Source organism: Pinus tabuliformis, chromosome 9, assembly GCF_031772625.1.
Source record: "Pinus tabuliformis cultivar Carrire ecotype Pingquan chromosome 9, CPIR1, whole genome shotgun sequence".
NCBI classification, from domain to species: Eukaryota; Viridiplantae; Streptophyta; class Pinopsida; order Pinales; family Pinaceae; genus Pinus; species Pinus tabuliformis.
Genome location: NC_142307.1, coordinates 1,178,502,376 through 1,178,574,464, shown reverse-complemented (window position 1 = coordinate 1,178,574,464; position 72,089 = coordinate 1,178,502,376). Strand labels below are relative to the sequence as shown.

The following is a 72,089-nucleotide window of genomic DNA, read 5'->3' as shown; positions in this document are numbered from 1 at the left end:
TCAAACCAGTCTACCTGAATTGGATGAAGAAGGGTCAATTTGGCTCCAACCTGAACAGGTCCTAGACACACGAGAATGGCACCTGCGTGGTCGCATGATCAGGGAAGTCCTCGTCAAGTGGAAAGACACCTCTCCGGAAGATGCAACCTAGGAACCAGCTACTATTCTTCAGCAGTTTCCGCAGCTTCAGCCTTGAAGACAAGGCTATTCTTATGGAGTAGAGCATGTTAGGGTCCGACCCTAACCCCCTTATTTATGTAGTAGGATTGAGTCATAGTAAAAAGTCAATAAATCCCATATTAATAATTGTAAGTGGTTAACCCACATTTAATGACAGGACCACAGTTAGTTGCAAATGGGCCATGGTATTAGATAGATGGCATTAATAAAAACCATGCTATTGATCCATGGTATTGCATGTATGAGTCATATATCAAGGATAGAGACTCCCTACGAGGAGCATCATGTCTTATTTTGTCATCGAGCTCTGCTCTATTGGAGGTTGCCCCCTCAAAGAGACAAGTGAACATTGCTTTCTGAATAATAAAATACTTGCTGTTGTTACTCACTATTCTATGTTCTGGGTATATTTCTTTGCATGTTCAGTATTCTGGTCTTGTCTTGCAAGTTAAGAGCATAACACTGATCCACCCTCCCATTGATTTTCACCACATCCCTTTGGCAAACAAAGATTATAAGATCCATGAAACTCTGCGAATTTGACCTCTTTGAGATGTATTTCTGGCTCGAGGACAAATATATAGATAAATATGATGAAATTCAACTATGGGAATCTAATTTTCCCCACTATATTTTTCCTCGTACCACAACACCCTAGAATTTGTTAGGAAGTGTCATGCATGTTATTTGTCGAGCCAAAGAGTCATCATTGCCCCCACTGGAGAAATTTTGTTCACTATCACTCCTCAAGCTATAGACCAGATGATGCAAGCCCCTACAGTAGAGAATGCCACCCCCTTTTCCTATGAAGCACTTGTTGAATTGTACCAGAAATTGGATTTTTCTGAGAGGGCCAAAACCCTTGAGCTTTTATTGACAAAAGATACCCCATTTCCAAAGAAAAATCCTCCCTATCTCTCCTCTATTTTACTTGAGTGAGCCAATCAAATTATCACAGTCATCTCTTACCTCCTTGGCTATTACTTAGATCAGTGGGTAGATGAGGCCGTCATAGGATTTCCTTCCATTTTCTCTGTTGATTCCAAGCCCAATATCATGTTTAACTTTATCCAATTTCTTGCAAATTATATTCATGAGCAGTTTATCAAATTCCAGACTGAGGAGGTATTCAAGTATGCTTCCGTGTTAGTTTATATGTTCTTATATTTTCAAGGAGACAAAATCAAGCTTTCTTTACAAAAGTTGGACGAATAAGGAAATCATCAGTCAATCATCTTCTGGACTCCTCTGGTGATGAAGGAACAAAAGGAATACACACACAAACAGTTCATAGAGATGTTTGTGCATCTAGCAATCAGTCTCTTAGGCAGCAGGACAGAGCCAAGGATCAGTGAGGAAATTAGAAAGGTTTTGCAGCTATCAGACCAAGTCTAGATAGGGGATTGGTACCTCTATCAGAATTATACATAATTGATAATATTTGGGTGTGAGTTTGCACCTTACAAGCTGCCTAAATTCCTCCCAATGAGGATTTTTTCTCTAGAGTACATAAGGAAAATGTTCAATATGGATGAGATCCACTTCATAACTACCAAGAATAAGTCCCTTTTCAAAATTAAAACACTGATAGGGCCTTTCATTTGCAATAGCAGGGCAATAGGGGAAGAAGCAGACAAGCTACTAAAATAAAATCAGTTTAGCCTTAGTTTCAGTTGGTCATATGATCCATTAGGGGCCATTTCTAAGTTAAGAATGGAAAACAAATCCATTGCTTATTTTCACATAGCCAGACCAGAGATAGAAAAGTATAAAAACCAGCTAGAATGGACTGTGAACACCGTTCAAGAGGTAGAGGAGCAGCTAGTATTATCCTCCATAGTACAAGCTCCTACCATGCAGGAGAAAACAACAAAGATAAGCATAGAAGAAGAGTCCCCTTTAGGGACTAAAATTTTTAGTGAAGGTTTCAAAATCATGTATAGGAAGAATGCCAAGCTCAGTTCAAAACTAAGCCTCAACAAGGATTCAAAGCAGGAGAACATTATCATCACTAATGAGCCACTTGTTTCCTCATTAGTGGGTGATCACACCACACTATCTCCCACTATCTCCATGGCTTCAAAATATTAGTAACAGGTTATGCAAACCAGCACATCTACCACAAGGGAGATAGAAAAAAGTATATTTGATATTTTTAAAGAAATTAAAGTGAGGAATGAGGCCTTGAAGATCAACACCTACAATCAATTCTGGAATCAGACTTCCAGTTCTCAAAGCAGGCTGCTGCCAGCCTTTTATTCATTGAAGGGAAAAATGTAGATGGCATTTCTCCAAGCACAGGTTCCCCAGCCCATGGCAACATCAGACTATAAGAAGACAACATTTGAATTTGATGTGAAAGACATACATCCCATTGACCAAATGAAGATACACAAGTAGATTGGGGAAATGATTTTCTCCATTGTCACTAACACTATTATGAGTTTATCTAAATTACAGGTTACATTATCCAATGTTCAATCGCAATTGAAGATGGAAAAGGTCTCTGCACTTGCCAAAGAAACTAGGATCAAAACTTTGGAGGAATTGGTGATCAAAGTGGGTTATGACCCTGCAAACATCAATGTTGTAGAAGAGCTCGTAAGGAAAAATAATTTAGACATAGAAGCATTAAGGAAGCAGTTGAAATTACCAACTACAAAAGATCCTTTGGCCAAGGATATTGAAGAAATAGAGACACAAAAGGCAGACATGATGAAGCTCATCATGGAGTAGAGTGCACAGTTGAAGAAAATGGAGACAAAGATGGAAAGGATGATTAAAGAAAATGAGAAAGGTGCCAAAGTGGTTGTTGTCCCTTTGGAAGCACTTCCTATCACAGCCATTCCTATAGCCACCTCTTCTACAACAAGCACGGGAGCTTTTGTAGATCAATTGAAAAATGTCGTGCAGAACATGTCTCTCTAGACAGAAGAGATCAAAATATTGCAGGCTTAAGTAAATCTTCTATAAGGTCATCAGACAAAGACTAAGACTCTTCATGCAGCAGAGCTATAGATAGCTCAAGATCAGATAGAGGTATGGAGGAAATCATCAATTGATTCTTCTATTGGTTATACATTGGCCCAGGTTAAAGAAATTATATGGAATAATATCATTGAAGAAATAGATGAAATATGGCCATGTATCCAGATTATATTCGAGCAGAATGAATTGATGGAGGAATCCAAGCAAACCATTTCCACTATCAATGCTAAATTGAGAGAAATACCTGACACAACCAACCACATCATAAATTTCCTCGGTTCCCAAAACATATATGAGCTGGATGATCTAGGAGTAGATGACAGAACAGAAACAATCCTGGAAGTAAAGAAAGTACTAACAAAGAAGAACTTGGTTGTATAGCTAACAGAGAAAAGTCACACTCTAGAGGTAGCAGTTAAAAAGTTTTTCACTAGAATAGATGCATTGAACAAGAAAGGTCCGCCTTCTTTGTTTGTGATCAATGACAAATTAATGACCAAAGAAGACTACAAGAAGAAGCTTCAAGGAAATGTAAAGGACACAACCAAGTCTTCCCACATCAAAGGTACTATGATAGGGAGAGATTTTTATGAAGCTATCAGCAACATGAGTTTTATCCAACATGAGATAAAACACATTTTTACAGTAAACCCCACTTTTGCTCGATACACTGAGGTAGATGAGATCTACTGCAAGGTAACAAAAATTTCCATTCCAGATGAGGAGAAGTGGGATAAGTTGTGTGAACTCCAGGATTAAAAAGACAGGTCAACTTCACTAGTGCAACACCCGAATAGTGGCCACTCAGGGATTGTTCTCCTCCAAAGCAATGCCAAATGTCCAGATCACTTCACCATATTCATTCCTTTTGATCACATTATTTCATTTCTATTAGTTCAAAGTCAATAATAGAATGCCATGTCACTGAGGCATTAATTGTAATCTTTTTGTAAATTTTGTTTAAATAATTTATTTTGTCGAAGTATTGAGGGTTGGTCCCTAAACATTGTAACTCTTTATATCAAGCAATGTACCTTTTTCATGTTGTTGGAGCACCATTAATGAAAATACTTTTCACAGGATACTTGTGTTACGAAATACTGGTGATGTTTTTCCTATTGTAATTGTGTTTTCATTGTTATTCTTCTTATGTTATTCATCTGAAATCTAATTGTAAAACAGGAGATGTGAAAAATAGGATATGTTTTTGAACACCTTATTTGGACTGTGTTTACAATCTGTATGTTTTCTTCTGAAAGTCTGATTGAGAAATTCTTAAATGCTTCTCAATCCCTGCTGAATCACACCTTTTCTCCATTCCATAATTTAATTTAAAAGATCCAGTAAATCTAGCTAGCTTGCCCTGTGATTACTCCTTTGAACTTTTGGTGTAGCATTCCAGTTTTATTTGACTCCATAGCCCAATGGAAACAAAGTGATTTGATCAAATCAACCAAAGTTAAACAAACAACCAAGCATAATCATAACTATCCTAAAATCAACCTAAAAGCCAAGTTAGATTATAAAGAGAGAGCCCTCTTTGAAGATGGCAGGGCTAGATCCCAGAATTCAAAAGTGGTTTGATGTTGTCCAATGTATTTACTCCCACAACCTCAAAAATACAGAATGATAACATAGTGGAAACCATACTAGGGAAGAATACATTTTACTCCAAAACATTATTACTCCCTGGTTTAAAAATCAGTGTTTCAGTAAGAAATTTATATATCAATATGAAATACATGAACTGAGATTGCTTTTGTAGATATCTGTTAGATTATTGATCCTGATTTTGATTTTTGTGTGATGATTTTTCATAACCTTGGCTCCCAGAAGAATTTATACTAGATCTCATCTTGATCCCAACCCTACTAAAATTGTAGATGACCCTGAGAAACTAGTTAGAAAAAGAAGCTTTATCGAGAGTCAAGGTACTAATAGTCCGCTGTCTAGATTCAATTCTCCTCTGGAATGTACTCCTTTGTCAAGATCAAATTCTCTTCCAGAGAGGTTTGAAACTTTACAAGACTTAGAATTTGATTTTCCTTTTTAGTAAAGTTTGTTTAGATCCAAGTCTGAGGCTTTCATAGATCAAATTGTCATAGATAAAGCCATATTGCAACCATATATCTCCCAAGCCCAAGACCTTGAATCAGATCCTAATCTTGAACCTTTACAACAATTTTCCAAATTACAAGGTCTGGTTTCATTATTGGACCAAGCTGTAGAAGAAGCTTTCATTCAGCAGTCTATTGAATTCTCTGCTTTATCTGTTACAACAACCTCCTTGTCTAGTCAGTCATCTCATTCTGTACATTTACAGCCTCCCAGTCCTACTCATTTTGTAGTTTCAACTTCCCTACCTCTGGTTTCTCAAACTACTATACCTACTATCCCTGTAGTTATCCAAACTACACCTCCACTAGGTCCATCCTCAACTTAATCTACTAGGACAATCATGGTAGGAAGGTATGCACCCTTGGTGTTACCAGGCCAACTGAATGCTATGCCTACAGATTATCCATCCAAAATCGTGACCTTTGATAATACTGGTGCTTACACTGCCCAACAACACGTAGATAGGATGAATGATGTGTTTGATCTCCAAGAAGTGGATGAGGCAGATGTTAAAATGAGATTGTTTGCCCAAAGCTTAGGAGGTGATGTGAAGAAGTGGTTTAGGGGTTTACCTGCAGGAAGTATAGCCAATATTGTTGTTTTCCATCAAGTTTTTTTAGCTAGATGGGAGATCAAGAAGAACCCACTTCAACTCCTAAATGAATACAAAAGGTTAAAAAGAAAACCCAATGAAATTGTGGAAGAGTATTGTGAAAGATTCAATACTGTTTACAATGCCATCCCACAAGACATCAAGCCCTCCCCTGGTCTAGCCCTAATTTATTTTCCAGATGGTTTTGATGTAGATATGGAGTATCAACTTAAGGAAAGAGACCCAAAAACTTTGGAAGAAATGAAAGCAAATGTAATTAAACTTGAAGCCAACATCCTGGTGCCAAAAGCCAAATTGAAGTCTGAACAGAGAGTAACCATAAAAGAAGAACCTTCTACTTCTGTTGTTGACCATAAGATTGATAACCTAGTTAGATTAGTGAATCAACTGATGCAAAGAATGAACCTTAATGAACAAAATCAAACAAGTCAAAACCAAAATGTTCAACAAAACAGAAACCAAAATTTTAGAAGAAATACTCCACAAATTAAACAAAGAGAGAAAAAGGGACTAGATCAACAGATTTGGCCTCCTTTTCAGGAAAATTCCAAAGATGATGAGGGGAATATTGTGGAAGATTTGGATGATAACCAAATTAATTTGTTAGGGATAAGTGATGATGAAGAAGTTTTCCTCACTCAGGAGGAACAAGAGCTTTTTCTTATAGCCCAGACTGAAATGGATTCTAAAGAGTCAGAGTAATACAAAAAAGGATTTGAAACTACAATAATGGAGGTACATAGGCAGTAAAATCTTAGAAGTAAGAAAAATCAAAATACCGCAACTAAAAATAATGTTGAAAATCCTGTCAAAAAGGTCTTTGATTCTAATCCAAAGAAAACAATATAAAATCCCCCTAAGAAAACCACAAAAACTCTTAGAAAGAAGCCTCCAGAACCTGTTACAAAAAGGACCATTGATACCACTTCTAAAAATACTCAAACTGATCTACCTTCCACTAGCCAACAAACTGAACTTTCAACAAAACTGATTGTTGATAAGTCTGATTTCTCAAATCTAGTTAAAAATCAAACACTGTTCAGTATAGAAAATGAACTTGCAAAGTTTAAGATTTCTATCCCCTTAACTGAATTAGTCAAGAAGAATGTATACAAGAGTCAGGTCCTAAAGGCATTAAACATAGGCGAGAAAACTAATGATGTAAATTTGAGTGATGATCAACCTGAGCTCCTATTTGGGCCCAAGGTAGAAGGCAAACCACAAGAAGGAGGAGTCCCTCCATTTTATGTCAGTTTGAATATTCATGATAAAATACTTCATAATGCTATGCTAGATTCAAGTGCATCTCATAATTTAATGCCCAAAGCAGTCATGGAGAAACTAGGACTAGACATCACTAGGCAATACAAAGATTTGTATTCCTTTGACTCTAGCAAATTCAGGTGCCTAGGTCTTATCAAAGACCTGTGTGTCACTTTAACCCAAATCCCTGCTAAAAGTCTAGTGATGGATATAATGGTTTCCGACATTCCCCCAAAGTATGGCATGTTGTTATCATGCTTATGGGGAGAAAAATTATAAGGAACCCTGCAAATGGACATGACTTATGCCACTATACCAATGTTTGGTCAACAAAGAAGACTGTATAGGGAAACCTTAATGAAATACATGGTCAACAGTCAAGATAAACCACATAACTACCCTCTTTACTCTGTTCATTCTGACCTGGACTCCTTCATTCTTTACAATGATGAGGGAATTGATGCACATGTCACCTAGGAAGAAAATGATATTGAAGAAAAACAAGAAAATCAGACTCTAACTCTGCAGCAAATCACTGAAACTGAACCTTTTTGGAACATGAGCTTTGATGGCTCTTGTAGCAAAGTAGGTTTAGGGGCAGGTGTTTGGGTGTCCAATCCAGGAGACAATCATGTAGAAGGTCATTCCTATAAACTCAATTTTCATTGCACCAATAATATAGCAGAATATGAGACACTTGTCTTAGGATTGCAACTATTGAAGAAGTTAGGTGCTAAAATAATTATTGTTCAGGGAGATTTTGAATTAATTATTAAATAGATCAAGGGAGAATATGATGAAAAAAATCCTAGGTTGAGAAACTATAGGAATGTTGTCCTTGACTTTTTAAGAACTTTTAAATAATATGACCTTTCTATCACTCCAAGGAATCAAAATGTATTGGCTAATGGTTTAGCTTTTTTAGCTAGCACATGCCAAATGCCTCATCCAAACAAACAATATACAGTGGAGGTTAAACACCGTCCTATTGTACCTGATAATATGAGACATTGGCAGGTATTTGGAAGTGATAAGCAGATTGAATTTTTTTTGCAATCCAAGGAGGAGTATGAAGAAAATAGCATAGATTCACACTGTGAAGAGGAAGATCAGATTATTGAATTTCCAGATTCTGAAGTAGAAAATTAGATTGTTGAATATGTTAGTGTAGATAAATAGATTGATGATTCAAATGTAAATATTTCACTCGGTAAAGATGTGCATAAATTAGAATTACATGAAATTGATCTAGAAAAAGAAGAATTTGAAGTACTTCAGCTTAAAGATAATGTTATGCCAAGGGGTCTAGCTCCTTTAGAAGAACTTTTTGATTTTAATGATGTAGCAAAAAATCCAAAAATGGAACCCATAGGGGTAGACATAGAAGAATGCAATATAGGTAGTGAACAGAATCCCAAAATGATAAAACTCTCAAAATCACTGCCTATTATCACAAAACAACAATATATAGCTCTTTTCAAAGAATTCATAGATGTCTTTTCCTGGAGCTATGAGGATTTGAAAGCATATGACACTAGTATCATACAACACAAAATCCCAATCAAAGAAGATCAAAAACCATTCAAGCAAAAACTTCGTAGGATCAATCCTGTCTTAATACCTTTAGTTGATAAAGAAGTAAAAAGGATCTATGATGCCAAAATTATACTTCCTATTAGATGCTATAAATGTGTGTCTAACATTATGCCTTCTAGAAAGAAAACTGGAGAAATCAGATTGTGTATTGATTTCAGAAATCTAAATAAGGTATCTCTTAAAGACAACTACCCGTTACCTAAATGGATCATGTATTGCAAAAGGTAGTAGGGTCTAGTAGGATTTCCTTATTAGATGGTTTCTCAGGTTATAACCAAGTCTTAATGCACCCTGATGATCAGGATAAAACTGCCTTCACTACACCATGGGGCACTTTCATGTATGTGAAAATTCCCTTTGGGTTAATGAACGATGGAGCCACTTTCCAAAAATCAATGGATATTGCCTTTACTGATGAAATTGGCCATTTTATTATGATTTATCTAGATGAAATTACAGTCTATTAAAAAATTGATGAGTAACATTTAGCACATCTGAGAAGAGTGTTTGAAAAATGTAGAAGGTTTGGCATCTCACTCAATCCTAAAAAGACATTGTTTGGCCTTGAGGAAGGAAAACTTCTTGGTCACATTATTTCCAAGGATGGAATTAGGATTGATCCCAGTAGAATTGAAGCAATTATGAAAATCAGTCATCCAAGAAACATCAGAGAGCTTCAGTCTTTTATTGGTAAAATAAATTTCCTAAGGAGATTCATTCCTAACCTGGAAGAACTTCTTAGAAACATAACAAACATGCTTAAAAAGGACTCTGAAATCAAATGGAGTATTGAGGCTAAATAATCATTTGACTTAGTTATATAGGCATTGACCAAAGCGCTAGTATTAATCAACCCAGATTTTACCAAAGATTTCATAATATTCTCTTTTGCTTCCGAACACACCATTGCAGTAGTTTTACTGCAGAAAAACAGTGAAGGCTTTGAATAGCCTATTGCATTCTTTAGTAAAGCTTTAATAGATGCATCTTTGAAATAAAATATTATGGAAAAATAGGCCTTTGCATTAGTTAAAGCATTAAAATATTTTATAGTATATATTTTGCATTCCCATATTATTTCTTATGTACCTAATGCAATGGTTAAGGACATTTTGACACAGAATGGACCTGATGGGAAGTGAGGGAAATGGAGTGTTGTCATTCTGGAATATGAATTAGAAATCAAGCCCACAAAGTTAATCAAAGGGAAGGGACTGGCCAAATTGATGGTTGAGTCAAATTTCCATGCATTAAACATTAACTTGATTGATTAATTAGATAATCAAGAGGAACGAGCGACTCCACAAATCGATGAGGCATTTCTAAACTCACCCTCGTATGTAGGCTTTCTTTATGTTTTATTTAATTTAAATTCTCCTCCTGGTTTGACAAAAACAAAGGCAAGATTTCTTAAATTAAAAGTATTCAAATTTTGCATGATAGGCAATGTCTTGTATTGGGAAGATGTCGGGGGTATTTTACTTAAATGCTTGTTGAAGGATGATGCAGATAAAGTTATGCAGGAATTCCATGAAGGTGACTGTGGTGGACATCTTTATTGGAAAACCACTGCCAATAAAATCCTTAGAGTTGGTTTCTAGTGGCCTACCCTATTCCCTGACATTGACAAACAAGTCACTTCATGTCATAAATGTGATTTTTGAGGGAAAGAGAAAACTGTTGCCCCTTCCCTTAAAGTCCATCTCTGTTGAAAACCCTTTCCAGTAATGGGGATTGGATTTCATTAGTGAAATTCATCCCTCTTCCTTTGCCCAACATAAGTGGATTATTACAACCACTGACTACTTTACCAAGTGGATAGAGGCCACCCCCTCCAGAAATGCCATTGATGTTATCATTATAAAATTCCTTGAGACTAATATCCTCTCCAGATATGGTTGTCCTAGAAAACTCATCACTGATAATTCAGAAGCCTTCAAATCTAAAAAGATGGTTGAATTCTACCATAAGTACCACATCACTTTGGGACATTCAACAACTTATTACCCTCAGGGTAATGGGTTAGCTGAATCCTCAAACAAAATTTTGGTAAAAATCATCAAAAAGTTGTTAGAGGACAACAAAAAGTATTGGCACAACAAGTTTGTCAATGCACTGTGGGTTGACAGACTTACTACTAAAAATCCCATTGGCATGTCACCATACCAATTGGTCTATGGGATGGATGTTTTTTTTCCATCCTCCTTAGGGGTCCTAGTGATGAAGATCATACAAGAAGTGTTGAAAATAGCAACAAGAAATGCTAAAAATAGAAGTGCTAAAAATAGCACTGCTATAAATAGCATTTCAAGATACATTCCAATTTTAGTTAGTCCCTAAACTAAAATTGAGAATTAAAATTTGAATTTGATCTTAGCAGTTGTTTGTAAAATAATTAATTAATTCATCTTGAGTTAATTAGTTGTAGAAAATCAAACATGAAGTCTATGTGAAGACATGCAACAGTTTCCCCTTTGAATGAGGAAGTTATCCCTTGATTAAGGAGATCAGGATGAGTTGTACTTTGAGTTGTAATTAGTTAGCCCAGTTAATTGATTTAAGTCCAGTTAGATTAGTTCCAACAGTTTGTTGAACTGATTGTGAGTTCAGTTAGTTAATGCATGCATGCATGTAAATACTGCACTCCAGATAACTGAATATTCTCTCATAAATAACTCATGCATGTTAGTCAGAGACCCAGTTGAGATCAGATGATGGGACAGTGTACTATCAGTTGTAGTAATATTCCACTGAGGATATCCATTGCATGCAGAAGGAATTCTTTCATTGAGGATTGCGCAGTTACTTCTATTTTTTGCTGAGTTGTGTGAGAGGCCAATTCACACAGGGGGCAGCATTGGACCCCAAGAAAAACTGCACAAGGAAATAGGAGGCTTTGAGGATTGGAGGAAGACATATTTTGTGTCTATTTAGTCTATGAGCTGTATTGAGGGATTGTACTGAGAGCTGGATAGCTTATGAGCCAAAGCTTTGTGTAATCCAGACATATTTCCACTTGAATGATAATACAGAGATTGGGGTTTTTAGCTAAGGCTTTCCCCAAAGTATTCTTATGTGTTCATGTGTGATTGTTTCTTCTTCATATGATATATGTGTTCTATTTGAATTTGCTCAAAATCAATTAAGCTTCCACAAGTTTGTTTGTAGAAGTAGATCAACTAATTTTCTTTAGTATATTTCATTATCAGGTGATCTACAGTGGGAAACTCTACAAGAAGTGAAAGCTGAACCTAATGATGTGCATATAAGGATTAATCAAACTATCCAATTGCAACAGTCCAGGGAGGAAGTACAACATAACCCAAGTTATCCAAGAAAATGTTAAAAAGTTTTTTGACAGAAGAACAAAACCTGATGATTTTAACATTGGGGACCAAGTTTTGAGATGGAATTCAAGGAGAGAAGACAAGGGCAAACATGGCAAGTTTGATAAACTTTGGAATGGGCCATATGTTGTTCATTTTTTTAGGGGAAATAATGCATTCTACCTTAAAGACCTTGATGGAGCAGAGATACCTTGAGGTCCTGTCAATGGCAGGATGATGAAGCACTACATTTCTTAGCTTATAGATTTTCCTTTCATCATTTTAAATATCATAGTATTTATGGTTTTGATTGGGTAAATTATTAACAAAGGTTAAATCCCGCAGTGAAGGCCCTAAGCCTGGATTGATGAGCTACCAATAGTATCCTAAACAACAAAGAAATCAGATGAAGACATTACAGAAATGGAGTACTCAAGGCTACTGATCTTATGTTCTTGACACTTCACTTGGAGAAGTGCCATCCCCAACTGGAGCCACTATTAGGGTCCTATAAATTATAGGATCTCAAGGTGATTAAGTATTCTATATTTGTGATTTCATATTGTACATAAATTTCAATATTCAAATGATTTCCAAAAAAATAAAAAAATAAAAAATGAAAAGAGGGTATGTTAGAAAAAAAAATAATAAATAAATAAAATATGAACCCCACAAAAGAAAAATAGAAAATAAGACTGAAAGTGCTGCAAGTCCAAGTGCCACTACTGATAAGTTAGATCTTTTATTCCATTTTCAAATAAGGATTGTGTGCAAATTGTTCTTGAATTCCACAATGATTAAAATTATGTTCAGGTCATACAGTTTAATCATGACTGAACACATTTAAATTTATGTTAAATAGATTAGTGAATGAAGGTTTACCAAATAGTTTAAACTTGGTAAATTAGTAGCTAGGTAGAGATAAAATTGACTCAACAGTTTAATCTGAGTCAATGGCGAAATAAGTGATAGGATAAGGTAGATGTACATAAAAGAAAAATGATTTGGGTCTGCTAGCTTAAGTGCACCCTACAAAGCAATAAGAGAAAATGTTAGCTTAGAAAAAGAATGGAATGCAAAAGGGTAGGTAGAAGCACTGTGGTGGTTAGAGGAAAAATACGAAGATTTATCGTAAAGTCAAATGTCAAGTATTATTTTCATGTGTGGAAGAAAAAGAAAAAGGATTAAAGTTTTATTCTAAAGTTTAATATATCAAAAAAAAATTGGTGTATTAATCCCCCTATTCCTAAGCTTTATTACCCCACCATACACTATAACTATTCCCCACTATGCATTGGATTCATTCCCACCAACCCCACCAAAAGCCCCGTCACGTCACATTAACACTCTTCCACCTCTCCCTTCATCCGCGCCCACCTTCCAAGATCCCACAGCCCACGGTTTATTTCAACCCCCCTCAACATCCGAGCTTTACCGTTTTGGGGGGGGGGGGGGGGGGGGGGGGGTTCTGAAATGGGCAGTATTCGAAACCACACCCACCGCAACGTTTCAACACTACATTATTTCACACCCCCCTCAGACAAAACTATTAACCGCCTCCCCCCTCCTCCGAAAAGTAATTTCTTCACCTCCCGAAACCACTCCTCTATCTGTTGCGCTCCCACCAATCACCTTCTGCCACGTCATTTGCCCGTTGACTCTGCCAATCACATCTGCTCCCTCTAAAATTAAGTCATTAAGCAATCAATTAGCTTAACCGTTAATTCAAGGGACTCATGCCACCGTCAACAGGAAAACCAGAGTGTTATATAATCCCTCCTCTTGATCATTAACCAATTACTGAGTTTTTACATTGCCACTACTATCGCTGTGTTATAGGTATACCATTCCGAATTACAAACACTTCACCAAGCTGGGAACATTGCCTACTCACTTAGTTCCAGGCTATTACCTCTATTTTTATCCACCAATCCTAAGTCCTCTCTATGTACTATAAGCTTGTTATCCAGTTTTTCACCACTATCCTTAGCTTATACAATCATGCCTCCAAAAGATAAGGGACTAGAAGAACCTATCAGTCCTTTGATCCACCCTCCCATTGATTTTCACCACATCCCTTTGGTAGACAGAGACTATAAGATCCATGAAACTCTCTACGAATTTGACCACTTTGAGATGTATTTCTGGCTCGAGGATAAATATATAGATAAATCTGATGACATTCAGCTATGGGAATCCAATTTGCCCCACTATATTTTTCCCCCTACCCATAACACCCCAGAATTTGTTAGGTAGTGTCATGCATGAAATAATCCAAGCCAAAGGGCCATCATTGCCCCCACTTCAGAAATTATGTTCACTATCACTCCTCAAGCTATCAACCAGATGATGCAAGTCCATACAGTAGAGAATGCCACCCCCTTTTCCTTTGAAGCACTTGTTGAATTGTACTCAAGTCCTTTTGCTTACCCTTCATTCGCGTTGCAAGTGCCATGTCATCATCTGAAGCCTTCTTCTTCATATGAAGATCCTTGTCTCGCAACTCTTCCTAAATGAAGTCATCCCACAGCCTATCCGATTCTGGCAGCTTCTCCCTAGCAACGATCCCTTTGATCAAGGGCTTCCAATCCTCATTGAACCCTTTCAAGGAAATCCTTAGCATATCTCCATCTGAGGTAGATACATCGATGGCAACAAGCTCATCTTTGACCAGAGAAAATATCATCAGATACAAGGTCATGCTTTCACCCTTTATCATCTTGGTGGACTTCAAATTATCCTCCAATACCAGTCCCTTTCTCATTCATATTCTGGAACAAATTCTAAAGAGCCATCCACATGTCATGTGAATTGTTCTTCCTAGACAAATGAGGTACTAGGACATCCTTCACACCATCTAGGATGATCAATCTCGCCCTCACATCCAAATCTTCCCATATTTCCAGCTCCTTATGGTCGGTTGGCTTCTTGATCTCTTTCTCGACAAAATCCTAGATCTTGTTGACCTGCAAGACCAACTTGATCCTTTCCTTACAAGGAGTATAGTTGGACAACCCTTCTAACCTGTCCTCATACCAGATACCTGCCTGCAACTTTGACATTTTGGTGAACCCTTCACTCACAATGTGACCAACTCCCTCTCACGTTGCCTTTTGTTGTGCACAACTTTGATTTACTTACTTCCAAAGTAGCTCAAACACGCTTTGATGCCATGTTGAATTTCCACAACCTTGGGTCTAGGTTAGAGTCTTAAAATCAATGGTGCTACCAAACCAAGAATCTCAACCATAAAATACTTTGCATAGCGGAAATATAAAGTAGTAAATCACATATGCACAAATATACATGGTTTTTTAAAAAATTGTACAATATGTACAATCCCAATATTCGTTATATTAAACAAACTGAGTAATACAACAGTCTATGGTTTACAAGATACAATGACAAACTTCAATGTCATATCTTGTCTTGCCAGTCCTTTTCTCCCGTACTACTCACTAGTAGTGCCTTAGTCCATCAAGGCCACTACACATCGAGACTCCAAGAGGGTTGCCTCCTAACAATGCTGCAAGTAAATTCTACTACATGTACATGGGCTCATCAAACTGCTCTCTAGGCCGGCCAATTCCCGAGCTTTAATCTTCCAATATAGCAATCACTTTCATCCATTAAAGTCCTTCTCTTTAGGCTGCAAACTTCACCCAATCATGCACCAACAACATCCTTCTTGTCTACTGCTCTAGGGCTACTTTGGGTAGCCAACACACTACCCTCCAATCAGGTCTATGGCACCCAATCACGTCACTGCAATATCTACTCCGACGAAGACACACGATCACCCAATCTCGTCTTCAAATTGGCTCCCATAGGTTGCATAAACTTCTATCCACACATGGACAACCTTCCACCTAGCACAAACTCAACATAGATACAACATGCATCTTCCTCTTGACTGATATATCTCTACTACAATTTAAGCACTAGTTAGGGCAAGATGACAGTCATCTTCATCCCACTCAAACATGCCCAAACTTCCTTGAAATTGTTGCGGCCTTACCTTTTCTTCTTGTTGAGCTGAACTGCTCCCTAAAATAGACTTTCGACCTCTTCTTATAGTTGCCCAAACTGACCTGCAGTTTCCTAAAGACTTTAGTACCCTACGGATCCTTAAAGAAGAGGTAAATCAACCCTTAAGTGACCCTAAAACAACCCAGAATTCTTATATGAGTTGCGGCTTCCTCTCTCCTCAACTCAGACCTGTGTAGAGGATGAAACTAACCCAAAACAATCCTATCATTCCTCACGTCTTGTCCTCAATTAAATGTGGATGCTTCAGAAGTGTATCTTAATGAGTTTTGTGCACTTGTAGATGCCTAAATGACTCCAATACACCTCATATTTATACACAAAATCAGGGCTCCATGAATTCATGAAGAGACCCATATATTGGACGAATTTTACATCAAGCCTACATGACTTGAAAACTAAAAATTACTAGTCAACTTCAAAAAATTCATAACTTCGTTTCTAGAGCTCTGATTTGGGTGATCTTTGGAGCATTGTAATCTTCTCGTCAAGCTCTATCACCTCAAATTTTTCCAAGCTCAAATTCATCATAGTTTTGACCCAAACATGGGTGCAAAACCCCATACTTGGGTTCCAAGCCCACAAGCTGCCCTTGTGGTGCTTTTCCCTCCAAACCTTGACCCTAGGGCTTGGAGTACCTCCCAAGCTACACAAATCAACATTCATGGCCTTAGGAGAGACGAACCCAGAAATGTTAACAAGCTTCTCAATCTTCTAAACAAACACCTACTCCTTTAGAAATTCCAGACTTGCAACCCCTAGTGGCCAATCAGACAACCCAAGAAGGCCTTCTTCACATGCACAAGTATCTTGCTACCTCTCCGACTCCTCCAGATCTCCTCGAGACTTGCTCCCTTATGCAGGAAGTTAAGCATTTTCAGGCTCCGAGTCAAGCCACAACCAGGATCCTCTGAACATCTGAAGCTCAGTCAAACACAATTCCCTCTCCAGAGGCATAGTTATAGAACATGGAATTATCCTTAGATCATCTCCAAGGAGAACAAAAGCATCCTAATAAGTTTGACAATATAGATAGTGACAAAGAAGCATGTTTCGTCTCAACCAAGGCTCTAGAACTCAACCTTTTAGAGAGTCTAGCCATAGTGGTTAACGCAACAACCTCTTCCAACACCTCAATTTGAATAGACGTTCGAAAGAAAAAAGGAAAGAATGAATGTATTAGATCTACTCAATCATCTCATTATCCTCTTGTTTTCTCAGTATGCTGGTATCGATTCTAGGATGCTCCCGCAAGAGCTTTGCCTTGTATTTTAGCAAATGATTGAAATAATTTTACTTCGAAAAAATATGTTTTACAATTTAATTCAAAATTATTAAAATGGTAAATTTAAATTATTAAATTTATATAAATTGAAAGAGATTTTAATATGTTTATAAGTTCAAAAACATATTTCAATCAATTAAAATGAGTCTTAAGGATTAGCTCAATTGGTCGTAGTTAAAAGCACATTGCTAATGGGAGGTCACGAGGTCCATTCTTCTCGACGCTCTTGGGGTTAGGCTCTGCTAATGAGCCAATCTCCGATGTCCGTTAACCCGACACACACACACTCTCTCTATATATATAAATTAAAAATAATTTCACCAAATATTATATCACAAAATTAATTAAAAAACGAAAGTATAAAATAGTTATATTGGCTTCTTTTCAAATATATTTTCTCGTTAAATTTATCTTAAATGTAGTAGAGATGTGTGAGAATCACAAATTTAAACTGTGTAATCTACACAATCAAAACACCCCGTATACTTTTTAAAGTGCTAAATCCATTTACATATTCAAAAATATATTTTAAACAATAAAAAATTCAAAATATATTAAATAAATAAATAAATAAAATGAATAAAATATTACTAAATTCACCAAAAATTATTTCCTCAAATTACTAAGAAAAATCAAAACAAAAACAATTAAATTATGCCTTAAATAAATATATTCATTTATCTTCTTACTTTTATTCAACTATTTCTCATTTAAAAAAAAGGTTAAACTTCTTAACACATTATCATCCATTCATTTAAAATTATGATACGCGATTTATGATGTAATCTTTTTCTAGAGATCTAAGAATACACTTTCTTTTCGTATTAATATAAATCTTTCTAGCTTACAAAAAGCAAATTATGATATGGGCACGTCACCTACGAGGTACTTTATAAGTGTCACTAAAATTCCATTATTCAACTAATTTTTACATTAAAATATATATATATAATACATTATCATCCTCTCGTTTAAAATTATGATTCACACGTCACTTACCGTACACTTTATAAGTGTCACTAAAATTCCATTTTTTTCCCATTAAATATCTTAATATATTATTATCTATTTATTTTTATATTTTTTGAAAGTGTTTTTATATAATTTAACAAATCTAATATGTAACATTGTTACTTAATACATGTTTTTAAGGTTAATAAAAAGTATTGCTTATGGAAGTATGATAGTGTAAGTTATTTATATTAATTGTTCTATTGTTCAGATATAAAGTACAATGATTTGTTTATACATATATATAAATATTTTCTAAAATTTTATTAACTCTAAATCAATAAAATAATAAATGAATTTCATTAAAATTCCTTAGCTATAATATATTTTGAATTTCCTTTGTAACTAATAAACATATGTGAAAATAAATGTGATTAGAATTCTTTTAAAATTAGAAAATTTAAAATGGAAAAGCAATAAATTGAAATAGCAAAAACAAACAAGAAGATTTATGACTAATGTAAATGCCTAAAAAAAATTCAATTGTTTTATCGTTAAAAATAAGCATGATAATGAATAGAAAGAAAATATTAATTATGGAAAAATCCATTTACATAATTAATTGTATTTCATGGTCCTTGATGTTTTATTGAGAAAACAAAGGGAAAGTCTCAAATATTTCCAATTTATGAGGACATTTTAATTTTTAATTTTGACAAATTGATTTTAAACCACATAAAATTAGACATCCACCAATCAAAAAATAGAAATTCTAATGGCAAAAGTGTCCTCAAACACGTAATTTTATTAATCAGAAAAAAACAATTACATAATTGATTTGCAAGAGTTTACACCCGAACAACCAAACACTCTTGCAATGAGCTATTTATAAGCTCCATGTCCTAACTACCTCTAATTATGGATCACTTATTAAATAACAAGTGTCCATTTACATTAAATGCTATTCAAACCAACTAGCTAACTAATCTCCTAAAATAGAGCCTAAGATACGACACGTTTGGAGAGTCATATCTTGTTACAACAATATACTAATTTCTAATTGTCTCCATTAAATAATTAATCATTCTAGAATAATAATTATTAATTTAATTTCTTGAATTAATAATTATTTTATTTCAATTTTATAACCTATGATATTAAATTATTTTTGGATCATCTAACATTCCCCCCTATGATCCAAAGATACATTACAACAGATACCAAGTTCATCCCTGAACTTAGTAAATTTTATTCTGCCAAGCGGTTTCGTGAAAATGTCGGAGATCTGATCTTCGGAAGGACAATAAACTGGCTTGAGGACATCTTTGGCAATGAGAGATCTGATATGATGATACTTGGTGTCCACATGCTTTGTCTTTGAATGAAAACTGGGTTCTTGGCAAGTTTGATGGCTGACTGGCTGTCAATGAATAATGATGTAGCTTCTGCCTGAGAAATGCCCAAGTCCTGCAAAATTCGGCGCAACCAAACAATTTCACATGCTGCTTCCCATGCTGAAATGTACTCTGCTTCTGCTGAAGAAGTGGCCACTGTAGCTTGTTTCTTACAACTCCAAGATACTGCTGCTGACCCCATATTCATTAAATAACCTGATGTTGATGCTCGATCATCAATACTCCCAGCAAAGTCGGCATCGGAATATCCACCAAGTACAAAATTTTTAGTCTTTGTGTAAAGAAGACCAAAATCTTTTGTTCCTTGGATATATCGAAGAACTCTTTTGGCTACATTCCAGTGGCTGTCTCGTGGTTCCTGCATAAAACGTGAAAGAATAATGACTGCATAAGATAGATCAGGACGAGTATTTGTCAAATAAATCAAGCTGCCAATCAACTGTCTGTAAGTTGTACTGTCCACCTTTCCCCCCCTTCAAATTTTGAAAGTTTCAAGTTTTGCTCCATGGGGGTAAGAACGGGCTTGCAATCCTGCATGCCAAATCGCTGAAGAACCTTTGCTGCATACTTACTCTGAGAAATGAAAATATGATGTGGACGTTGGAAGACTTCAACTCCAAGATAGTAGTGAAGTAATCCCAAATCTGTCATCTTAAAACCTGCATGTAACTCCTTTTCACCTGTGTAATATGATCAACATGGTTGCCAGTAATGATCAGATCATCTACATACATAACAAGAATTACCAGATATTTTCCCTGTTGTCACACATACAAAGTATCATTAGATTCACTTCGTTGAAAACCAACTTTCTTAAGGTAGTCATCCATCTTTGCATACCAAGCTCGGGGAGCTTGTTTTAATCCATATAAAGCCTTAATCAATTTGCAGACTTTATGTTCTTGTCCTTCAATTTCAAAACCTGGCGGTTGGGTCATATACACTTCCTCCTGTAAATCTCCGTTGAGAAAAGCACTTTTCACATCCATTTGATGAACTTTCCATCCTTTCTGAGCGGCCAATGCAAGTGTTAATCGGATGGTGTTCCATTTAGTTGTAGGAGCAAAAGTTTCCTCATAATCAATGCCTTCCTGCTGCGCAAAACCTTTTGCGACAAGTCGAGGTTTATACTTTTCAAGTTCTCCCTTTTGATTATACTTAATTCTATAAACCCATTTGCATCCTATGGGTTTAACATTTGCTGGACAATCAACAAGTTTCCAAGTGTTGTTATCAATTACTGCTTGATATTCTTCAACCATAGCCTGTTGCCATTGTTTATGTTTTACTGCTTCTTTGTATGTGGAAGGTTGCTATCAAGGCAAAATTGCCTTCACTTCTATGTGCCCTTCTGGTGTCTGTTTTATTCTGCTCATCAGGCTTTACATCTTTCAAAAGTTGAACTGCCCATTTTGGTAGTTGGTGCTCACTTGTTTGTGCTTTTGTAAAGTCTCCATCATTGTAAAGAGGATTAATATAAACTGATGTTCGTCGTTCAGGTGAAGAATGTGGAGAATCACTATCAGAAGAACTGCTGCTGCTTAGAGATGCAGATGAACTGCTAGAAGACCCAGATGATGTTGTTGATGTAGATGGACTGGATGACTCATCTTCAGAGGAAGGAAAATCAAGTTCATACCAATTTGGTGAAATTGGTTGACTTTTCATTTTTCCATTTCTTTTACTTCCCTTAGTTTCTAACTTGTGAAGAAGATTTTCAATTTCTTCAGCACTCTTACTTTCAGTTTCATCAAAAATGACATCCCTACTCACAATGAATTTTCCATTGGTCAAAAGACGATACCCTTTCTTCTCATCAAAATAGCCAATCATTATGCATTTTAAACTTCTTGAGTCAAGCTTAGTTCGTTTTTCTTTCGAAACTAAGGCATAACACACTGACCCAAAAACTCTAAGATGTTTAACTCGAGGTTTGAAACCAAACCAAGCTTCATAAGGTGTAATTTCGTCTAAAGAAGTAGTTGGAGATCTGTTTCTTAAGTAGACAGCTGTATGTATTGCTTCTGCCCAATATGTTGGACTTAACCTCTTGAAAGTTAACATGGATCTCGCCATCCCTAACAAGGTGCGATTCATTCTTTCGAATACTCCATTTTGTTGTGGAGTGTAAACATTAGTAAGATGTCGTCTTATGCCATTTTCACTGCAATAAGTTTTGAATTCATTTGAAGTGAATTCTCCCCCATTATCCGTCTTGAGAGTACCTATCTTTTCTTTGACTTCTTTTTCAACAAGTTGGCGAAAAATTTTAAACTTATCAAATGCTTCTGACTTGTTCTTCAGGAAGTAAACCCAAGTCATTCTACTGAAATCATCAATGAATATTAAGAAATATTTTCAACCACCAAATGAAGTTTGTAGTGGACCACAAACATCACTGTGAACTAGTTGTAGCCGCCTGTTTGCACGCCATGAACTTGTTGGAAAACTTTCTCGATTTTGTTTGCCATAAATGCAAGCTTCACATTTTGCATTTTCCCTTTTGAATGTGGGAAGTCCTTTAACCATTCCTTGTTTCTGCAATTGAGAAAGACTCTCAAAATTCAGATGTCCATATCTTACATGCCATAGTCTTATAGGTGAAATACCTGTAGTCACTGCCCCTGCAAAATCAAAATGCCTTGGAATAACTGTCCCTTTCATCCGTAACAGTTTTCCATCTTCATAACCTGTCATGACTGTTTTCAAGTTTTGTTTGATTGAATTAATCTTGACTAAACCATCTTCCATAATCACCTGATGTCCTGCTTGTCGAATCGTGACTAAAGAGAGCAAATTTTTCTTAAAACTTGGTACATACCATACATTGGAAATCATTTTTTCTCCAATTCCAGGGAGAAAAACTTTAACTTCTCCTTTTCCATAAGGAGTATGTTTTGTATCATCAGCAAGAAAAATGGAATTAAGTTAGCAATCTTGAAAATTCCAGAAAAAATCACGTCGACAAGTCATGTGCTGAGTTGCCCCAGAATCCAAGATCCAAGCATCTTCATAGTCACTTCTAAGATGGGATGAAAGTTGTGATGCTGGTGAGGAAGTAAAAACATATTCTGAGTTATCTTCATCTTGATCATTGGCAAATTGCACTGAATGCTGCTGAAACTTGGGAATTTTATTAAGTGAAGTTCGACAATCTTCAGCATAATGGCCAACTTTGTTACATCTTCGACACACAATTTGACTTAAGTCTCTTCCTCTTCCTGAAGATTGTCCTCTGCCTCTGCTTTGACTTCTATTTTGAGATTGTCCTCTACCTTGATTATTATATCCTTGTCCTTGAAAATTGTTTCTTCCTTGGTTGTTTCCTCTACCTTGAAAATTATTTCTTCCTCCTCTGTTAAAATTGTTTCCTCTGCTTTGGCTTCGACCTCGATTATGTGCTACTTGATTCTGATTCCATCTGCCTCTGCCTCGAGAACTGTCTGCTGATGACTTACTAGTGCTGGCCTCTGTGAGAAAAACATCTTCACCAACTTTCTTCTTCTTCCCAAAAGTTTTGTCATGTTGAGTTAACATTTCACAGAGTTCATCAAACTTTAGTTTCTCTAATTTCCTAGTTACTTGTAGAGTCTCCAAAAAATGCGTGTAGGAAGAAGGAAGTCCAGCAATTACAATTGTGACCATAAAGCTATCATCAATTGCGGGAAAACCAGCATTAATAATTTCTTGCCTGATATTCTTAAGTCTTGAGAGATATTCAAGAACATCACCGCCTTCAGTTAATTTTTGTTGCAACAATTTTAATTGTAGATCGACTTTCTTTGATTCAGGCTGAGTATCAAAGAGGTCTTTAAAAGTTTTCAAAGTAGTCCATGCATCTATAGCATCTTCTATATGGACATACATTTCATCATTCACAAAGGATTTAATAAGAGCTAAGCCTTTAGCATTCTTGATTTCCCATTTTGCTAGTGCAGCTGCATCTGTGGGTTTATTTGGCTTAACATCTCCATCACATATTCCCTGCCATAATTCATTGTAAATGAGTGTGCTTTCGATGAGACGATGCCATGTTTTATAAGATTTGGTGCCTTCTAGTTTGTCGGAATCAGAAAACAAATTAATCAACTTAGACATTTTAGCGTTGAAGCGTCGCACCAAGAATCAGACAAGATAGTCAACACAACACACCATGCAAAAAACACGATCTATCGGGGCTTGGCCTTGACCCTCGAATAGTCGTCAAAACAGGAGACAATTGACTGAGCTTTGCACTTGGCTCTAGTCAATTTCTCAAATTTTTACAAGGCAACTTTCAAAATTTGACTTTTTACAATGGTGCTTTTGCACAATATGGTAAAAAAGAAATTACCCCCCCTCAAAGTAAAATTACTTTGAGTTACAATGTGATGATCCCAATTAAAAAAATAGCTTCTTGAAAACAAATTACCAAACACACCTTATCTCTCCAAGTTACAAATAAAATTTCAAAACATCACCCTTATTACTCCAGAAAAACATCATCTCTCCTTTACAAAAGTGACTCGATAACAAAAGTGCCTTGAGCTGACACAAACTTGGTTTCCTAGCACAAAAAATTGAGAGGAACAATTCCTGGAGTTTGATACAAAAGCAAAGTCTTCATTCATACCCGAAATGAACTCTCCGCTAATCAATGCTCCTGAAACCACCATAAAAGCAATGGAAGGGATTTTAAACTGAGAAAAAACTTTCAAATTATCCAACACTTGCAGCCATCGAACTCTACTGGTCCTTCAAACCATCTATCCTAGGCTGGGTTCTCTGGTCCTTTTGTGACAGAGAGAAGAGGATCTGGTGTATTCTCGATTATCAATAAAATTTCCTTGCAAGCAGATGTGGCTTTGTCTATTTTGTCCAAATCTTCTAATTCTTCCTCCAAATACCGAATTTCCTGATGCAGTCTATTCAGTTCCGCATTCTTGCGATGTTTTCCACCCACATCCATCTCTGTAGGTGGCTGCTTCGAATCCTGTGGTCGACCATTTGTTCTTGCTGCAGTATGGCAGCAGCAAAATGTTTTGCTCTACTTCTTCTGGCAATGGCGGTGGGGGGAACCCATGCCCAGTACACGAGCTCCTCGGTCGTAGTTGGAGATAATACTGGCAACAGCGGCGAGAGATTCAAGGAGGAGGGGCCTGAATCGCCTGATCATCTTATGGAAGCATTCAAAGTGTTTGATATCAACAGATATGGGTACATCTCTTCTGAGGAACTGCAACAGATTCTTCACAATCTCGGATTGGGTGCGGGCAGAGATTTGGGTAACTACGAAAAAATGATTTCTAAATTTGATTTGGATTCCACTGGGAACCCGCGTCGACAGAGTAATGCCGCTGGAAATTCCATTACTTGTTTCATCTACCACAGATTCATTTAATGCAGAAACATGGGGCGTGTCAATGTGCTTGTAAAGAGACCATTCGTAGTTGCAGTCATGGTTAGTGAAGCGGTTATTTGAAATTGTGATCTGTGTAGATCCTCTCACAGTATCAATGCAATTTAACTTCGGAGAGAAGTGGCTACGTGTGATGAATAATGGAGAGAATCGATTTACATAGTTTGAAACAGAAAGCTCATCATCAAAACCAAAGATGATGATAAATACTGTATATATAAGAAACAACGAGCGATATGATATGTAAGATTCGAAATCGATCAACAATATAGATTGGTAAAAAGAATGGCAGTTATCAATAATGGCAGAACCGACGACACCGCCATTGTGGACAACAATACAAGCAGAAACAACAATATCATGGCCGCTTCTGTATCCAGTCGTGAGTTTCAGGCCAAACAGTGTTGAAGCGGAGCAGTAACAAAAATTCCAAAAAAAAAACAGGGGCAATTTTGATAATACTAAAAAATGATTTTTAGATTTTAAAAATCTAAAATCAATGATAAAATTTATTTTCTTTTTTAAACAAAAACTAGACAATTTCCATACCAATCATTTGTCGGTCAATTGAATGGAGTTTTCCAGGACTTTGTTGAGCTGGAATATCCTCCTCACATCTACTGCATCATTACTGGAGCTCTGATACCACAATAATGGCATAAGTGTCCTCAGACACATAATTTTATTAATCAGAAAAAAAAACAATTACATAATTGATTTGCAAGAGTTTACACCCGAACAACCAAACACTCTTGCAATGAGCTATTTATAAGCTCCATGTCCTAACTACCTCTAATTATGGATCACTTGTTAAATAACAAGTGTCCATTTACATTAAATGCTATTCAAACCAACTAGCTAACTAATCTCCTAAAATAGAGCCTAAGATACGACACATTTGGAGAGTCATATCTTGTTACAACAATATACTAATTTCTAATTGTCTCCATTAAATAATTAATCATTCTAGAATAATAATTATTAATTTAATTTCTTAAATTAATAATTATTTTATTTCAATTTTATAACCTATGATATTAAATTATTTTTGGATCATCTAACAAATTCAAAATTTAAAAATTCAATTTAAAAATAAATAAATTTAATATTTAATTTTACAAAAACTTTAATAAAATTTGGAAATAGTTTTTAAAAAATTGCAAATTAATTAAGAGTCAAAGCATTTTTTACCCAAACTATTACAATATACTTCTTTGGGTATAATAACATGTTGATGTAGTTTTTTATCTAATTTAATAATTTAAGCATGAATATTTTATCCAAATTAAATATAAAAATGGTCTTAATAAAATAAAGATATTTAAATATCTCTTTTTCCATTTTTGTTTGTTTGTTTTTTAAATATCTTTTTTCTTTTTTCTTTTTTCTCTTTCTTTTCTTTCTTCAAGGCATTTTTTACCCAAACTATTACAATATACTTCTTTCGGTATAATAACATGTTGATGTAGTTTTTCATCTAATTTAATAATTTAAGCATGAATATTTTATCCAAATTAAATATAAAAATGGTCTTAATAAAATAAAGATATTTAAATATCTCTTTTTCCATTTTTGTTTGTTTGTTTTTTAAATATCTTTTTTCTTTTTCTTTTTTCTCTTTCTTTTCTTTCTTCAAAGCATTTTTTACCCAAACTATTACAATATACTTCTTTGGGTATAATAACATGTTGATGTAGTTTTTTATCTAATTTAATCATTTAAGCATGAATATTTTATCCAAATTAAATATAAAAATGGTCTTAATAAAATAAAGATATTTAAATATCTCTTCTTCCATTTTTGTTTGTTTGTTTTTTAAATATCTTCTTCTTTTTCTTTTTCTTTTTCTTTTTTTCTTTCATTTTTTTTTCTTTTTTTTTTTTTTTTGCAGTTTTTCTAGTTAATTTTAACCAAAATCTAGCAAAGATTTTTAAAAACTTGAGTTTAAGTTTTTTAATCTATAGAATTATAGTGCGCCATAGGTTTTTTAGGGAACTGAAACCATTTATACATTCAAAAATATATTTTGAACAACAAAAAATCACAATCTTACTTGAAATTGTATTGATAGTTTATGGTGAAAAAGGTCATTTTTCTATAAGCTAAATTATGTCCATTTAAAATGCACACTTCCTCGATCCTACCTTCATCACCACTCCCACACGAAGGTGGAAGTGAACATTAGAGTGTGTGCATTTATGATGCTCTCTCTTAAATGTACATTTTACCACTTCCCGCTTATGTCATGAAATGCTTATTTTAAATGCACACTCCCCCATCATTCAAGCAATATGCACCCTGCACCAATTTAATTAAGATTCGAAGGACAAGGCTCCCTAAGCTCCTCCAGCCCCTAAGGCCCCAAAGCCAACACCCCCATGCGCTTTGTGTCAAGTTTTTGGGCACGCCACCAACAATTGTCCTGAACTTCCTCAACTTAAACCTTTGGTTCATGAAGCATTCCCTGAGTCGAATATTTCGAAAGTCCATGTTAACTTACCGGTCCCACCTAAGAAACTCAAAACGCTTCACACAAACCACCCTTATACCATGTGTGATCTTCATGGTCACTATTCCCATTGTTTCCCTTGTCTTGATGAATTTCGTGATTTCCTTGGGGTGATTCATGAATACGAGGCCACTCGTAGTGGAGCCTCTACTCCTCTACCTGTGGATTCTGGTACCACCAGTCAACCAGAATAGGGAGACTCTGGCCCTACTATTGTGATCCCTCCCTCAGATGTCCATATGATGGACACCACAGGTCCCATCCTATACCTATCATCATCCTTGAGTTCCTCACAGGAAAACCTTTTTGAGGTTTTTGCGTGCATTTCTATCGAACCTCCTTCGATAGATTCTTAAGTCTCAACATCAGTAGATCCTCCATCTATCAGTCTGTCATCTACCATTCCAGACGATGCGTATGTGAACCTTATTTCTCAGGTTGATGCACCAGGTAATTCCACTGCGTCATGTAGTGAGTCTTCCTCCCGTCCGTCCATCTCCCAGCCTAATGAGGACACCATGGAAGATATGTCTACCCCTGATTACCCCTACTCTTAAGTAGGGGGGGGGATTTCTTTAGAGAATTTTGAAGTCCATTTCCTTTCTAATTCTCTCAAATGTGCTCTACCTCAAGAAATTTGCTCATAGCACATTTCTCTGATTTGTGTGTCTTTATTTCTGCCATGAAGTTAGGTAGATTGCATCATCGCATCAGTTGTCTTTTACACCTTTCAGATGGATCCATCATCCACACCATATATCGGTCATGCCGACGGTGCAAGTCGCTTCTCCCGGAATCTAGCCTCAGCTGCCTGGGCCATTTTTATTCCCTTACATACGTTAGTCCTTCCAAATGGCATGTGCATTGGATCTGCCACCAATAATCAGGGCAAATATGATGCAGTAATAGATTTTTTAGTCGATGCCCTTGCTCATTGCATCCTTCATCTTCATGTTCGTTTAGATCCTTGATACTTGTCATGCAATTGAATGGTGTGTATCATGTGCATAACCAGGTCCTATTTAGAAAATATCTACGAGTGAAGTTATTGTTACGTGAATTTGAAACCATTACTTTCAATCATGTGCCTAGAGCCAAAAATCACTATGTAGATACCATTGCAAACAACATTATAGATTGGAATTTATCACATGTATACCATAGAAGACAACCATAAACAAAACAAATGGAGAACCATCATCATCATATAAAATGCATAATCATATTATGTATCACAAAAGTGTTTGGAGCCATAGCTCTAAATACATCCAGTACGCCCATAGCATACTTGATGGCACATAGGCCCCTACATCTCATTATCATCCTTTGGAGGATCTTGTGCCAAGTTTGATCGAGATGCTTGAATCCCTTTTTCGAGCACTTGGAACATAATGGCGCTCCACAAATTCCTCTTGCTAGGGGGCATCATTCCTACCTTTGCATACCAGATCAGTCCCCTCCATCACATATGTTTGTGGGCAGTATCCCAGGCTTGGGGGCATGATGGTTTTTCCTGATCATATTCTCAATTAAGTCTTGGCCTAGATCCCACTAGATCTAGGTATGTTTGATTATCCTCCCATTCCTTGGATAGTTTGTCCTACCGACCTCTCCAGTGAGCCATATGCACATCACATATCATAGACATTTGATACAATATTTTCAAATATTCTAGTCTATATCCACATAGTCCCCATGTTTGACTTTGTGGGTGAGGATGATTCTAGACCTCCTCTAGTAGTTAATTCTCATTTTCCTCTTCCCTTAATTCTTCACCTGTAACCATCATTCCAAGAAGCATTAAGGCCACATTTAGACAAGTAAGTCCACTTGCATGAAATTTGTAGATCCCGATTCCGATGGTTTTTTCTTCCGCTATGACCTCCACAAGATTTAGGGCCTTCTCCTCCTCCCAAATTGGAGGGAAAACACCCTTTTAGAGGAAAACTCACAGTTTTTCTATCGTACATTGCAACCAGACCATAGCTTCGTTCAATGAACCATTAGCACCATTGGATATCTCTTGTTAGGGTCCCACCCTAACCCCCTTATTTATGTCATGGGATCACGTCATAGTTAAGATTCAATAAAGCACATATTAATATTTGTAAGTGGTTAACTCGTAATTAATGACGGGACCACAGTTAGTTGCAAATGGGCCGTAGTATTAGATAGATGGTATTAATAAAACCCACGGTATTGGCCCGTGGTATTGCATGTATGAGTCATATATAAAGGATAGAGACTCCCTGCGAGGAGTATCGTGTCTTATTTTGTAATCGAGCTCTGCTCTATTGGAGGTTGCCCCCTCGAAGAGGCAAGTGAAGATTACTCTCTGAATAATAAAATCATTGCTATTCTGTGTTCTGGGTATCTTTTCTTCGCATATTCTGTATTGGGCATCACTTTGCAGGTTAAGAGCATAACAAGTGGTATCAGAGCACTTTCCAGGGCCGGTGGGATCGCCAAGTCTTAGCAAAAAATTTTTTTGGCTAGAGACGTGTTCCGACGTCTTTAAACCACGGGATCTGTCGTTGAGTGCATAAACCTGCGGATTTGGGGAGGCATGCACGTAGGAAATACAAGAGGTGGTCACGTCTGTTGGACTCCCTTGTAACCCCTGTGGGTACCCCTTCGAGTAGTAACGCATTAGACAGAACCGCGCACGGACTATTTTCCACGTACCCTCTGGGTATATCGGAAGCCCCTAGGCTCCCCTGAAACCTCGCCATAGATAAACCATCGGCCGTCTTGTGGCTACAGTGCACCGAGAATAGCACTTGGAGAGATTACTCGCCCGTACGATAGCGTAGTCGGGTTGTACAACTAAGGGTACGGTCGATCCTCCTTAGTTAGAGCCCTGAAACATTGGGCTGAGTACTACTGCCAGACCCTTATGTATATTGCGATCTCTAACACCCGACACTCCTCAAGACCATAGTTCCCTTTTCTCTCGGGGGATCGCACATCATCTATTCCAGATCTGTTGGTGCAAAGGGGTGCAGAAGCAGCCGACATCAGTCCCGCAGTCTCGAATTCGCATATCATTCATTCCAATCTATTAGAGCCAGTCGATCTGCAGCAGCAGTCTGTTCCGCCGCCCAGAGCTATTCGATCCGCCATTCAGATCTCTCAGATCCACCAGATCGGAGTTGTTGTGAAGGGTTCCTATACCGAGGTATAATTTTCGCAGGAAGTTTGGCCGCATTGACATTTTGAGGATTTGGCGACTGCAGTATTGATCAGGAAGGACTAAAACTCCGTTAGGAGTCTGAGATCTTCCCGGGCGCTTATTTGTGATCTAGCCCAACAGAATCAGGACGACAAGCTGAGCACGGTGGTACCATTCAATTATTAGTGAAAAATTTTAGGCGGTCCCAATTTTTCATCAGGTTGGTGTATGTTAGAAACTAGAGCTCAAGCAATGGCCAATGAAAGACTGGACAAACTTGACGAATCCATCCAATCCATCAATAGATAGCTTACCGGACTATCTCTCCAGGTCCAGCAATTACTCCCGAAGGGCAACGAGCCAGCCCACGAGGAGGCGTATAATGACAATGAATACAATGAGGGTGAGTCTAGCCACTCTCCTCATGTCTGGCACACCCACCCACCACCCAGTCAGCGACCTCCCAAGTTGGATATGCATAAATTTGACGGTTCTCACCCGTCTGCATGGATAGCACAAATGGAGTAGTATTTCAAACTGAATCATATCTTAGATTATGCGACTAAGCTTATGTTGGGGAGCATGTCCTTGGACAATGAACGATGGCAATGGTGGGAATGGCATCAACGTTGCAATGGACCTTTTAAGATTTGGACCCAATTTACCAAAGCTCTTCGAGACCGCTTTGAACAGGAGGACTCTTTTTTGGGTCGTCTTACTAAGCTCCGACAGACAGGTACCGTGGATGAATATATTACAGCTTTTGAAGCCTTAGCCTTCCGCACTTGGGGTCTCTCAAATGACTTCTACATGGAATGTTTTATCAGTGGTCTTAAAGAAGCCATCAAAGCTCAAGTCTTACTGCACCACCCTCCCACTTGGACAGAAGCTTGCAAGGTAGCCCGTAACGTGGAACGTGCATTAGCATCCCAATACAGTCGCCCAAATTTCTCCACTAAAGGTCGTCTCCCACAGGCTCACAACACGACTCAAACACTTAAGGTCCAAAAGGTATCACCTGCGGAAATGGCCGAAAGAAGGAAGCAAGGACTATGTTACTATTGTGATGAAAAATACTCCCCAGGTCATAAATGCAAGGAGCCCAAATTTTTTCAAATAGATGCCACTGACTACAGCTCAACAGAGGAAGATCCACCACTTGAGGAACATGAGGCACTAGAAGAAGACAACCCAAAGGAGAATGTCTCTGACGAACTAGTTATTTCACTGCATGCGTTGGCAGGGATTTCTTCCCCTCAAACTCTCAAAATCAGGGGTTTTCTTAAACATCACCCAGTTGTAGTCTTGATTGATAGTGGAAGTACCCATAATTTCATCCATCAAAAAATCGCAGAAGCAGTGCATTGTTTTGTATGAGAAGTTTCTAACTTCCAAGTCCAAATTGCGGATGGGGGCACAATGAAATGTGAAGTCCGCTGTGAAAATGTCAAACTTCAAATGGGGGATTATCAGTTGAAAACCCACATGTTTGCCATACACATGGGGGGTTGCGACATTGTCCTCGGCGCTGAATGGCTCCGCACGCTTGGGCCAATCACAATGAATTTTCAGGAGTTATATATGATTTTTAAGCAGAACAACTACACACATACCCTCCGTGGACTCCAGGCGGGAGCCCCCTCTATCATCAGCTTGCATCGGATGGAAAAATTGTTAAAAAAGGGCAATCATGGAGTGGTAGCTCAATTTAATGCCATCCAGGTCGTCGAAACCAAGTCTCTGCCAATTCATCCTGAGATGTAACAGATTTTAAATAACCATCTGCCGGTCTTTGACAAGCCTCATGAGCTTCCACCCTCGCGATGGGAACATGATCATAGCATCACCTTCGTTCCAGGGGCCCAACCCCCAAATGTGCGGCCATACAGATATCCGTTCACCCAAAAGAATGAAATATAAAAAATCATCAAGGAACTTTTGGAAGCAGGTGTCATTTGTCCCAGCATTAGTCCTTATTCATCCCCAGTGGTCATGGCGCTCAAGAAAGATGGGGAGTGCCGGATGTGTCCCGACTTCAGGGCCCTCAATAAGTTGACAGTCAAAGATAAATTTCCCATTCCGGTGGTTGACGATTTGCTGGACGAACTCAATGGGGATCAATTCTTCACTAAGCTGGATCTTCGCTCAGGCTACCACCAAATTCGCATGAAGGAAGTCGACATTCCCAAGACTGCTTTTTGAACTCATGAAGGAAATTATGAGTTCTTGGTCATGCCATTTGGTCTTTGTAATGCCCCCACTACTTTTCAGAGCCTTATGAATCACATTCTCAAACCATATCTCAGGAAATTTGTCCTTGTCTTCTTCGATGACATCCTCATCTATAGTGGCACTTGGGCTGCACATCTTCAGCATGTAGATCTACTCTTACACCTTCTCCACAAGCATAAATTATTTGTCAAGATGTCCAAGTGTTCGTTTGGCATGGAAGAAGTTGAGTATTTGGGCCACATTGTGGGGTGTGAAGGTGTCAAGGTGGACACCAAAAAGATCCAGGCAAGGCAAGAATGGATTCAACCTAAGACTTTGAAGAGCTTGAGAGGATTTTTGGGTCTCACAGGCTATTATCGTAAATTTGTCCGCAACTATGGCTGCATAGCGAAGCCCCTCATTCAACTCCTAAATAAAAATTCCTTCTTCTGGAATGAGGAAGCACAACAGGCATTTACCGCTCTCAAAAACGCCATGAGTTCCACTCCAGTCTTAGCACTACCTGACTTCACCAAATCCCTTGTCATTGAATGTGATGCTTCGGGGACCGTATTGGGGTGGTCTTATTGCAGGAAGGGCGACCTTTGGCCTTCACAAGCCAACAACTAAGTGGGAGGAATCTGGGCCAATCTACCTACGAAAAGGAAATGATGGCCATCTTACATGCCGTTGAGACCTGGCGACCTTACTTATTGGGGCGACGTTTCCGAATCCACACAAATCATCACAGTCTTAAATATTTTTTGGAGCAACGCTTATCCTCCCCACAAAAAAATAAATGGCTCGCCAAAATGCTGGGATATGATTATGAGATCATTTACAAGAAAGGGAAAGACAATAGTGTAGCAGATGCATTATCTCGCCAATTTGAGGAAGAAAGTACTCTGCTAGCAATTTCCCTCCCCATTCCAGAATGGATTGAAGAGGCTCGCAAGGAATGGTTTTCACACCCCGGGCTATCCCAACTCATTTCTCAATTGCAGGTAGATCTAAATTCCACCAAGGGCTACTCGTGGCAGGATGATATTCTTCGCTACAGGGACAGAGTTGTAATATCCCCAACATCCACCCTCAAAGGTCGCATTTTGGCAGAATTGCACTCATCGCCCATTGCAGGACATTCGGGCTTTCAGAAGACGTATGCTCGCACCAGAAGGTCATTTTTTTGGACAGGCATGAAAAAGTACATCCTTACTTTTGTAGTAGAATGCGATGTCTGTCAACGCCACAAAGGGGAAACAGTCAACACACTAGGCACATTACAACCATTGCCCATTCCGACATCCATTTGGACAGAAGTTTCTATGGATTTCATTACAGGTCTTCCAAAGTCCGGGAACAAGTCAGTCATCATGGTGGTTGTGGACCGACTATCGAAGTATGCTCATTTCTGCGCACTACCCCACCCATTTACACCAACTTTGGTCACTCAATATTTCATGGATCAAATTTTCAAATTGCATGGCATGCCCACTTCTATTGTGTCTGATCGCGACCCGATCTTCACCAGTAATTTTTGGCAGGAACTCTTCAGGATACAAGGCACTCAACTAAAACTCAGTACTTCCTATCATCCACAAACGGATGGTCAAACTGAAGTTGTCAACAAATGTCTAGAAACCTACCTTAGGTGTTTCACTTCATAAAAGCAGCACCTTTGGGTACAGTGGTTACCTCTGGCTGAATGGTGGTATAACACCAACTATCATGCCACCACCAAAATGACTCCCTATGAAGCAGTATATGGTCAACTTCCGCCTTCCCCTACTTCTTATCTCAAGGGGTGCTCCAAAGTAAAAGCAGTGGATCAACTCCTACAACACCGCGCAACCATGCTCGCCCATCTTAGAGAGAATCTTCATCAAGCTCAGAACCACATGAAGCAATAGGTAGACCAGCATCGCTCAGAGCGCCAATTTCAAGAAGGGGATCAGGTCTTTTTGAGGCTGCAACCATATAAGAAAACATCACTCAAAGACAAGGGTTGTCAGAAGCTATCTCCAAAATTCTATGGACCATACCAAGTACTTCAGCGCATTGGAGAAGTGGCTTACAAGTTGGCTTTTCCACCTACTGCAAAAATCCATCCAGTTTTCCATGTATCGTGCCTCAAGAAAGTGATCGGGAACAATTGCCGAGTTCAAACCAGTCTACCTCAATTGGACGAAGAAGGGTCAATCTGGCTTCAACCAGAACAGGTTCTAGACACAAGAGACAAACACCTATGCGGCCGCACGATTAAGGAAGTCCTCGTCAAATGGAAAGACAACTCTCCGGAAGATGCAACTTGGGAACCAGCCACTATTCTTCAGCAGTTTCCACAGCTTCAGCCTTGAGGACAAGGCTAGTCTTAAGGGGGAGGGCATGTTAGGGTCCCACCCTAACCCCCTTATTTATGTCATGGGATCACGTCATAGTCAAGAGTCAATAAATCCCATATTAATATTTGTAAGTGGTTAACCCGCAATTAATGACGGGACCACAGTTAGTTGCAAATGGGCCGTAGTATTAGATAGATGGTATTAATAAAACCCACGGTATTGGCCCGTGGTATTGCATGTATGAGTCATATATAAAGGATAGAGACTCCCTGCGAGGAGTATCGTGTCTTATTTTATAATCGAGCTCTGCTCTATTGGAGGTTGCCCCCTCGAAGAGGCAAGTGAACATTACTCTCTGAATAATAAAATCATTGCTATTCTGTGTTCTGGGTATCTTTTCTTTGCATATTCTGTATTGGGTATCACTTTGCAGGTTAAAAGCATAACATCTCTCATCGAGCCCTATAATGGGTCTTCCTCAGTTTTTGATGATTTAACACTTCACTAGGAAGCCTTTTTTCCAAGAAAGGTCACTTTGACGCCTCTCAAAATTGAATTTCATCATAAAGCGACATTTGTACTTTGAGGTCCACCTCCTCTTAATACTTTTTGTACCATATGTTGATTTTCATCATGAGTAACCATCATTTACTCATGTTTTGATGGTCCTCACCGGGCCTAGTCTATGTGGCAGCATCATCGAGTCACCCTTGTTCAGAGCATCTATGATGAGTCACCCTTGCATTCTTGGAGTCTATTTCATGTCCCACAATATCATGTCACTGTATTACATCCATATTTGCATACCATTCATCTTGTGTTTTCCATTTTGGTCTCCAATCATACTATCCTCATCCCCTCCAGAGTTGAGTCAATTTCTACCAGGTCAACCATGCACTTTATGCTCTGACAAGGGTAGTCGTCTATTTGTCCCTCAGTCCCACTTTTTTCCATTATCCCTAGTGTTAGTCCATCAGTCACATTACTATTTTCCGTCGTGCTTTAGTTGAGGATCCTCATTGCCTCACCTATTGTGGGCCCTATTCTGTCGACATCAACTCATTTATTCTAGAAGAACGGCCTAGAGGGCGATGTATCTCAGTTGCAGCTTCCATTCTTTTTCGGAACCTTGGATCGAGCAGAGGGTCTCATTATTTCCCTTTGACTTGGTTTTTTCATGTTCGTGATCCATACACTTGATGGTGCAGTGATGTAGCATATTGTACCAGTGATTCCCAGGTGTGTGTGAGATTTTTCAGACCTCATGAGGGGGTGGCCCTTTAGGTAGCCCCCCACATTCTCAGATGCATATATACTATGCTATAACCTCAGATGTAGTTCCCCTGAGTTGATGGGTTTAGTTCCTATTGATCACAGTGTTCACAGCATGCACGTCTCCTCCAGATGATCCATTTAGTTTTGGAGAGCCCTTCCTTGTTCAGCAGGGCTTCTCCGGTTGTTCTACCCTCCCTCCCACCCATATTTTTTTAGGGAAGGGTCTTTGCATCTCATGTACTCAAATATTATTGTATTCAGTCCTTGCTCATGTTTTTACCAGGTGCATTATGTATATGGGACACATTGTATTATTTTTTGGCTCTGTTACGCCAGCATGCCATGTACCATTCGTCATGTACTTCATTGATTAGTTTTATATTTCTGGGCGAACCATTATTTTCGTACTAAGTTACCTCGGTGGGTATGGATATGCATCCCTCACCTCATTGAGGTCTAGTACCACAACATAAAAGCAGACTTGCATTAGTCTAGCCCCCTCTTTCCCTATCCTCTTTCAAATTTAGCTTCATTTGGTCTCTCTCTCTCGAGTCTCTCTCTAACTCCCCTGTGTTGTCTAGTGATTGCGTCTTTACAATGTACTTCGGTCATACATTTTTCTCCTAACACTCGTACGTTGGGGGGCAATCTATTATCACCAAAAAATTGGTCATCTAGCCTAATTTACTAGATGAATTGAAGTACACCATGTAAAGCCAATTTTACCATAGTAAAATTTCTTTCACTATGAGAAATTACTTAATAAACCACCTTTGTTAAGTAATTTATAGTTAAACCCATGAAGAATAATTAAATAAATCACTATTTATTTGATTTTCTTCTAGGAATAATTAATTAGACTATTATTTTATTATTATTCCTTGTAAAATTTGACCCAGTCATGAAAAATAAACAGATAAATCATTATTTTTCTTATTTTTCTCTAAGAATAATTAATTAATCACTAATTCATTATTATTCTTTGCTAAATTTGACTAAATCCCGTAGGAATAATTAAATAAATCCTTATTTGTTTATTATTCCTTAACTATTCCTTGAGATGATAAATAAATCATTTATATATTTATTATTTCTAAATAAAAGTTTAAATACTTTTTCCCTCCTAACCAAATATAATAAAATATTCCAAGTGGTTATTCCAAGAATGGGATCAATAATATTTTATTATTGCTCAGTATTCAAGGATAACTCAATATTTTGTTATAAATAGAAGGGTTTTCCATTCATTATTCACTTATGATTATTTTCGTTGTTGCACTCATTGTTGTAACTCTGATTATTTTCATTATTGCACTCATTGTTGTAACTCTGATTATTTTCATTGTCGCACACCATCTTTTTGTTGGGTTTACACATTATAGAGGAGAGAAACTCTACAAAATATGAAGATGTTTGAGGGTAGCCAAGAACCCATCCCATAGAGGGGGACTGGTAACATTTATCTATTCTCTTCACAGGTGTTATAATAAAATTATTCTTTACATATCTGGTTTCCATTGGATGATTGGAGTTATTACTCTTTCTTTTGTTGTTTAACTATGATTGTGGCATAGATCCAGAGTTTGGCAGGTTTTGTTTCTATCAATTGTTGCAGATCTACAATGTTTAGCAACCATTTATATTGTTGAGATTGTTTGTCATCCACAATCTTAAGTGGTTTCTTTTCATACATCATTGAGAAGAAAACACTACAACATTCTTGACCTGTACCTTTATATGGAAGACTTTGGTCATTCTTTCTCTTTCTATTTGTAAAGGCTACTAGGATTCACCTCCTACATTAAAGTACATACAATCTTCTCATCCACATCGAAGTTTCTTTCAATCTAGTTGCTTGAATCAGAGACCATGAGATTATTCTTCCTATTATCTTTATTTTTCTTCTTCGAGTTAAGATCTAGATGGACCTTCCAGTAAGTCTCCTCTATATAGCCATCGAGGTTGCAGTGGTCATTGGGATATTTGCAATGGTGTGTTCTCGTTTCCATCTTTTTATATTTTTCCTATTTCCACTTCTTTGTTCCCTCCTTAGAAGCATCTTGTTGCTCTTTCTAGTGTAATACAACTAATTTCCCTTTCTTTAGGCCTATGCGCTCCAGGTAATGTACATATATATAAGCCTTGTCCATTTAGTTGGGCTTGAATATCATCACTTGTTTCTTTAGATGGTTGTGTAGACCCCCTAGATATATGACGAGTACATTCGGGTTCTTCCTAGAGATAACTAGCGTTATGGCCTCCATGGAGATGCCTTGCCCTACAAATATCCACGACATACCCAAAGAATCTTGCTATGATACCAATATGATATGTATACTTCCACAGATATTCCATTAGATAGTTTGTCACAATAGATCTAATAAATCTATACTTGAAAATATGAAATCTACATTAATAGGGTCTTATTTCTATTTAGATTTATGGATATGTGAATTATTGTTAAATGTGTATGCATGCAAATTAAAACCATGCAAAAAATATAGAAAATCAAAATAAAAACTCACAAACCACAATTTAACACATATAAATAACTTGGGAAACTCTTTTAGGGGATAACCCACTTGGAAGGTGAGATTGATCTACTCTCTTTCTCCAAATAGAAAATGGTTGTGAGTATAAATAAGTATGGCTTGTGGCTCGTGGGTGGCTACAATGCACAATCCTCTCTGTGTGTTCTCTCCCTATCCCTCTTGGCTATTTTTCTCATCTATGGAACAAATCCACTCGAAAAAATGGAACCCCTTTTCTTTCTAGTGGCTTGGTTATAACACAACCCAATAGCTTACTAGTGGTTAGGATTGAGTACCTCAACTCTCAACCAAATTTACAGTATGGACTCTTCTAGAGTCTTCTTCATAATAATCACATAGCTAGTTCCTTTTCCATGAATAATGGGGGCTGACATGACATCCTCTCGAATTATGGTGGTCAGAATAGGAATTTCAACTTCTAAGTAGCATAACTTTTGCATACAGACTTTGATTAAGGCAATTCTTGTGTTATTGGAAAGGTCTCTATGTGTAGAAAATGAAAAAATGGTGCAACACTAAAGCGGTAAACTTTGACCCCAAAAAAGCATTGTTTGAAGCCTCAAAATGCTCCCAAAATGTTTCAGTCCCAAGTTTTCCAAACTAGATCCCACTGATAAAAAATGGTAATTTGAGTTTATTCCTCCACTTTTTCCACTCTGACAGCATCAATATGGATTAAAAACAATATAATGATCCAATCCAAATCACTCTAATTCTATAGTGTGCTCAAAACCCTCGTTTAGTGGTATGCTGGGAGGAATAGCTTTGAAAACCCTCCAGTGTTTATCCAACAAGGCCTAGATATCTATTGAGTAATGTTGATCTCCATATGTTTTCTTTTGCTACATTATGATACACCTCATTTCCCATGCTATGTCTCCATGGTGAAATATAGCTTACATATTCTTAGTTGTAACCACCTTTGGAGCATTGGTGGTCATTCCTCTTAGACATACCCTTTTTCCTTCTTATGTGACCCATTCCATTTCCATGGTACAATAATCATTCCAATTCCTCCCTATGGAAATGATCCATTGTACCCTTAGCACCATGTTTTATCAACAAGATCTATGACATATAAATCATCCACTAGGGTATAATTTCCCATCTTCAACTCCATTTGAGGAACCATCCTCAAATAGGTCATCCTTCATCCTCTAGCCACTTCTATGTCAAAACACTCAAACTATTAATTAACAGAGTGCCTCCTATCGACTAGGGATGCATCTATAAGATTATGAGTCGATGCTCCATCGATGAGGACCATATCCTATTTCCCTTGTATCACTCCACTTACTCTAAAGGTGTTGTATTTGAGGGCACATGAGATCTTTTCTATAGTCGCACTAGTCATTTTTTTTTTTGGTGGCTCTTTATCACCACTACTACTGCTATGATCCTCCTCTTGAGTTTCTACCTGTTCTTCCTCCTTTTCATTGTTTGATGTCACCTCTATGTAGTGAACCTTCTCGTTGCCAATGCATCTGTGTCATGGGACCCATGGTTCTTTGTAGTGTAACAAACATTTTTTCTTATTAACTTGTCTTTGGTTTCTTCCATCTGATCCTTCTCTTGCCATGGCTTATTCTCCTTATTCTTCTATGGGGGAACCAATTTATCCAATTCCTTCTTGGGCACTACATCATCCATATCCCTAGTTTTGGAAACAACATCTTGAAGTGTATTAGGCTTAAAATCCTTCACCCAGCCACGCAATGGATTGCTTAGCCTCTTCAAGAATAACATCACCAACTAATCCTAGGATATATCTATCACCATCATTGGTAATCTTTGGAACTCCATGATGTAGTTGTCTGAGCTCCATGTCTACTTAAGTTGTGTTAGATCTCTAAAATGCAGCGCCATATTATTCTTATCAAATATTTGGATTAATCTATCAGTAAACTCCAAAAAAGGAGGTGATTTTGGCATGCTTGACAGTGGACAACCTATGACACCACCATTCATGTGATTTCCCCTCGAAATGTAGTGTGGAATATATTGGATTGCCTCTCACTCCATCATGGGGTTAAGATGAAAATATCTAACTTTTGTACTGATGCTCTAGTTGTGGCACCAGAAGTCCCACTAAAAGTGGTATATTTATTTTCCTTTCCTTCTTTGGAAAATCCTTGTTCATCCACCACTTGCTGTGATCTCTTGGTTTACTCCTATGCTTGATAGTGCATTAATCTTGGAGTGGCATTTGGGCCTAAAACTATGCTCCCATTGTCTAGTACTCCCTCAAGTAGTTCATACATTTTCATCTCACATCTGCTAGTTCTCTACTAATTCCTCCATGAATTTGGGCATTAGTGGCCTTGATGAATCTTATTTCATTGAGGGAATTGGAATGGAGGAATTACTAACTTGAGCATGGAGATTATAATCTCCTCTAAACAAGCTATAATTTCTTTGTGAAACTTTTGTTGGCATTATGGTACATGTGTTATCCTTGATGGCAACCCACTCACAAGTCAGTTCAGAATTGATAAAGGGAAACTCTCATTGTAACAGGTCTATTTAGAGGTAATAGAGTAATGGAACAGAAGAATAGGATGATAGAACAAAGGATTTCAAATCAGAATCAAGCAATTGAAGAAAAAGAATGCTTTAAGTGGTATACGCTGGTTCACCTAGTCCAAGTAGTGTATACAAGTGGGTTTACAGAACAAAAGGGGCGTATACGTATGCACGCACTTTCGCAGAAGGAAGAGAGCATATGGGATGAAAAATTAAGATTCATGAATACCAAGGGTCCATACCATGGTATTAGCCCACAATATTGAGCGGAATAACGGTTACTTGATCTCGTCCAAGAATACCACAGGTTTTAAGTGTTATTTTGGTCTGAGGTATTGAGAAAGGCTAAAACCATATAAGGAGGAGAAGATCAAAGGGCTAAGTGTGCAATTAAAATGGTTTTACATGAATACATCTATCTGAAGTATATTTTACGTTATAAAGGCTATGGTTATGATATGATCTGAAATATCTTATGCACCATTGGATATAATGTTGGATCCGGATCATGAGACCTGAAATGACTTAGCATTGTAAGATCTCATAATGGATGGGCTAGATCTGAATGTTAATGCATGTTTTATCCTTTATATGTTATGATCTGGGTATGTTTGACATCTGGAATAGATACAAAGTAATAAGTTATTATTTTCACATCTATACACTAGCTCACCTTAGTAAAGGCGCGTATACACACTAGTTCATAATTTCCCAGTAGCGTATGCAAAAAAAAACCTGTTGTTCAAATGTGACTAATCTATCTGATCATTGTTGTTGTTTTACTGTTGTTTGTCAATGATGTCTTCCTTAGATCTGAAAGTAAAACTGGCTGTATAAGGAGATTGAGTCTGATTAATTGATTGATTAAGTGAGAAGGTGATCTTTGCTGCTGTCTATTTAGAACTCTGTAATTTGATAATAGATCTTCAGAATGTTACTGGTTGATACAATTTTTGGTTCAGAAGTTTTATGATTCAGTATTTTTAGAGGTATACGTAGGTTGGGTTAAAGGAAGTAGCATATACATACAGGCTGGATTCACTGAAGTAGTGTATACATTTTGACATATGAATTTTGAGGTTGTAGTTAGTTCTGGTTGTTGATGCAGTGGTTTGGGTTCAGCTCTGAGTTATGGTGACAGTGATTTGACTGTTCAGATTCACTTATTGTTGGTAGATGCAGTTATTGCCGTGGTGATTGATTTTGAGCGTTAATGTTTCTGATGGGTCCATTATGAAAATTTGATGAAACGTGGCCTTTATATTGTATTGATGTGTACCAAGAGCATCCAGTTTGAAAATTTATGAAACGTGGTCCCTGGAGGAAAAGTGAAGGTGGTATTCTTATGTAGGTTGGCACTTATGTATTGGTAAACATATCAACCAGTACAAGAGCTAGGGGGTTGGAGCTCCCTTCCAGTAGAAGCTGGAAAACGAGTGAAGGTTGTAGTCTTCAGCAGGTAGATGCATGCGTGCTGGAAAAGTCTGCACTAGTACAAAACTTGTAAACATTTTTATATAAGAAGATTGAAGACTAGGACAACAGCAACGATGGTTTTTTCCCACATTGGGTTTCCACGTGAGAAATATTGGTGTTCATGTGTGTTTCTTATGTGTGTTGATTTATTCTATTTTTACTGCTTTTGTTTTACTGCTTATTGCATTACGCTCTAATTTAAGAAAAAGAATTAGTTGTTTATCAAAGTTTATTATCTATACATTGGTTTCATTCTTTAAAGCTGCGGACATACGCTAATTAGCTTTTGTAAAATAGAGTATAAAGTTTGAAAAAAATCATTATTTTGAAAGTGTAAATATTGATTCACCCCCCCTAGTAATTTTCCCAACAATTGGTATCAGAGCAGGTCCTTCAGAAGAATCTTAATTGCTTAAAGTGAGATCTTACTATATGAGTAATCACGAAGGAATGGGATCGATCAGACCACCAATCTTCAATGATAATAACTTAGCATATTGGAAGATAAGAACTAGAGCCTATCTTCAATCACTTGGAGCTGATGTTTGGGCAATAGTGGAAGGAGGATACCAATATCCAATAGCAGTCCCCATAGATCCTGCAAAAAATAAAGCATATGAAAACAATGCAAAAGTCATCAATGCATTATTGGGAAGTCTATCAGAATTAGAATTTGTCAAAGTCATGCAGCTCAACATAGCTAAAGCCATATGGGACAAAATCATTCAGAGCTACGAAGGAGACTCCCAAGTAAAATGTGCTAAGCTCCAAACTCTCAGAATTCAATATGAAACTCTCAAGATGCATAGTGATGAAAGTATTGCTAGTTACTTTTTACGAGTATATGAGATTGTTAATTGTATGAAGAATATGGGTGAAGAAATAAAGGAGGCTACTTTAGTAGAGAAAATTTTGAGATCTCTATCTTCTAAATTTGAGTCAAAAGTATCTACCATTGAAGAGAATGAGGATCTACAATCATTACTGTTGTTCAACTTCATGGAATTTTAATTGCCTTTGAAATGAGGAAAGGAGGTCCATCATATATCAGAGAAGCCTCTTTCAAAGCCTCACCAAAGGGAAATGAAAAGGAAGATCTCAAGGAATCAGGATATATATCAGAAGAAGATGAGGTAAACTTTGTGAAAAAACTTCAACGGGGTTCCGGAAGATTCAGAGGTAAGCTTCCCTTCAAATGTTTTGCTTGTGGTAGAGTTGTTCACTATGCTACTAAATGTCCTCATAAAGATAATCATGACAAAGGAAAGGATTCTACAAAAGGTAATAGGAAACAGTTTGTTAATAGAAGAAGTTACTATACTCATAAAGATAGTGATGGCTTGTCTAATAGTGATGAAGATGAATTTGAGAAAGATATTAAAATACTCATGGCTTATGAAAATTATGATTTTATGAATGCCTTAGAAGAAGAATATTTTCTTAAATAAATCACTAAACTTAAAATATGTTTGGAAGAAAAGAATATGGTCATAGAAACTTTGACACATCAACTCATGGAAAGGTAAAATCACAATGAAAAATTAGAATGTGAAGTAGTGGGTTTAATAAAAGAACTTGAAAAGACAAAATATATGAATCTTAGATTTGCTAAAGGATCGTAAACCTTAGATGAAATCATCAAGATTTAATTTTCCCCTCTTTTAAAGACTGGTCTTGGATATACTGGAGAAACATCCCAACCATAAAAGCCTTAAGCCATCACCAGAATCTATCTTGATGCAACAAAAACCAATGAATAATGCTTCAATCCTCAGCAAAAGACTAAAGGTACTCCTAAGGTAAATCATGTTCATTTTAATACAAGGGTGAACATCAATAGAAACACCAACCAAAAGGTGAACAATACCAAAAGATTTTATGATCACATAAACTTCTTCTTTAATGAACAATGTCTTTCATGCCATAACTTTGGTCATAAGGCTGCTCAATGTGTTGCTTATAAAAATATCATGACTAGAGAAGCAAGAAAACAAAGAAGCATGATAGGAATCAAGAAAATCTCTTATAATAAATTTTCTCCTCTTTAATATGAAATTGAATTTTAATTTTGCAATAACTTTGGTCATGAAGAATCTGAATGCAGGAGAAAATTTCAGCCAACAGTTCAAAAGGAGCAAACATCATCAAATTCCAAGGTATGGAAAAAGAAGGAATTTCAGTCAGAAAGATGTGGCATAGATCTGTTTCCAGAAGGACAAGAAAAACAATGGTACATTAATAGTGGATGCTCAAAACACATGACAGGTGATAAAGATAAACTCATTTCATACAAAGCCTTAGAAAAGGAAAAGAATGTGTCTTTTGGAAATGATACACCAGTTGTCATTGAGGGTAAAGGTTCTGTTTTTCTGAGTCAAAGTTGGAAATGTTGTGTATGTTGGTGGTTTAAAGCATAGCTTGTTGAGTGTTAGTCAAATGTGTGATCAAAGAAATGAAGTTGTGTTTCAATCAAAATATGTGTGGTTCGTGAGCTTGACACAGGAAAGACCATAATCAAAGGTACAAGAAATCCAAGCAATCTATATATACTAAAAGGAGGTCAAGAACAATGTTATCTAAGAAAAATAGAAGAGAACTGGTTATGGCATAGAATATTGGGGCATCTATGCTTTTCTCAAATAAGAAAAGCATGTAGGCTCAAAGCAGTTCGTGATCTTCCAGATATCATCATCCCAGAAAATACCATCTGCAAACCATGTCAATTCGGTAAGAAAACTAGAGTTCAATTCAATGCCAAAGAAGGATCAACAAGTAAGCCTCTTGAACTCATTCATACTGATTTGTGTGGGTCAACAAGGAAAAAGTCACCTCGTGGAGAATAATACTACATTTTATTCATTGATTTTTCTAGAATGCGCTGGATTGGTTTATTAAAGCATAAAGATGAATCATTTGAAAAGTTTAAAGTCTTCAAAGCTTTAGTTGAAAATGAATTAGATCTAAAAATAAAATGTCTCAAATCTGATCGGGGAGGAGAATTCATATCAAATGAATTTTTTGAATTTTGTGAACAACATGGAATAAAGAGACAGTTCTCTGTTGCCAGAACTCCTCAACAAAATGGTGTGGTGGAAAGAATGAATAGAACAGTTCAAAAAATGGCTTGAGCTATGCTTGATGAGTCTGGAACTCCTGACACCTTCTGGGGTGAAGCTGCACATACTGCAGTAAATATTCTCAACAAAGCTCATGTACATGTAAATAGTGATCAAACTCCATATGAACTTTGGTATGGTAAGCCTCCTACTATAAAACACTTCAAAGTTTTTGGAAGCAAATGTTTCATCAAAAAGACTGATGAAAAACTTGGTAAGTTTGAACCCATAGTAGACGAAGGAATATTTCTTGGTTATTCATCTAGAATAAAGGATACAAATGTTATAGTAAGATACTTTGAAATTTTTTTGAATGCATTGATGTTGTAATTGATGAAGCATGTAGAAATTTGAAACAGGTGACATCAGCAAAGGAATAGGATAATAATGAAGACAGTGAATGTTTTCCCATATCAAATCGAAATGATATTGAGGAAGAAAACAATGAAGCATCAAAAGAAGATACATCTGACAGGGAAAAGGCTCCATCCAGGTATGTTCAAAAGAATCATCCAAAATCTCAACTTATAGGAGAAAAAGGGTTTGGAGTACAGAGAAGAAGAACTCTTGTAGGAGCTTCTAGTTATCTAGCAGTATTATCCTCCATAGATCCAAAAAATGTAAATGAAGCTAGCAAAGATGAATGTTGGGTTAAGGCCATGGATGAATAACTTGACCAAATTGAAAATAATGATACTTTGGAATTAGTTCCTAGACCTCATGATAAAAATGTTATAAGAACAAAATGGATATTCAAGAATAAGTTGAATGAAAATGGAGAGGTAATTAGGAATAAAGCAAGGCTTGTTCGTAAGGGGTATGCTAAAAAAGAAGGTATAGACTTTGAAGAAACTTTTGCACCTATTTCTAGACTTGAAGTCATAAGAATGTTTCTTGTTCTTTCAAGTTTTCGAAAATTCAAAGTTTATCAAATGGATGTAAAATTTTCATTTCTTAATGGAGATTTAGAAGAAGAAGTATATGTTGAACAACCAGAATGATTCATTTTGGGAAATGATGCAAAGCTTGTATGCAAACTCAAAAAGGCTTTATATGGACTGAAACAAGCTCCGAGGGCATGGTATTATTGTCTTGACAAATATCTTCAACAAAAAGGTTTCACAAAAGGATCTATAGACAACAACTTATATACAAAAATTGAGAATGATAAACTGTTAATTATTGTTGTTTATGTTGATGATATCATCTTTGGCAGTAATGAAGAATCTATTAGTCAAAACTTTTCTTCTGTTATGCAACAAGAATTTGAAATGTCTTTGCTTAGAGAACTAACTTATTTTCTTGGTCTACAAGTACAAAAAACAAAAAATGGCATCTTTCTTTCACAAACTAAATATCTCAAGAAGATTCTAAAGAAGTACGGAATGGAAGATTCTAAACCAATATGCACTCCAATGGTAATAGGATGTAGTCTCAGTTATAATGATGAATCTCCTATAGTGAATCAACCAGTGTACAGATCTATGATTGGAAATATACTTTATCTAACAGGTACCAGACCACATATCATGCATGCGGTAGGAATTGTTGGAAGATTCCAAGCCAACCCAAAGGAATCACATCTTCACGAAGTAAAAAGAAATTCAAATATCTTCAAGGAACTCAAGACTTCGGTCTATGATATCCTACCAATACAAATCTCACTCTTCATGCATATACAGATGTAGATTGGGCTGGAAATGTTGATGACCGAATAAGAACTGGTGGATGTGCATTCTATATGGGATCACGATTAGTATCTTGGTTCAACAAGAAACAAAGTTTGAATGCACATCCAATACATATATCTGAAGTATATTTTATATTATAAAGGCTATGGTCATGATATGATCGGAAATACCTTGTGCACCATTGAATAAAATGTTGGATCAGGATCATGTGACCTGAAATGACTTATCATTGTAAGATCTGATAATGGATGGGCTAGATCTGAATTCTAACGCATGCTTTATCCTTTATATGTTATGATCTAGGTATTTCTGAAGTCTGAAATAGCTGTGAAGTTATAAGTTAAATTATTTTGAGATCTATACGCTAGTTCGCCTTGGTGAAGGCGCATATACATGTTGGTTCGAAATTTCCAAGTAGCGTATGCAGAAGAAAAGCCTTTTGTTCAAAAATGACTGATCTATCTTATCCGTGCTTCTATTTTACTATTGTCTGTCAATGATGTCTTCATTAGATCTGAAAGTAGAATTGACTGTATAAGGAGATTGAGTCTGATTGATTGATTGATTAAGTGAGAAGGGTGATCTTTGTTGTTGTTTGTTTATAACTCTGTAATTTGATAGTATATCTTTAGAATGTTATCGGTTGATACATTTTTTGGTTTGGAAGTTATATGATTTAGTATTTTTAGAGGTATATGCAGGTTGGGTTAAGGGAAATAGCGTATACATGTAGGTTGGTTTCACTGAAGTAGCATATACATTATAACATATGAATTTTGTAGTTGTTGTTGGTTCTGGTTGTTGATGCATTTTTCTCTGTTCAGCTCTGGGGGGTTGGAGCTCCCTTCCAGTAGAAGCTGGAAAACGAGTGAAGGTTGTAACCTTCAGCAGGTAGATGCCTGCGTACTGGAAAAGTCTGCACTAGTACAAAAATTGTAAACATTTTTATTATAAGAATATTGAAGACTGAGATGGCAGCAACAGTGGTTTTTTCCCACATCAGGTTTCCACCTAAAAAATCTCGGTGTTCATGTGTGTTGCTTATGTGTGTTGATTTATTCTGTTTTTACTACATCTGTTTTACTACTTATTGCATCACACTATGATTTAAGACAAAGAATTAGCTGTTTATCAAAGTTTATTATCTATATGTTGGTTTCATTTTTCAAAGGTGCGGACATACACTGATTGGCTTCTGTGAAATATCATATACAGTTTGAAAAGAAAATCATTATTCTGAAAGTTTAAATACTGATTCACACCCCCCCCTCCCCACCTCTTAGTACTTTTCCTAGCACCTTTTGCTCCATTATTGGGCTAACTCCCATGAAATTTTACCATCTATTGAGCAACATATTTAAGGGCTTGGAATCTCATGCTATCCTCTACTTATCGTCTAGGCCACCTCATTTTTTCATTTGTTTATCATCTGGGTCACCTCGTTTGATTCTCTAGTTGACTCCTAGGTCATCTTGCACTATCCTCTGGATATCTCCTGGACTAGATCACCTGCTACCATTTGGATAAATCGTTCAACATGTATATAAATATTTCCTAAGGTTTTTGCTTATTGTTCCCCATTTTTCATTCTTCTTTGTTATCGGGAAATCTAGTGTCTATGCAGAGCTACTAGTCCCACTAAGACGGGTAGCTATCTTAGAAACAAACAGATTAAAGTTACTTTCGTTTTCCTTTATGAAAAGTAGATAGGAGAGAATCAAATAATACCAACCTCGATCTTTTGCTCGATTCTTTGTTCGTTCCTTCTCCCCACCGACAGGTGTTTGCCGCTTCTCCCTTGACTGCTCTGCTTCAAAGAGTACCTATAAAGTCAAAGCAGCATAATACCTTCAAAGTGCAAAGATCTACAATCATAAGCAATATAGGACCAGATATATATTGACCACACAAATACATATACTATCAAACATACAAGAATGTGGAGGAAAACTTGAATAGCTTTATTGATATAAAGATTAGAAGAGAGGATTACAACCCATTGATCTGACCCAGCATCATCCTCCCAACATGAAAGCCCTTCTTCACCTCATGAAAAGCTTAGATCACCCAACACTATGATATTCCACCAGGAAACCAACATCACTTCCTTACAAGATACAAAATTCCAGACCCCTGGATCTCTGGGATGAGGGATCCATATATAGATGATTGCAGGGAGGTGAGTCAGCTTCTGGGATTTTGATTAGTTTCTTCTCTCTGATAGTTCTTTATTCCACTTGGAGATTGATGATCTCTTACTCATCCCCTGGCGAATTCAGAGAGGCAAGTGTCACAGGAGAAGTTTTTGGAAGATTCCATGATCATCCACCTCGCAAACTGTCTCTACCATTTGTCCATTCTCACCCATCGCACCCTACAGAAGGGCTTTCTATTATGCATCACGCCTTTTACACTGTGCAGGTGAGATGCATCGCACCCTTAGCACTAAGAAACCTGTATGGTCCAGTTTTGACCAGTTTTGAGCAGTTTCCTATGGAGAACTTCTGGGAGATGATGTAATCAATTGACCTTGTTTCTTTAGGGCATGAAACAACACTTTTAGGGACTCAAAAGCCCTTGGTTTATGGACATATATGATTGGGGTTGCAGTGCCCAAAAATGTCTATAACAGTTGCCCCTTAAAGCATGAGGTCGTTAATCGTTTGATGTCGGGTGAAATGCTTTATCATGAGGATCCGAGGTTTTTCTGAACTGGAAGGTTACATGTAATAAGATACAATACAATACATTATCTTCATAATATTTTCATGATCTAGCTGAGGCGGGAATTCCCATGCTCATCTTTATAAATTCATTTCATGTACATAGGACAGACAACCGTCTGTGTGGCAGACTGATGATTCTGATAGAGCCATCATCCTTTGATTCAGATGATCATCTGTGCAACAATGATGTACATTTGATGTCTTTATTTTCCTGAATATATCACAGCCCGAATGGATAATAGATCCGGGGTCTTCAAACTCGTCCAATCTTCGCCCGAAGTACAAGTCAATCCATGTGAAAAATGATCTAGAGTCGAACATGGAAAGACATCGCCTGATTACCAGCCAATGATGTAAGCTGTTAACAGGCACGAGAGGAATCACTGATAATGATGATGACCCTCAAGGTATGACAGTACAATTCGCGTGGTGTGAAAATGGGACTTGGCGTCGAACACCATGCAAAATCTCTTGGTCGAAGGCCATTGATGTAAGCCTGTCGCCGAAAGTGAGAAACTTGCCATTGAGGCATGCAAGCTTCAAAGTACTGAAAGGGTTGTTCCTAGGTCGACTTCTTGGATAATGAGCTGATGTCAACAAGAAATGACCCGTCGTAGGAGGGCCTTAATGAATCCCACATCTACGACACAGAACGAAGCAAATGACTTTTAGAGGTGAAAATGATTTGATGATACAGGGTTCAGGGTGGCGGTCATGAAAGAATCAAGCGCAAAGGTATTGCAGCGGATGAGACACAAGATGGGTTGGTGAATTCTCTAATCGACTTCTCTTGAACATATCAGCGACACTTGAAATGGATTGGTAGCGTTAACCCCAAAGATGGATGGTACGGTGGACCAATGGTAATATGACCGGTGAATGGAATAACCAACTTGACTCAGACATGGAGTGAAAGTGTCATGTTCAAGAGCAACTCGCTACCAATAAAGTTTCTTCAAGTTTTCTTCCCAATTTTTCCCCAATCATTGCTGAATAGTAACTCTGTTATGAAACCAGCTCAAGAAAAGATAGGAAAGATAGATCAATGCCTTAGAATTCAGCCTCTTCGAGGGGGAAACCTCCTTTACATTACATAAATGAACAATTCTTGGATGATACAAATGAAAATACCTCCTTTCTATATATAGGAGTCTAAGGGGTTATAACATAATCAGAGCCGACATAACAATAATAATGTAAGGGCACAATAATAACAATAGTGGGCTTCTATGTGGCACAATAGTAACAATATGGGCACTACATGAGTACATCAATATAATAAGTGGGTTATACTAACAACAATAGGGGGTTACACTAGTAGTATAGGGGCCTAACATGACCCTCCCCTTCAAAAAGCGTTGTCCTCAACGCTTGAGTAGTTCTTGATGCTTCTATATAAAATTCTTGTCCTCCCATGCGGAATATTCAGCGGGTAAGTTCTTCCACTTGATGAAATACTATGAAATTGATCGATTTCGTAGCTGTCGGGTTCTTGTTTCTGTGACTGCTCTAGGTTCCAATATGATTTTTCCTTCCTCTTCAATTTCTGACAATATTGCTTGAATTGGGATCTTTTGCAACTTTCGAATAAGTGGCCATATTTCTTCGTCCTTCTTCCATTCATCCCTTGCTTCGTTTATCCAATTTGGTTGGATAATATAAATAGCAAAAAACAATGCTTCCACATCCTCATCCTTGAAGAGTATTCTCATTCGGTAAGGTCGCCATTTTTTAAGTGCATGTAGTATTGCCAACATTTCCTTCTCATAAATAGCTTGCTTGAGATGTAGCAGTAAAAATACCCAATCACCTACATCAAAACATTTTTCACTACGATGTTGATCTACCTGTTGTTTCGTTTGATTTTGCACCGAAGTGGCGTTATCCTTTAAAAGTTGGAGAACTTGCTGTTGATGCTCGATGTGATCTTTCTCTGCTTGAACCTTTTTCTTCTTGATATGTCCTTCTATCTTTTGAGGAGTGGTAATTTCTTTTCGTCCTTTACAAGATATGGTCGGATTCATTTCTTGATGCTCAATGTGATCTTTCACTTCTTGAGCATTTTTCTTCTTGATGTGTCCTTCTATCTTGATAGTTTGAGGAGTGGTAATTTCGTCCATTGAATTACAAGATATGGTTGGATTCATTTCTTCTTTCTCGATGTGATCTTTCACTACTTGCACCTTTTTCTTCTTGATATGTCCTTCTATCTTGAGAGTTTGAGGAGTGGTAATTCTTTCCAATGCTTTACAAGATATGGTCTGATTCATTTCTTCTTTCTCTGGGGTGGTGTCCTGGCGTATATCCTCTTCTTTTGATGTTTCTTGATCATTTTCTTCCTCCTCTTCATATTCTATGTAAAATAATTTCTTCTCAGCACACCTATGACCTTTAGTGCATTTGCTATCACAATTGTAACAAAGCCCTTTTTCTCTTTTTTCTTCCAATTGTTGTGGTGTAACCCTTGTAGGTTGTGGAAGTATGGGAGAAACAACACTTCCATCTTTATAGTTGTGAGGGATATGCTTCCTAGTTTCCATAATTTTTCTTTCCATTATGTCACAAAGCCCTTTTACTCTTTCCAATTGTTGTGGTGTTGCTCTAAAGAAGGTGTTGCTCTTTGTATCCTCATAATGTGCTATCATTTCCTCCATGAAAATTGACCACGTAACAAGTTTTTTACGAGAACAAAGCCCTTCATACCATAAAAATTGATCTGTTTCTAAATATGAAGATGCAATACATACCTTTTGTAACAGTTGTACACCATGTAGATCAAAATATTGCTCCATTTGAAGTATCCAATTTACCAGATCCTTGCCATCAAACTTCCTCATCTTGCTTTTTCTTGATTTTAGGAGCTCGACCTTGAAACGACTGTAACTCTGTACTTTTCAATCACCTGGTTTTGGATTTGTGACCTGCAGTATCCCTCTGTGTCCTCTTTCCAATGCCACAATTCTGAACCAAATTGGATTCTCCAAGGAAGAGTTATGCAAAATCTCCCACAGTGACTTGATTATAGACTAGTTCAGTAGAGCGAACTTGTACGACGTGCCACGAGTCACTGTTTTGACCTTTGGATCTGAAAAACACCCACAAGAAACTATAGTTTGTCCTCTTTCTGTACCTTCTTATGAAACTTCAATCTGATCCTCAGAAAGAAAGTTATGACGATTTTCCCCAGGTCACCTGTTTTGAGTGTAATTCAGGAGTCTGCAAAAAGACCAACTTCCTCAGATCATATCTCGGAAAATATCACGCGAAAAGCTCTGAAATTCGGACCCAAGGTTCAGCGTGATTTCTTCTCAAATGGGTTTTTCTTGCGACTTCTGAAACGTCACAGAAAAAAATTTATAGCAAAAATTCCACGATGACCTGTTTGGAGCAGTGAAACCCTAGAATCTAAAGCTCTGATACCAAATGTTATGAAACCAGCTCAAGAAAAGATAAGAAAGATAGATCAACGCCTTAGAATTCAGCCTCTTCGAGGGGGAAACCTCCTTTACATTACATAAATGAACAATTATTGGATGATACAAATGAAAATACCTCCTTTCTATATATAAGAGTCTAAGGGGTTATAACATAATCAGAGCCGACATAACAATAATAATGTAAGGGCACAATAATAACAATAGTGGGCTTCTATGTGGCACAATAGTAACAATATGGGCACTACATGGGTACATCAATATAATAAGTGGGTTATACTAACAACAATAGGGGGTTACACTAGTAGTATAGGGGCCTAACAAACTCTTTATTTTTATCAAGCTTGAGGAGGATAACATATGCTTGTTCTATACTTTTCCCTTCGGGCAAACCCATCGCTATGTTTTAACGAGCCTAGCAACAGTGAAACTCGTTCTTGTCTATATGGACCAGTTTGTCGCTATTGGTTTTAATGAGTTTAACGACAAAGATAACTTGGTCCTTTTTCAACTTTAGAGAGTCTGAAAAGGGACGTAAAGGAAACACCAATAATCCTTTTTCGTCATATAATCCCTTAAGTCTGAAAAATTATAAAATAATACGAAAGGGATGAATTTTCGATAATTTTAACGAGCCGAACAAAAAAAACGCTCAATCTTTTTGTGTAATAATCCATCAGGTCCAAAAAGATTAAAATCTAGAGGAGGGATAGCACTCCCGGTAGCTTTAACGAGATGGAGAGGCCAACTGCTTGGCAATCTTTTCATATTTTACGAGTCAGATGAAAAGAGCTTAAAGGAGACTCGTTTTTTGAGGAATGAGTGATAATTTCAGGTAGCAGCTGATTCCAGGTAAGGTTTGGAATTTCCAATCACGGCAGTGTCACAAGGATGGCTAACAGAATCACTCTTTGTAGATGTTCCTCAAAAAGGGTAAACAATCAAATGGAGGCGTATGATCGGCTAAAACAGAGTGGAGGTGATGATGAGAACACGACCAAGGCTCAAAAGCTGATGATAATGCATTCACAATGGTTATTTACGGGAAATTTGTTCATTTTTTTAAGAGCTTAAACTCTGGGGGGAAACATTTGCTCATTGCTTAGGTTTAATTTTTAACGAGCTTGAACTTCACATAAAAACTACTCGTGATAATGGTCATTGATTATTTGATTTCACCGCTAACACTTTGTTCCTTCGACGATCGTACTGTCTATTCAATTGCTTCATCAAACCGATTAGAAATGAACAATACATGCTTAAAAATGAGTTAAAACACTAATACTTTACTCGAATTACGTGAAAAGTAATTTAAAAGTGGTTCTTACCCCTCATTTTACCATTTCATATGAACTTTGGTTTGTTGGAGCTTTGGAGGTGCCTCCCCCCCTTGATTTTTACTAGCTGATTCTGGGAGATTTTGTGGACGATTTTCGGTGCCGTCTAGACCAGGTAGGAGGTAAACCTGAGCTCTTCAGTTGCATTCCTTCCTTTTTGAATTCTGAGCATGTTTCCCTGTTTTTCTGAGCCCCTGGCGTTTGAAAAATTCACCCTGGCTCCATCGCACCCTTCCTATATCGAAAGGTACGATGCATACTAGCTTGGCCATTGGCCAGTCAGTATGCATCTCACCCAGTACACTGTTGGGGTGCGATGGGCGCAATAGGGAAAACTTTTGCACTATTTTCTCATGGAATTTTTGCCTTTTTTTTGCCAAATCATGACCTTGACTTTTCTCTTGTTTGTTTTGAAGAGATTCATCGGAGAAAAATGGTTGTTACACAGTGAGAACATGAGCATGAAGAAGAGGACATGGTTGCTTTACATGATCCGAGTAAGGTAACTGCACTGCGGAACTGTGGCCTGCTCAAGTTTTTCCATATCTCTAGCATGAGGCAACAAATCAACTTGTTGCAATATTTCCTTGATGCATGGGATCCTACCAACCAGGTGTTCCAAATCAGGGGAAAATCCATCCCCTTGACTGTCATGGACATCTATTTTTTGATCGGTTTATCGATGCGTGGTGCCCCTCTCTCATTATCAGGTTCCACCTGTGGGAGTGAATCCGTGAGAGATTACATTTGTCGGTACTGCAGAGAGGGATCTCAGCCGAGTAGGGACGGCAAGATCAACATCCGATATGTCACTGATCGGTCCTTGAGGACCATTCTGTTCACTTTTGCTAGACTGGTTGGTAGTGCGGCCCTTCACGTGGCTAACAGGTCCTATATGCAGTACGCCTTGGAATGCCTTGAACCAAAGGTGTTCAACTGGTGTGACGCAGTACTCCCTATGATGAAAGAACAACTGACCAAGGTAAAAAGTGGAAAATCCAAGAATTTCGGCTATGGTTCTATTTTGACCGATTTCGCCTTGGAAAAGATACCACTGATTCAGCCGTAGTACATTTCACTTGGTCTACCTCCACCGACTGAGCCATGGATGCAAATATGGGTTGACCTTATGGCCCGACATGCTGGTCAGTCCTAGGTTTCTTTCTCTGATACCTTCTTCAAGTGGTTCAACCGTCAAGAGATGGTTTATGCCGAGTGTCCATATGCTGGTATGGATTTCGAGGTGACCCAGATTTGGTGCTGCCGGCTGGTGAGTAGTGGAGTGCTATAGGTAAATTCTCTGACCATATCTCTGTTTATTGTTTTTTATAATGTCCTCATGCTTTCTTTTATCAAGACTAATCAAAACTCATGCGCTCATGCAGATATTGGACCAGTTCGACCAGCAGTACGTCTAAGAGCACCAGCTGTCGTTCCAGCAGGAGAGGCTGTGGGGAGGGCTATCCTTCGTGACCTTGATGTGGCTGAGACTCTTTTAACATTGCAGGATTAGGTCGATGGTCTCACTCTTGCTATTCCAGACGTGAGGACTGACGAGCTGCCTCTGAGGTTGTAGCCACATACTACTGGCATGCCGAGTCGATGGACTAGGCTTTTACGCATGATTGCACAGGAGGTGACTTGTTATCACCAACATCATTAGACTAGGGTGCCCCCTAGCATATTTAGTTTTGGGTCATTTGACTGATTTTTTCTTGGTTACAGAAAATTATGTATCAACCATAAACAGTTATATATATATATATATATATATATATATATATATATATATATATATATATATATATATATATATATATATATATATATATATATATATATATATATATTTTATTTTCGAAGCTTTATTTTGGTTAAGTTACATGATCTTGATGCAAATATTGATGAAACGCTTCTTTTATAAATGTTGCAAATGTCTATCTAACACTTAATTTGCCAATGAGTCTGTTAATGTGTTTAAGTTTCTGGAAATATGTTGATATTGAATAGAATCAAACTACCTTTCCAAAATCTTGACCCTTAGGAACATGCAATAGATAGCTGGATTCTGTACGAAGTAGATACCAATGAGCTGTAGAATGACGAGTTGTGAGTCTAGCCTGACGACAAGTCGGCGTATGCCATGTGTGATGGCATCAGAGAGGAGTTCTATCAATGTGCTGTATTCAGCAATGTTCTTCGTTGACCGACCAATACATACCCCTCTGAAACTTACTAACTCGCTGCTTGGATCGAAGATGGCTGAGGCCGCAGAAGATAGGTTCTGCGAACTATGACTCGCTCCGTTGGCATATCCAACAAATGATTCCAATAGGTCAGACATCTGTAACAAATGCAAAAGTGGATCACTTAACCAAAATAATTACCCTTAGCAAAAACAAAAATGTAACAAAATCATAGGGGTTACTATCTCGAGTCAAGCATAGTAACGCTTAAGGTACAACTCGTTGCGGGGTTGTGCCAGTGGAATCCCATCATAATCCACTAACTCGTAGGCTCCTTTTTCTAATACATGCTTAACAATATAGGGTCCCATCCATAAAGAATTGAACTTACCTGCTCCCAATTTATTGGACTCCTGGTCGTAAAGTAAGGCCAGGTCTCCTTCTAAGAAGACACGAGGTTTGACATTTTTGTTGAACTGCGCCTTGACTCATTTCTTATGGGCTTCATTAGCCAGAGCGGCATCATGACGGGTTTCATCCAACTAGATTAGTTCCAAGAAACGAACCTCCTCTTCTGAAGTTCCGGGGAGAAGGTCGACCGCGAGTTTGAGGGACGAGATTTCACAGTGAACTGGAAGGATTGCTTCCAGGCCATACACTAGTTAAAAAGGTGTAAACCCAGTCACATTCCTCACCGATGTTCGGTATGCCTACAAGGCCGAGTACAGGATCAGGTGCCAACTCCTTTTATGGACTCCAATCATCCTTTGCAGCATCCGCCTCAGGACCTTGTTGATTTCCTCAACTTGTCCGTTAGCTTGCAGATAATATGGAGTAGAGCTATCGTGGGACAGTCCTAATTTGGCAGCCAACTCAACCATCATGTGATTGCGAAAATGCGATCCATGATCTGTAACTATGGCCTGCTGAACGCCGATTCTAGAGACTACATGATTGAAAAAGAAGAGGGCAGTCGTTTCGCTGTTGTTGTTTAATGTGGGCATCGCCTCAGCCCATTTGATAAAATAGTCTACTACGACTATGATATACCCATGCCCCCCATACAACGGTAATCTAGTGCTCAAAGGAATGATTTGCCTTTGAGGACCGGATTGCCCAAATTGACACTGTGAAGGATCAATTTTTTGAGACTCAACATAAGAGATTCCAGATATTATTCTGGACGAACAAACGGGAACAGACCATACTATCAAAACAGCCACTGGATGGATTCCATCCAGCGATTGAGAGCTAGTTGCGACAGACGGTACACCGGCAAACATTGTTGGAGTGACAGCAGGAAGTTCTGTCGCTGTTGTGTCAGATGACACAGTCCTAGATGTTGACGGTTTTTTAGACATATCTACTCTATCCAAAAGATTTCCTAGTGATTCTATAGGAACTTTCGATAACGATAGACTAATTTCTGAAGAAGAAGGATATAGGGTGATCCCAACTCCAAAATGCGATGGAGTACCAGATGGAGGATCCTCCACAATCTCTTCTATAGCAATCAATCCAGGTGGAAGAGGGAGACCATCAGGTCCATAAAATATTTCCGGTGCTGAAGAAGGTATAGATTCTGCAGCGATAGATGTTTGGGGAATAACACCTTCCGAATCAGCTGTAGATGGAGCCGGTTCAGGAATAGAAGTGTTTACCTTCACACTAGGATCAGTTCTACTGTCCTCTAGTGGCTGCGGAACATTTTCTGTAGAGGCAGGGATATCAGAAATGTTTGGAGTAACCGGAGTCTCTGAGGATGTTGGAACACTTGGTCCAACCAAACTAGGGGACTTTGAACCAGTTAAACGAGTTCACTTTGTCCGGAATAGTTTTGTTTCCGGAGACAAAGATGGTTGACTCGTACGTCTCCACGAACGATGGGGTTTTGATTGACTTTCCTCCACGATTGCGGATTACTCAATTAACTAAAAATAAAGGGGAAAATGTTTCCGAATTAAATGAATTTTAGAAACTTTGACACAACTTGCTTTTTCAATTTTTAAGAGTCAAGAAAAAACAAAAGATGACTCTAGTCGCCTTCAGTTTTTAATGAGCTTGAAGTGACAAGTGCTCACATGGACCTTTTCCTTTAAGGAGTCTGAAAAGGAATGAAAGAGATTACTCTGGAAATCTAGAGAGAGGGATTACCAAACCAATCGCAAAACTGTAGAATACTTTTTATGGTACGATAGTCAATCTTCCCGAATGTTGTGTTCAGTGCATTGCGATTTATAGGGTGGCAGACACGGCTTCCTATGGATAAAGGATATAGTCTATTGTGGTATTCCAATATATACTCGACGGTACGTGGGAGAACAAGTCTGTACTGGCCCTTGTCGTCTCAAAGAGGAGGAATCACCCAACCAACAATGAAAGCGATAGTTACCAGGCTTTACGACGCCAGAATATGTCTCTAGCCTAGACTTCTAAAGTTGTGCGTTAGGTTCCATAGCGTTTTTATGTTTATTGAATTTATTTTACAGTTGATATTTCTTACGAAATTTTCCTTTCAGGTTCACTGCGTGATTTAGATATACAATTCCTAAAATGCAATCTAAGATGATAAACAATCATTTAATATTCTTTTTGCAATGAAAATCCTAGCTACTAAAGAAAGAGAGATGATATACTCTCAACATAGAGTAGAGAGCACACACTAGATGCACTATCCTAAATCAAACCAACAAGTAGTCTAAATGAAAATGCACATGCATGTATTTGTTTTAAGCTTTCTTAATGTGTGAATGACAAGAAGAATGCTAAGTACAAATCTGAATTATCTTTTCAAAGCGACAGTACTAACAAATTTCTCTTCAAAAACGAAAGGAAGATAATGACGACACTTTGCGACTTTGAATTGAAAATTTCTTTCGACACTTGAAAAACTACTAATTCAAATCAAATACAATAGTAACTATATAATCGACCATCAAGAACAATAGAATTCTTTTCTTTGACTGAAAATGACACTTGTGACACTTCCAAAACAAAAGACAGCAGTTTGATTAAACTACTTTTTGTAAAAGAGAACTGTAAATGGCGCACAATACATAAAAGATTCACAATTCTTTGTACTATGGAGGCGGAATCATGAAAAGGAAGGGAGTTTACACAGTGGTATACTGATCACAGACAGCAAAACTCCTGAATAAAGCTGAAGGGAGTGAACAAAGAAACCAAAATCTGAGAGCAGAAGAGGTCTTATTTGATCAACGCACCTACAACACAGGGAAAGTGTGATGCAGCACACCTACAGCACACGGGAGGTGCGATGCATCCAGATTCCCAAGAGGAGAAAGTGCAATGGTCCAGGGACGACTTCAACTTGGTTATTAGTCACAGTTTGCAGCTTAGTTCAGGGATTTAGGCCGAGCTAATGATAGTCAGTAAATAGAAATCACAGGGGCTGATCTACTGAGGTTACTAGAGCCACCACTACGGCAATTAAGATGTTTGCAAATTGATTTTTCAGTTTATAAACAAAACCCGAAGATAGACTGAAGCAGCATTGATCTACTTTGCACTTGCATATCAAATGCAATTTGAAGGCTAGCTGGCTTAACTTTAGGCTCCGTCTGTAAGTTCATAAAGCAAAGAAGTATAGACAAGCAAACAAGTTATTCGCTCCCTAGTGGAGTCACCATTTTTTTATCGGGAAATCTAGTGTCTATGCAGAGCTGCTAGTCCCACTAAGACAGGTAGCTATCTTAGAAACAAATAGATTAAATTTACTTTCGTTTTCCTTTATGAAAAGTAGATAGGAGAGGATCAACGAATACCAACCTCGATCTTTCACTCGATTCTTTGTTTGTTCCTTCTCCCCACTGACAGGTGTTTTCCGCTTCTCCCTTGACCGCTACGCTTCAAAGAGTACCTGTAAAGTCAAAGCAGCATAATACCTTCAAAGTCCAGAGATCTGCAATCATAAGCAATATAGGACCTGATATATATTGACCACACAAATGCATATACTATCAAACATACAAGAATGTGGAGGAAAACTTGAATAGCTTTGTTGATATAAAGATTAGAAGAGAGGATTACAACCCATTGATCTGACCCAGCGTCATCCTCCCAGCATGAAAGCCCTTCTTCACCTCATGAAAAGCTTAGATCACCCAACATTATGATATTCCACCAGGAAACCAACAGCACTTCCTTACAAGATACAAAATTCCAGCCCCCTGGATCTCTGGGATGAGGGATCCATATATAGATGATTGTAGGGAGGTGAGTCAGCTTCTGGGATTTTGATTAGTGTCTTCTCTCTGATAGTTATTGATTCCACTTGGAGAATGATGATCTCTTACTCATACCTGGGTGAATTCAAAGAGGCAAGTGTCACAAGAGAAGTTTCTGGAAGATTCCATGATCATCCACCTCGCAAACTGTCTCTGCCATTTGTCCATTCTCGCCCATCGCACCCTACAGAAGGGCTTTCTAGTATGCATCGCACCTTTTACACTGGGCAGGTGAGATGCATCGCACCCTTAGCACTGAGCAACCTGTATGGTCCAGTTTTGACCAGTTATGAGCAGTTTCCTGTGGAGAACTTCTGGGAGATGATGTAATCAACTGACCTTGTTTCTTTAGGGCATGAAACAACACTTTTAGGGACTCAGAAGCCTTTGGTTTATGGACATATATGATTGGGGTTGCAGTGCCCAAAAATTTCTATAACATTCTTCCTCCTGTTCTAAGTGGGGATTCTCATTTTCCTTCTTTTTCTTCCTATAATTTATATGCCCTTTATCTCCTTGAATCATCAATTGTGGTAACACTTTCAAGCTAGTAGGATGCTCAAATTTGATACCACTATAATATCCGTTGAGATTATTTTCGCTAAATTAATAGGGAATTTACTTCAAAAAATTATACCATGAATTTCCATTCCAAAGACACCATATAAATTTCACAAATTCAGATGATAAAAATTGCCAACAATTTAAATAATGTAAAACCCATAAATTAAATGAATGTTCTAGCTTTGGCAATATTTTATTAATGGAATTATTAGGAGGAAATTTACATAAATAATTGAAGTAAAACCTGGGAGTTATTTTTTGAAAATGCTTGCACTTGATCTCTTTGATAATTTCAGTTTCGTTGAATATTTTGAACCCCTTGCTATAAGTGATTTCTGCCCTCCAAAAAAATGCAATTCAACCCACCAATTAGGAATCAATTTAGCCCCTGTGAGAAAAGAACTCGGCCTCATTAAATATTTTAGAATCGACCTCTAAATATCATGCTCTCAACCTCTCAAAAATGTCGGCAACTTATACACCAGTAATTTGCTCAGCTACTCAGTGTAGCAATTTTGCCCCAAATGAATTGTGGAAAATGCAACAATAATTTGACCCTAAATAATTTGATGATCTTCATCCTTAAATTCAATTAACTCGTCCCCTTGAAGCACCACAAATTTGTTCCTGACAAATATGTAGTTCAACCTCTAAGAATTGAATAGATTTGGCCTCCACCCAGTTATAAATCAATTCACTTCTACTCAAGGATTTTGGCCCCTTCTTTGACAATTCGATCTCTTGATGGATTCAAATTAACTTATTTGCAAAAAATCACAATGTCTAGCTAGGGTGTCTTTAAAACCACTTAAACCAACTGCCACCAACTAGGGTGTGTATCTCAACATCGAAACTGGGAAACAACGAGGGTTTCTCCCTCACTTATAAAGTTGCTCAAGCTCCTTGATAATTCACAAATAATTTATTCACATGCCTTGCCTTAAGCCTTCTTCTCCTTTTAATAATATTTCCCTCCTCCAAGAACCATGGGTCACTTTATTTTTTCCTAAAGTGACTTTTACCACCTTTATTTTAGTATTATTTATTTTATTTTGTTAACCCCTTTATTTTTTGTCAATGACCCATGGGATCTAGTTAGGGTATCACTTCATCCCTTTCATTGTTTTTTGGATCGAAAAGGGACATCACAATGATTGTGTTTAGGATATCATTTAGGTCTTTTTATGAATTTTAAACCAAATTTTCAAAAACAAAGTCCATTAGAATGCTTACCTAGAACACAAAGAAGATGTATATTGTTGACTTGGCACTCAATGTAGGTCAAAGCTCAACGATTTTTCTCATTAACCCTTAAAAATGCATTGTGAAACCCTAACATGGTAACAAAATGGGGTCATAGGCACATAAAAAAGGTCATAAAAAGCCATCGCACAAGGAATGTGTGCATATTCCTAGGAATGTACACACACTTATCTACCATGTTGACTTGACGACCTAACTAGTGTCCTGGTTGGCAGCTCGGGTTTTGTCAAGTCTGGACTTTTAGGAACACATGCACAATCCTAGAAATGTGCATGCGTTCCTGCGAGCATACATTTCGAATGGACCCGTTACCACTTTTGGGGCTATTAACTTCATGCAATTGCCCATGTATAATCTAGATCTAGTTTAAAGTCTCATAATAACATAATAATGACTCAGTCTTCTAAAATTCCATAATAATACAATAAAAATATATATTTGATTTTTTTTGGTTTGCTAAGTTATGTGAGTCCTCAGATGATTGCTCGCTTAACCTTTGGCTTGACAAACTGTGACCATCATGCTCGCCTTGGGCTACACCATCCCTTAACATGGTTAGATATTTACTCATGAAATTTCAAACTGGTAACTTTCACATCATAGAATATCTTAAAAATACACTCCATCACAATCTATTCTATTCCCATAAACAACATATTTTAAATTTAATTAAAAATAAAATATATATATTTATATTTTTCCATATATATAATTATAAAAAATAATTTAAATTTTCACTTCAATTTTAAATTTATTTTTTAACTACGTACATTTTTCTTATATTTATAAACTTTAACTAATTACAAAACTTTGAAATCATTACATCAAAAATCCTCATATTACTCGTTCAAATTAGACTCGGATGAAAATGACTAACTAAATAAAAAATTTATAATTATAACATCTTTTTATTTATAATTATAACATCTAAATACACCAGCATTATAAATAAAAATGTTCATAAGTGAATCTAGATAGAAATAGTATTAAACCTACATCTTATCTATTTAAATATTACACTATTTAAATATTACACTGAACCCTTTTCAAATCATAAAACATGAACAATTCATTCATTTACACGTATATAATTTATAAAATCATTTAATATATTCTTTATATAGCAAGTACTACACATTTAATCAGTGCTTTAAAAAATTCAAAGAATCAACCTTTTATCATTCCATTTAAATTTTTTTGAAAATGTTTGGTGGGATTTTTTAAATTTTTTGGTGTCAAAATTTAAGATGAAATATTGATTTTTGTTATTTAAATTGGTTTTTTGACTATATATAGATTCAGTACCCTGAAAAATTTATGGGACATTTAAATTGTACAGACTTTACCATCAAACTTGTAATTTCAATAAATTCTTGTAAAATCTTGAAAAAAATAGACTAAAACACTCACCAAAAAAATTCCAAAAAATCACACTAAAAACAACTATAAATAAATAAATAAAAATTTGACCACTCCTGGCCTCGCATAGAGCTGAAAGCTCTCAGATCAATCCATATTAGCCCATGACAAAAGCGCCAATCCGCAGTTTGAGACTTGCACAAACAACGGTGACGGTCAAATTTCACCGACCGCACTGAGTCACGAGTTCTTTGTGAACCATGTATTATAATTTCTCTACAAAGATTGCACAAAGTTATGATTCCAATCTTGGTACCGAATCCCATTCTCGGAGCCCATCCACTTATAAATTATTTTTCGCTCCCCCTGAATTTAAGACACACCAAGATATGTATGCCATGCCAATGGATGCAACGAAGTCATGAATTCATTGTTGATCCATCGTACTGTGTCGCAACATGGCTGCAGCCTGCAAACTTTTGGGCATTTAACAGTCATTGAGGATTGAATAAATTTGAAATGGAAGAAGACGGGCACGTTAGCACGGTTTGTGTAACAGAAGATAGGATTGAGTGGCCCGTTGTTGCAGAGGCTGCATTAAAGGAGTCCAGGAAGCTATGGCTTCTTTCAGGGCCTTCAATAATTGTTGTGATTTTCAATTTTTTACTGTCGGCCATTTCCCAGATGTTTGCAGGGCACTTGGGTGAGTCGGAATTAGCCGGAGCTTCAATTGCCAATATTGGAATTCAGGGATTTGCTTATGGAGTTTTGGTCAGTATTATTATAAATTTTAGTGAGTTTTAATTTAAGTGAATTGAATTTATTTTGAGTGATTGAACGGAATGTTTGGTTTTTGTTATTAAATTTGAGAAAAATGATTGAATGCTTTTGAGCAAAATTTAATTTCTAAGGATGAAATGATGAATGCTCTCATATTCATCATAATATTGTAATTTAAAAATCTGTTTTTTGGATTAATTATATCAGTAGAATTGGGTTGCTGTTTTGAATCAATTAATATGGTTCGTCTTTGCCGATAAATTATATTAGTTAGTTCAAAATCTTGATCCAATTTACTGATGTGATTAATCCAAAAATCTGTGATTAATTGGAAAAACTAGTTTCTATATTATAGATTATAAAAGTCTTAGATATCTTGTTCTTTTATTATAATAATAATTATGAATCTTATTCTTTTATTATAATAATAATAAAGAAACATCCAACTCTCTGGAAAATTCCAGTAAAAGATCAATATTATAGTTATTTTACCTCCATTCTCCTGTCACCATTTTCATTTTGCTCAGTGACAAAACCATTTATAATTTTTCATATAATTTTTTGAACATTTACCCTTTTGTTTCAAAAATGTATGAGAGGTAAAAATTTGTTTTGAATTTTGGACAGATCGGAATGGCAAGCGCAGTGCAGACTGTGTGTGGGCAAGCATTTGGAGCCAAACAGTACAGTATTCTTGGGCTTATATGCCAACGATCTATGATCATATTGACTGGAGTTTCTGTGCTCCTAAGTTTTCTCTACGCTTTCTCAGAGCCTGCACTGCATGCTATGGGACAAACCAGAGCAATAGCTGAGAATGGAGGCATTTTTGCTAAAGGGCTTATTCCTCAAATCTTTGCCTTTGCCCTTAGCTCTTCCTTGCAAAGGTTCTTGATGGCTCAGAATATAGTGATTCCTGTTGCCTACATTTCTGTAGCCACTTTTGTGGTACATGTCCTGTTAAGTTGGGTGGCTGTTTACAAGCTGGAATGGGGCCTGCTAGGAGCCTCATTAACTCTCAGCCTGTCATGGTGGATTCTCACCATTGCAACTTTCTTGTATGTGCTCTGGAGTCCACGTTGTAAGGAAACATGGAATGGTTTCTCATTAAAAGCCTTCAGTGGGCTCTGGCCATTCTTCAAATTCATGGTGGCTTCAGCTTTTATGTTATGGTAAGATGAACTTTCATGACCACTTTAGTATATTGGAATTCATAGACAAAATCTGCCATGTGTTGAGTGGCTTTTACTGCTATATATTGACAAGCTTTAATGGTGTGTCTCTGTTACAACAGCTTGGAAATATGGTATAATCAGAGCCTGGTTCTCATTTCAGGGCTGTTGCCAAATCCACAAGTCACTTTGGATTCTCTTTCAATTTGGTAAAATCATTGAATCCATGTTAAGAAATATAACTTGTAACAGACCAAGGTGTCCAGTCCTATAATATGTTGCTTTTGCTTTTCTAATAGGTATTTTGGATGTATGATTGAAGCTTTAGCTTTTGGCTGTCTAAATACAATTGCGAACTTTATTTGATTCTGTATTATTTTTCCAATTTTAATATTGGTTGCGAGAGGACATTGATTTGCTATTACGCAACCTTGGTTTTATGCTCTCGTTCCTGTATATATATTATGAATATTTTTTTTGACTTTTATTGCTTTTGGTTCAGGAATTTATTTTTTCAATTATATGGATTGATATTTTATAGTGTATACTTTTTACTTTTATGTTTTTTTAAAGTAAGATACACTTAGACTTTATTATTTTTAATATATGATGGGAAATGTTCGATTTATATTTGACATGGGCAGTATGAACTATTGGACCTGGGACTTGCAACTCATTATGGGCATCAGCGCTGCTGCATGGTTTGTACCATAAATCGAATATTTTATTTTAGTTTCATAGTAGTGTAGCTGGCTTAGATTGGTATATTCTAGATATCTTTGTGTATATATCCCACCTGCTGATTATACTTATATTGACAGTGTAAGAGTCGGTAACGAGCTTGGAGCCAGGAGGCCCAAAACTGCAAGGTTTTCAGTTGTGGTTGCAGGGTGTACCTGCTTTTTAATCAGTGTCATTCTTGGTATTGGAGTTTTGGTACTTAAGAAACGGTTGAGCCAAGCATTTACAAGTAGCAATGAAGTTATCAAGGCGGTTTCTGCAATGACGCCATTGTTGGCATTATCAGTGCTCTTGAACGGGATCCAACCTGTTCTTTCATGTAATTAAAATCGTGAATGTAGATTTTGGAATACGATTGTAGATTTTGGAATATTTAGGATTTTGATGGATAAAAAGTCAGGGTTGCTACAAATTTTTGTCAGATTTTTGAAATATTTTAGAATTTGTAGAACCATTTTCTTTAAATTTTTGAAATATTTTGAAATTTATTATATAATAACCAAGTTAACTAATTAAGTTAGCTATTTTCCATAAATTTTTTAAATATTTCAGAGTCAACGATCTGCTCTCCTGCTACAACCACTGACTGTAAATAAATTCATTGGTATAACAGACGTAGCAATTGGATGTGGGTGGCAATCTTTCGTGGGTTACATCAATCTGGCGTCATTTTACATCGTTGGTTTACCCATTGGGATATTGCTTGGGTTTAAGGGGAAATTAGGAGCCAAGGTAATTATGTATATTATTGTGAAAAGATGTAATTAAATTATTGGTTTTACCTATTGAGATATTGGGTGGGTTTAAAGCTAAATTAGGAGTTAACTTTTCCGGCAACTCCTCGGCCTCCTTAGAGTACGCAATTATGTATATCGTTACGAAAATATGTAATTAAATGTGAGCAAAAAGTTATTATATATATATTTATTTATGGTTGTGGCTGAGTTGGAAGGAAATCGTGTGTTCAAAAGTAATTTTTTATTGTTCTTGCAGGGAATATGGTGGGGTATGATCTGCGGGGTTGTATTGCAGACAGTCATTCTTATTATTTTTACAGCCCGGGCCAACTGGAAAAAAGAGGTAAGGCTGCCTTACAAAATTTATAAAGTTAAAACATACGTGAAAAGAGTAACTCTTTTATATTGCATTGTCACTGGATAAAGGTGGAAGCGGCTGTGGATCGTCTGAAACGCTCGAGCAGTACTCAAGAGCAATCTCATGAACGGGCTTCCCATTTGTAGACCAAATTCGCTTTACTATACAGTTCGCGTTATATAATTGTAGCCCTAAAAAGAAGAGGAACTCTGCAACAAAAGCACCTGTTAATAAAAAAAAATGGACTCTGCAACAAAAGATCAGGTTAATCAAGAAGATGGACTCTGTCACTCTGCCACAAAACCTCATGGGATTGTTTAATTTTTCCACTCTCAATTACAAAGGTGTGGGGAACCCTTAAAAAACCAGTTTTCAATTTTGTTATAACATTAATATTTTATTGGTTAAATTTTACAACAAATCGGCATGCTCTTTGAATCGTTATGCTGCTTTATATTTTCATGGTGTACTTCTACTGTGAGTTGCCACGCACACGTTTGAACTTTGAGGACTACATAAGTGGGTCTGCTTTCGCCTTGGGTTCGAAGAATTCCATATTTTGGATTGTAAAAGGGAATACTATTGATTGGAGGCGTTGATGAATGAAATTGTCATGATTATTATGTCATTGGATCATTAGATAAAAAAATGACAGAAAACTTAAATTACTTTTAAATAACCAGAGTTTAAGGAGTAAAAATTAAGCAATAACCAGAGTTTAGGAGTAAAATTAGTCCAGAAAACCATTATATATTGACATCAAAATATTTTCGAAACAACCCATAGACATTTTCTCGGTGAACTTATCTAAAACTATAAATGAAGAATGACATTTAGCTTCATTTTTGTTTCTTTAACATTATGAAACGTAAATTAGATATCCATGTAAACTTTTAATTATTATTAAGTATTATAAATATATTTTAGTTTTGGATGTATCAAAGCTCTTAGAAAACTTTTAATTATTATTAAGTATTATAAATTTATTTTAGTTTTGGATGTATCAAAGTTCTTAGAATGTAATTATATTAAGCCGAGATTTATATTAATTTTTTATAATATTATTTATATTTATATAAATTTTACATATTTATATATAAAAATATTTATATTTTTTATTTTATTTAAAAATTATAATAATACATGTATCTCATTTTTCTTTAATATTTTTATAATTTAATTATGTATGGAAAAAAATATTATAATATTCAATTTTTATAAGTTTAATTATTAAATTGAAATATGAAATTTGTAATATCACTGCTACTCATATACATTATAATAAAATGGATTTAAATTTATAACTACTATTTATATTTTTCCATATAAATCAATGGAAATATTTTTATTATTTTTAATTATATATTTATTAATTAAATTTATTAAGTTTTTATATGCTCATTAATTATATGCTATGAAATATCATCCTTACAAATAATTCTTGAGAGCTAGCTCAATTGGTTAAGTTTGTGTAGCCACTTGTTCAATTCTCCTCAACAACACCTAGTTAATGGAGGTTGTTAGGTAGAGTTAGCTCAATGATATGTTTATTAATTATATGTTATGAAATATCATCATAGCAAATAAGTCTCTAGGGTTAGTTCAATTGGTCAAGTTCATGTTGCCAAAGCACCTAGCGAATGGAGGTCTTCTCCTTTAAGCCCCTGGGGTTAGATCTACCTAGATATTTCCGTACGAAAAAAAAAAATAAAAAAATAAAAAAATAAAAAATAAAAAATAAAAAAAATAAAAATAAAAAATTCATTATTACAAATATGAATCATTATAATTTAAATTTATTTTAATGTGATATTCATGGAGATCACTGGGTCAATTCTCCTTTAAGCCCTGGGGTTCGATCTATCTAGATATTTCCTAGGAAAAAATCATGATTACAAATATAACAAATTAAGTTGAATCAATTTTTATTTTTTTTAATTGATTTACAGTTATGTTTTATTATTAATATTATTCTTGGATATAATGCTTCATTTAATTGCATATTGAGTTGAGAGTTAAATGTTTACACTTATTTTTTGAGTACATCTCTCTATTAATTTATAAATGACCTCTTAACTAAATAAAATTATATATTTTTAAACATATTATAATAATTAAATTAAAATATTATCTTAGAAAATTAATATTTAAAAATAAAATAATTTTATTTAAATTTTATATTATTTTAATAAAAAATATTTAAATTAAAATTTATTAAATTGGTTTAAACTTCTAAAAACTCCCACATTAGTTTATGTAAATGGTTACCATCCTCAAAATTCTGAGGGGTTTGCTGGACACTATTATCCACATATTTTGTCTTAACTTTTAGTTTATAATTTTTCCTTTACCATCTTCAAAAGTCTTAATTTGTCTTAACTTTTAGTTTATAATTTTTCCTTTACCATCTTCAAAAGTCTTAATTTGTCTTAACTTTTAGTTTATAATTTTTCCTTTACCATCTTCAAAAGTCTTAGGCGCTGGTTGTACATTGTCATCCAAATAATTTGTCTTAACTTTTTGTTTGTAAATTTTCCCTTTGATTTCTATTGTTTGTCAAAAGAACAAGTTATATGGTATATTTTTCTAAACTAAAACCAAATATCTAGATGACTTGGTAGATATGTATGAACTTATCAGAGTGTCCAAAAGTTTTCAAAAGACTAGCATCTACCCATGGCTGAGTAAGATTAGTGAGCATTGTAGTTGTTCACAATTAAGTCATCTTGTTTACTAGTCTTAACAAACAAAAATTGTAGTTTATACTCCTTTACATATATATATCTTCTAAGGACTATATTTGACAAAAATAAGTAATAAGGATGGTTACAAAAAACAATAGACTTTCACTGTGAGACCCATATTAGTAGTTGGAGAGTGGATTTTTTAGTCCAAGATAATTACTGGTGATGTTGATGCTGGAGTTGGAGCTAGAGCTAAATTGTTGATCATTGCCAACACTTGAACATGTTCATTGGATTTAGTGTTTGATTCTGAGAGCCCATAATGTTCAATGATAGACAATCTCACCACTATATTAGCCAAATTATATCAAATGTACCGGATGATTCTTTTTATCTCCTTGTGGCTCGCAAATAACTTGTAATTTTCAATTTGCTTGTCTCTTATGACCATAGT

The 72,089-nt window shown here is 36.7% G+C and overlaps 1 protein-coding gene and 1 pseudogene across 1 annotated transcript; one reads left to right on the top strand and one right to left on the bottom strand.

The window, feature by feature from the left end:
- Positions 1-24,288: 24,288 nt before the first annotated feature.
- Positions 24,289-24,765, bottom strand: LOC149152773 (guanine nucleotide-binding protein subunit gamma 1 pseudogene; annotated as a pseudogene).
- Positions 24,766-65,682: 40,917 nt separating this feature from the next.
- LOC149152772 (protein DETOXIFICATION 41-like) lies at positions 65,683-69,097 on the top strand. The gene is made up of 8 exons (XM_089443600.1): positions 65,683-65,934; positions 66,571-67,115; positions 67,238-67,324; positions 67,760-67,816; positions 67,937-68,175; positions 68,470-68,588; positions 68,850-68,936; positions 69,020-69,097. Exons 1-8 carry the CDS (start codon positions 65,683-65,685, stop codon positions 69,095-69,097), a joined length of 1,464 nt encoding a protein of 487 aa, XP_089299726.1.
- The last annotated feature ends 2,992 nt before the right edge of the window (positions 69,098-72,089 follow it).

Coding starts and splice junctions, on each gene's coding strand:
- LOC149152772 (XM_089443600.1), top strand. CDS start 65,683: ATGGAAGAAGACGGGCACGTTAGCACGGTTTGTGTAACAGAAGATAGG. Junction 65,935..66,570: donor GATTTGCTTATGGAGTTTTG/GTCAGTATTATT, acceptor AATTTTGGACAG/ATCGGAATGGCAAGCGCAGT. Junction 68,176..68,469: donor GATCCAACCTGTTCTTTCAT/GTAATTAAAATC, acceptor TTGGTATAACAG/ACGTAGCAATTGGATGTGGG.